Source organism: Zingiber officinale, chromosome 11A (assembly GCF_018446385.1).
Source record: "Zingiber officinale cultivar Zhangliang chromosome 11A, Zo_v1.1, whole genome shotgun sequence".
NCBI classification, from domain to species: domain Eukaryota; kingdom Viridiplantae; phylum Streptophyta; class Magnoliopsida; order Zingiberales; family Zingiberaceae; genus Zingiber; species Zingiber officinale.
This window is the reverse complement of record NC_056006.1, coordinates 76,865,729-76,937,817: the sequence shown is the minus strand read 5'-3', so window position 1 is coordinate 76,937,817 and position 72,089 is coordinate 76,865,729. Positions and strand designations below refer to the sequence as shown.

At 37.2% G+C, this 72,089-nt stretch overlaps 1 protein-coding gene across 1 annotated transcript in view; it reads left to right on the top strand.

Moving 5' to 3' along the window:
• Window positions 1-71,985: 71,985 nt before the first annotated feature.
• LOC122031867 (glyceraldehyde-3-phosphate dehydrogenase 2, cytosolic-like) overlaps window positions 71,986-72,089 on the top strand; it is a 2,467-nt gene continuing 2,363 nt past the window's right edge. Inside the window, exon 1 of the mRNA XM_042591061.1 lies at window positions 71,986-72,060. Within this exon, the coding sequence (XP_042446995.1) occupies window positions 72,057-72,060 (4 nt within the window). The 5' untranslated portion in view covers window positions 71,986-72,056. The remainder of the gene's footprint in view (window positions 72,061-72,089) is intronic.

Sequence of the window (72,089 nt, the reverse complement as noted above, 5' to 3'; positions counted from 1 at the left end):
AGATTGCGACTCTTCGTGATCAACGCTCTAGATTGTGTTACTTATGATTCATCATCCTCTTTTATCCAATGGTTGCCATTCGTTTTGCCTTGGCGCATGTACGCATGTACAAGCGACGAGCTCTTAGGTGCGAGCATATGCTCGCCCATGGGAAGAGAGCACCTATGCTTTTTGTATTAACTCCATTAACACAACAGTACTTGTAAGGAAGCAATCACTCTTGAAATTTTCAGATGTGCGACTATTCTCCATCTACTTTCTTAACGCTATTTTGGGCTTGACTTTAAACAATTAATTTCTCATTCACCCATAATCAGTTTTGAGCAAATTAATAGTCTAGATTCATCTATGCGAAATGTAGATTTCGATTTAGAAGTCAATTCTGACTTTCATCGATTGATGACACCTTAATTTTTTCTTGCAAAACTGTATTGATCATTTTAATACCCAATATCCAATAATGCCAATAAAACTTTGTTCCTCTTTGCACAATTTGATTCTGAAACCAATCTTGGCTTAGAAGCTGAGTACCATTTGATTCTGGACCCATCTTCTCATACTGAAACACTATACAACTCCAAATCTAATTCCAAACATTGTAAGACTCTGAACCTGATCCCCAAGCACTTCCCAATTTTGAGTATGCTTTCTCAAGTCCAAGTGCCAATCACCTTTATTTCATAGGCTTGAAGCCTAGTACAATGTCGGCCCTAATTCTCAGATTGAACAATATACAACTCCGAACTTGATTCGTTAGCACGTCTCAATTTTGACTCTGCTTTCCCGAGTTTGAGCATCGTTTGACTTTATTTCTCAGGCCCCGAAGCCCATTAACATCCATTAACCCTTTAGGCCCAACCCATCCAAACCCAAGTCCGCTCGGCCCAAACGCCACATTTGATCACAAATCACTAAAAGAATTCCCGTAATTAGAGATGGAATTTATTTTCGTCACTAATTAGTGATCAAATATTATTTTGGTCACAAATTAGTGGCCAAAATAATCTTTTGGTCGCTAAAATACTGATGAAAATTTATTTTGGTTGCTAAAAATCCCTAAAATGTGCTCCCCTTCCTTTTTTCCTTCGCATGAGCTCACAGCCCTAAATCCACCGATTTCTCTCAGACGCCCCTCCCCAACACCCCCCGGGTTGCCTGATCTCTAATCTTCTCTTAAGCACAACCGTAAGCTCCTCCCCTCTCTTTTCCCCTCTTCTCTCTGAATCGATTTGGGTGCGGCGAGGTCGGGCATGACCTTGGTCGCCGCCTCAGGCTATGAGGCTGGTTGACCTCAGCCTTGGCCACAAGCTTGGCCGACCATGACCAAGCTCACGACCTGATTAGCACTGGCCATGGCCAAGCTCGTGGCCTTAACACTGGTTGTGACGAGGGACACATCAAAGACAACTGTCCAAAACTAAAATAAAAGAAAATGACAAAAATAAAGGGTCAAGAAAGTCCAAACATAGGAACCTCAAAGCAATGTAGGATGAATTATCATCAGAAGAGTCCGAGCTTGAGGAGTATGTTGGATTATCACTAATGATGATTCACTAGGAAGAGAACATTGATGAAGAGGGAGCTACTTCAAAAGAAAGCAACAATGATGGGAGAGAGTCAAATTATGAGTCCGACACAGTAAATGAGGTAGACCTTCTACCTCCTAACCCAATGTATGATGTAATAAAGATGTTGTCTAGATCTTTGCATGATGTAATAAAAATGTTGTCTAGATCTTTGTATGATGTAATAAAGATGTTGTCTAGATCTTTATACAAATTACAAGCCAACTATGTGAATTTAACAAAAAAATAACATTGAGTTAAAAATTAACGTAGCTAATACATGTCTATTAGAACATTTTGATAACATTCAAACTAAAAATATAAAATTAAAAGATAAATAGAATTATTAGAAAATAATTCTGCACATTTAAATTTATTTTTTTTACGACTTTCAAATTTTAAAAATTATGGAAGACTTAGTTGGTATTTATTGAAATATAGGAGCCAAGTTATAAAAATACCTAGAAATTATATTCATAAAAAATATTTAGTTAATCTAGTAGGCAATAATTTATTTTGATTCCAAAATCTGTTCTAATCTAGTGAATTAATTTTTATATACAAGCTTGACTTTTCTATAGTTGATTTTTTTTTCCTTTTTGGCTAAATTAATTGTTTTGTATACTTTCTATTGGGATTTAATTAGGTTTTAATTTTTGGTGATAGACAAAAATATTATCTACTAACGGAAAAATTTTCAATTTATTTTGATGTTATATTATTTTTTATGAATTTATTAACAAAAATTTGATTTTTTAAATTAAAAATTCTTGAAGATTTATTTTCGAAGAGATTAATTTTTTTAGATAAATATTTTATTTTATACACTCAAAAAAATTAGTAAGATTTTTTAAATTAAAATATATTTATAATCATTGAATTTTAAAGATACATATTTTTGTCTCAAAAAAATTATTTTGATAATAAAGAAAGTAGTATTTTTGTAACAACCCACCTTCCTTACTACTCTCTAAGTTACCGTTACTTAACTATTAACTCTACTCACTAATGTTACTTATGCTAATATTAGCAACACTTAAATTTGTCACGCCCTAGAGAAGTTCCTACCGAAAAATTTCGACAGAGTCTCCCCTATACCGGTGATAATAATCATCAATATATGCAAAATAAACCATCAGGCACATGCGGCTGGTATATATACTTCACAACCACGCAGTAATAAGACACAACAACTTAAAAAAAAAACTATTCTAGCAATAGCAAATGAATAAATCTCCAACAGTGGGAAACAACCAAACTAACAATGCGGAATAGACTCAATTAGCAACATAAGAAAAAGGAAATAACTCTTTAACAATCTCAACTTCTCTAATAACATTAAAGAAGGACTCTAAACAACTTCTTAGCCAAGTCCCGAGACTTCCATAGTTCAACATCACACACCATCCCCACCATCTTGTCGTCTTCTTCCTTATACTTTAGCTTTTCCTTTATCTGCAGTAGGAGGAATGCAAACTATAAGCCAATCCTTAGTAAGCGCTATCTAACTCACAAAACTCGAAAGAGCATATAATATGAAGAATGCTAAAACTGAAATGCTAAAGAGAAAAGCTACTCATGCTCAACTAATAGCAAAACTCTGAAAATAATCTGCATACTCATGATACACAAGAATAAAACTGCATGCTGAAAGGTAAAGTTAATCATGCTCAATAAACTAATCAGGCTGAAATGCTAAACATGTAAAGCTACTCATGCTTCTCTAATAGCAAAGGAATCAAACATACTGAAATGCTAAACATGTAAAGCTACTCATGCTCTTCTAATAGCAAATAACAGTAAGCTAATCTAAATAATATGCTAGCACAAAAGAAAGCTAAACTTACTGATTTCAAAACAAAGTGAAACTTATTTCATTTGTTCTAAATTTATTCTTTTATCTCACTTGTTTAAAACTTATTCTTTTATACTTTTATACTTATGTGAAACTTATTTTACTTGTTCAAAAGCTTATACTTATAATACTTCAAAATAGTAATCAACTTCTCTTGGGCCCAGGTGTAGTACCATCTTATGCGCGTTCCCTAATAGGTTGGGGTAGCGAGCCACCAATCCTAAAAGAGCAAACCTTGGTCTACCAGGGCCAAGACCATGGGATTGGACACCTGGATTTGTTTAACGACAACCTTGGAAGTCGGGTACTAGCCTCTTCAAAGTAAAATATCTTATTATCTTAATTACTTCTTATTTAAATGCCTTGGCATTTTAATAAGCAACCTTGTGTGCCAAAATCCCTAAAGTCTTGACTTTGGGATCTACTTAAGGCCTTGACCTATTTCTTTCTTTTCTTTATCTTTCTTATACTTGTTAATACTTCTAAAAGAATACTTCTTAAAAAAGAATTGAAATGTTTAAGAAAATTCTAACTTTTAAATGCTTAAACCAAAAATCTGCCTACTATGCTAATAAAATTTTGCATATTAAGCTTAATAAAAATCTGTTCTAAGATTGGAGTTCTACATACAATACTTATCAAAATCTGCAATCAATACTTATGAAAGTCTGCATACCATACAAGCTTAAACTAAATCTAAAACTTGTTGGAATTAAAACCTTAAATCTTGCTACAACAGAGATAAAAGAAAGAGAGCAAAGAATGCATGTTACTCAATAATCTCTAGCTATTCCAATGCTAAACCAACATGATTGAATCTGTTTAAGGTCACAAGCAACCTAAAAGCATAGAACTATCTCATACTAAAAAGAACTAAAAACAATAATCCATTAACTGAACATACATACATTGCTCACATAAAACTAATTAAACCTCATCCTAGAACCAACTAAGGTGAGAGTTCTATACAGTAAGTTTAACAACCCATAAGTCTCTAAAGGTCTACTAGGCACAAAACCATTTTACCACATCCTCATTTAGAGTGTTTTTCCTACACATGGCAACATGGAGAAAATCAAATACTAAGATGTTACATGCTCTCATTTCCAAATCTAAGCAAACTAAATTTGGTTTCATGGCAGCAAGCTTCAAAATAAATCGAACTTAAGGTTGTTCATGTTATTCTATTAGCAAAGAAAACATTATAATTCAATACTGCTCATGCTCAAATCCATAGCAAAGAAATGGAAATAAGATTCAATACTGCTCATGCTCAAACCTATAGCAACGAAATAGAAAATGAAATTTGATCATGCATATTCAGGTGGCAAGAAACTTAATTCTGAATGCTTGAAATAAATAACATATATATAGCTGCTCATGTTATTCTAACTGAAATACTACACTATAAACTCAAACTGAGAGCTACAATTATCCCTCTACTCAGTGTTACGGTAGGGAAACAAAAGGCACTAGTAAGGTTAATTGCTGCAATAAACCTAAAACATGATTATACCTCTTGCTATGTGCCACAACAACAAAAAGGAAACATATGATTTCTACTGTTTCGGTACACGGCAGGATTCGAAAATAAGAAGAATAACAAGAAACAAAGTCTAAAGCTTACAACCGTAAACTAACAAACAAACCCTATTCATTTCTATGAGGTACACGACACAACATCAACTCCTTGCTCCCTTCTTCATGCTTCAGGAAAAACAAGAAGAAACCACACCAAACTACGAACAAAATCTGTACTAACTACAAAGGATGATGGTTATCAACATATCACATAGCTCAAACTTTTCCAATGCATGTAAACTCAACGAAATTGAACCACAAGCTCCAAATCTAAACCGTTTAATTACTTCCTTCCTTTGTGATTCATGGTAGCAAATTCAAAACAGCACCTTTCAAGCATACTTCGAAAATCAAAAAGAACAAGACTCCGGGAGCTACTCCTACTGCAGGTGAGAAGCAACTTACCCTTCGTGTTCTTGGACTTACAGCCGGGAGAAGGTGAACTCTAGGGTTTCGGGTGAGCCCGAGCTTTCCGGCCTCCCCTTGTGCTACCGTCCCTTCTTGATGAGGGAAGCTCGATGGTATGGAGACCTCACGGAGAAGGGTGCTCACCGACCGCCGGAGTTACCTGAGCTGTTTGCTGCGTTTCCGCCCGAGAAGAAAAATCGCGTCGTCGGGAGAGAAAAGGAGAGGAAAGGTTTAGGTTTAGGTCACAGGAAATCAAGCCCTAAGTTCTCTTCTTATAACTCCCATATTTCTTTTAACTACTATTGCTTATATATATTTCGCTTCCCTTCTTATTAATAACATCCGTGTGAACACTTGGTCAGACGGATTCGTTTAAGGGTTGGCTTGGCCGGAGGTCACGGGGTTGAATCTCGGCTTGGACATTTTTTTATCGAAACTTCTTTCGTTTAGTAAAAATATCAAACGACCTCCAAAAATTGCATAAAAATACTCTAAAAATTTCTAAAAATCTCTAAAATATTCCTATAGCATTTCTAAGTATTTTTAAATTACCTTTAGGACTCGAAATGAGGAAATTTGTGTTGTTACAATTCTCCATACCTTATAAAAAGTTCGTCCTCGAACTTAGAATAATTCTGGATATTTCTATCTCATAGTGTCCTCACACTCCCCAGTAACTTCCCCGTGCTTCTGATTCTACCAGATGACCTTCACTAGTGGCACTTCTTTGTATCTTAGTCTCTTGACTGCTCTGTCCACTATCTGTGTAGGTCTGCTCTCATAGCTAAGATCCTCCTGGATCTGTACTGACTGAGGCTGAATCACTTGTCTAGGGTCGTGGAGACACTTCTTTAGCATGGAGACATGAAATACGTTATGTATTGCCGACATGTCCTGTGGTAAATCTAGCTTGTAAGCTACTTTCCCAATCCTTTCTGTGATCAGGTAAGGTCCTACGTAGCGGGGTCTTAATTTGCCCTTCTTGCCAAATCTCATCACTGCCTTCATAGGAGCAACCTTGAGAAAGACTAAATCCCCTACTTGGAATTCCAGTGACCTATGGCGTGTGTCAGCATAACTTTTCTGTCTACTCTGGGAAGTCTCAATTCTCTGTCTGATCTTCTGGATAGCCTGAGTAGTCTCATCTATCAGCTCAGTCTGAATTACCAGTTCCACTTCCATTTCTTTTCTTTCACCTGCTTCTTGCCAGCAAATGGGTGATCTGCACTTCCTGCCATACAACGCCTCATAAGGTGCCATCTTGATGGTGGCCTGATAGCTATTGTTGTAGGCAAACTCAGCTAAGCATAGATACTTGCACTAACTTCCCTTGAAATCTAGCGCACAAGCTCTGAGCATATCTTCTAGAATTTGATTTACTCGCTCTGTCTGTCCATCAGACTGAGGATGGAAGGTTGTGCTGAACTTGAGTTTGGTGCCTAGTGCATTCTGAACACACTCCCAAAAGTGAGAGGTGAAACACTCATTTCTATCAGAAACAATAGATTTAGGAACTCCATGAAGTCTGATCACCTCCTTAACATATAGCTGTGCCTGCTGCTCTATAGAGTGAGACATCTTGATGGCTAGAAAATGAGCAGACTTGGTCAATCGGTCCACTATTACCCATATCGCATCATATCCATTTGTGGTTCTTGGAAGACCTGTTATAAAATCCATGGATATGTCTTCCCACTTCCACTCTGGTATTGGAAGATGCTGTAGAACTCCTCCTGATCTCTGGTACTCTACTTTGACCCTCTGACATGTCAGGCAGGTATTGACATATTTAGCAACATCTCTTTTGAGTCCAGACCACCAGAACCTTTGTTTCACGTCTTGGTATATCTTGGTAGAACCAGGATGCATGGAGTATGGTGTGCTATGAGCTTCTTATAAAATTTTCTTTCTCAGTTCTTCATCATTGGGGACACAAAGGTGGCTCCCCTGATAAAGAATTCCACTGTCTGATACTCGAAACTCCGAATTTTCTTCTTTTTGTATCCCTTGCTTGATCTTCTGGATGTCTGGATCTTCACTTTGCTTTCTCTGTATATCCTCAAGCAAGGTAGACTCTAAGGTCAATGCAGAGAGTTGCCCATAAATAATTTCCATTCCAAAATCTGACAACTCCTTCTGTAGTGGCAGGGCTAATGATGACAAAGACATCAGGGATGCACTAGATTTTCTGCTTAGTGCATCTGCCACTTTGTTAGCTTTGCCTGGGTGGTAGAGGATTTCACAGTCATAGTCTTTGACCAACTCCAGCCACCTGCACTGTCTCATGTTTTAGTCTTTCTGGGTGAAGAAATACCTTAAACTCTGATGGTTTGTGAAGGTTCTGCACTGGACTCCATATAAGTAATGTCGCCAGAGTTTCAGTGCAAAGACCACAACTGCCAGCTCAAGATCATGAGTGGAGTAGTTCTTCTCGTAGTCTTTGAGTTGTCTGGAAGCATAAGCTATAACTTTTCCTTCTTGCATGAGTACAGCTCCTAGGCCCATCTTGGAAGCATCATTGTAGATGTCAAAACTCTTGTCACTTTCTGGAACTATCAAGATAGGAGCACTGGTCAATCTCTTCTTTAGTGTTTGGAAACTTTGCTCACATTGTCTGCCCATTCAAACTTCTTGTTCTTCCTAGTTAAGACCTTTAGTGGAGAAGCTATCCTGGAAAAGTCCTCCACGAATTTCCTGTAATACCCAACTAAACCAAGGAAGCTTTCTCCCTGGCGTTCTTAGGTCTACTCCAGTTGCTGACCGCTTCTATTTTGGTTGGATCCACTTGGATGCCTTCTTTAGAAATAATGTGACCTAGAAACGACACCTGCTCTAACCAGAACTCGCACTTTGAGAATTTGACATAAAGTTGTTTCTGCTGTAGGGTCTGTAGGACTATTCTCAAGTGCGTGTCATGCTCCTCTGGGGTTCTGGAATAGATCAGAATGTCGTCGATGAACATGATGACAAATTTGTCAAGGTATTCTCTGAACACTCTGTTCATTAAGTTCATGAAGACTGCAGGTGCATTAGTCACACCAAAAGGCATGACTACAAATTCGTAGTGTCCGTATCTGGTCCTGAAAGCTGTTCTGGGTATATCACTTTCTTTCACTTTCAACTAATGATATCCAGCGCGCAGGTCTATTTTAGAGAACACTATTGCCCTCTTTAGCTGATCAAATAGATCATCTATTCTGAAAAGAGGGTACTTGTCCTTAACTGTTACTTTGCTCAGTGCTCTAAAATATATGCACATTAGCATGGATCCGTCTTTCTTCTTAACGAATAACTCTGGAGCTCCCCGGGGTGAATGACTAGGGCGGATGAAACCCTTGTCAAGTAGCTCCTGAAATTGTTCTTGTAAATCTTTTAGCTCTGCTAGAGAAATTCAGTACGGAGCTTTTGAAATTAGGCTGGTGTCAGGAACCAATTCAATTTCAAACTCTACTTCTCTGTTGGGAGATAGTCCAGGTAGCTCTTCTAGAAATACCTTTGGATATTCACAGACTACCCGAACGTCTTCCTACTTGGGTCTTTCTTGTTATCATTGTCCTTCTAGTTCTAATTACTTAACTGGGATTTCTGACTCCCCACTGTCTTGTCCTCTATCTTGACATCTAGTTATGCCAAGAAAAAGACTTGATATCTTTTCTATCCTTTCTAAACATACATATGTATATGAATATAAGAGAAACAAAACTTCTATCTTACTAAAGCGCATATAAGCAATTACACCATACTGTAAATAATAAATAAAGCATAAAAGGAAAACTTAAATACTTTCTTACTTGAAGACGACAAATATGGTGCTGATGTGTGATGCTGGAGAATGGGAACTGCTCTGATACCAACTGTAACGACCACCCTTCTTACTATACTATACTACTCTCTAAGGTGGCCATTACTTAACTATTAACTCTACTCACTAATATTACTTATGCTAATATTAGCAACATTTAAATTTGTCACGTCCCAGAGAAGTTCCTACAGAAAAATTTCGGCAGAGTCTCCCTTATACCGGTGACAATAATCATCAATACATGTAAAATAAACCATTAGCCACATGCGGCTGGTATATATACTTCACAACCACGTAGTAATAACACACAACAACTTAAAAAAAAACTATTCTAGCAATAACAAATGAATAAATCTCCAACAGTGGGAAACAACCAAACTAACAATGCGGAATAGACTCGATTAGCAACATAAGAAAAAGGAAACAACTTTTTAACAATCTCAACTTCTCTAATAACATTAAAGAAGGACTCTAAACAACTTCTTAGCCAAGTCCCGAGGCTTCCATAGTTCAACATCACACACCATCCCCACCATCTTGTCGTCTTCTTCCTTATACTTTAGCTTTTCCTTTATCTGCAGTAGGAGGAACGCAAACTATAAGCCAATGCTTAGTAAGCGCTATCTAACTCACAAAACTCGAAAGAGCATATAATATGAAGAATGCTAAAACTGAAATGCTAAAGAGAAAAGCTACTCATGCTCAACTAATAGCAAAACTCTGAAAATAATCTGCATACTCATGATACACAAGAATAAAGCTGCATGATGAAAGGTAAAGCTAATCATGCTCAATAAACTAATCAGGCTGAAATGCTAAACATGTAAAGCTACTCATGCTTCTCTAATAGCAAAGGAATCAAACATACTGAAATGCTAAACATTTAAAGCTACTCATGCTCTTCTAATAGCAAATAACAGTAAGCTAATCTAAATAATATGCTAGCACAAAAGAAAGCTAAACTTACTGATTTCAAAACAAAGTGAAACTTATTTCATTTGTTCTAAACTTATTCTTTTATCTCACTTGTTTAAAACTTATTCTTTTATACTTTTATACTTATGTGAAACTTATTTTACTTGTTCAAAAGCTTATATTTATAATACTTTAAAATAGTAATCAACTTCTCTATGGCCCAAGCGTAGTACCATCTTATGCGCGTTCCCTAATAGGTTGGGGTAGCGAGCCACCAATCTTAAAAGAGCAGACCTTGGTCTACCAGGGTCAAGACCTTGGGATTGGACACCTGGATTTGTTTAACGACAACCTTGGAAGTTGGGTACTAGCCTCTTCAAAGTAAAATATCTTATTATCTTAATTACTTCTTCTTTAAATGCCTTGGCATTTTAATAAGCACCTTGTGTGCCAAAATTCCTAAAGTCTTGACTTTGGAATCAACTTAAGGCCTTGGCCTTTTTCTTTCTTTTCTTTATCTTTCTTATACTTGTTAATACTTCTAAAAGAATACTTCTTTAAAAAGAACTGAAATGTTTAAGCAAATTCTAACTTTTAAATGCTTAAACAAAAAATCTGCCTACTATGCTAATAAAATTCTGCATATTAAGTTTAATAAAAATCTGTTCTAAGATTGGAGTTCTACATACAATACTTATCAAAATCTGCAAGCAATACTTATGAAAGTCTGCATACCATACAAGTTTAAACTAAATCTAAAACTTGTTGGAATTAAAACCTTAAATCTTGCTACAACAGAGATAAAAGAAAGAGAGCAAAGAATGCATGCTACTCAATAATCTCTAGCTATTCCAATGCTAAACCAACATGATTGAATCTGTTTAAGGTCACAAGCAACCTAAAAGCATAGAACTATCTCATACTAAAAAGAACTAAAAACAATAATCCATTAACTGAACATACATACGTTGCTCACATAAAACTAATTAAACCTCATCCTAGAACCAACTAAGGTGAGAGTTCTATACAGTAAGTTTAACAACCCATAAGTCTCTAAAGGTCTACTAGGCACAAAACCATTTTACCACATCCTCATTTAGAGTGTTTTTCCTACACATGGCAACATGGAGAAAATCAAATACTAAGATGTTACATGCTCTCATTTCCAAATCTAAGCAAACTAAATTTGGTTTCATGGCAGCAAGCTTCAAAATAAATCGAACTTAAGGTTGTTCATGTTATTCTATTAGCAAAGAAAACATTATAATTCAATACTGCTCATGCTCAAATCCATAGCAAAGAAATGGAAATAAGATTCAATACTGCTCATGCTCAAACCTATAGCAACGAAATAGAAAATGAAATCTGATCATGCATATTCAGGTGGCAAGAAACTTAATTCTGAATGCTTGAAATAAATAACATATATATAGCTGCTCATGTTATTCTAACTGAAATACTACACTATAAACTCAAACTGAGTGCTACAATTATCCCTCTACTCAGTGTTACAGTAGGGAAACAAAAGGCACTAGTTAGGTTAATTGCTGCAATAAACCTAAAACATGATTAAACCTCTTTCTATGTGCCATGACAACAAAAAGGAAACATATGATTTCTACTGTTTCGATACACGGCAGGATTTGAAAATAAGAAGAATAACAAGAAACAAAGTCTAAAGCATACAACTGTAAACTAACAAACAAACCCTATTCCTTTCTATGAGGTACACGGCACAACATCAACTCCTTGCTCCCTTCTTCATGCTTTTGGAAAAACAAGAAGAAACCACACCAAACTACGAACATAATCTGTACTAACTACAAAGGATGATGGGTATCAACATATCACATAGCTCAAACTTTTCCAATGCATGTAAACTCAACGAAATTGAACCACAAGCTCCAAATCTAAACCATTTACTTCCTTCCTTTGTGATTCATTGTAGCAAATTCAAAACAGCACCTTTCAAGCATACTTCAAAAATCAAAAAGAACAAGACTCCGGGAGCTACTCCTACTGCAGGTGAGAAGCAACTTACCCTTCGTGTTCTTGGACTTACAGCCGGGAGAAGGTGAACTCTAGGGTTTCAGGTGAGCCCGAGCTTTCCGGCCTCCTCTTGTGCTCACCGTCCCTTCTTGATGAGGGAAGCTCGATGGTATGGAGACCTCACGAAGAAGGGTGCTCGCCGGCCGCCGGAGTCACCCGAGCTGCTTGCTGCGTTTCCGCCCGAGAAGAAAAATCACGCCGTCGGGAGAGAAAAGGAGAGGAAAGGTTTAGGTTTAGGTTACGGGAAATCAAGCCTTAAGTTCTCTTCTTATAACTCCCATATTTTTATTAACTACTATTGCTTATATATATTTTGCTTCCCTTCTTATTAATAACATCCGCGTGAACACTTGGTCAGCCGGATTCATTTAAGGGTTGGCTTGGCCGGAGGTCACGGGTTCGAATCTCGGCTTGGACAGGTTTTTGTCGAAACTTCTTTCGTTTAGTAAAAATACCAAACAACCTCCAAATATTGCATAAAAATAATCTAAAAATTTCTAAAAATCTCTAGAATATTCCTATAGTATTTCTAAGTATTTTAAAATTATTTTTAGGACTCGAAATGAGGAAATTTGGGTTGTTACAACCTTTTTATTGTAACGACCCGGCCCTTTTGGCCCATTTGGCGGCCCATTTAGCGACCTCTAATGTCATCGACCAATGACCCTTGGCCGTGCCATTACTCACTAGGACTTTCCATCCCTGGTCAGTAGATTTTTGCCTCCCGTAGGATTCGAACTCTAAACCTCCAGGCTTAAGTATTAGAGTTTATGAATCCTGGTAACCAAGTGAGATCATCTCACTTAGTCCTAGTGAGTAATGACACGGCCAAGGGTCGTCGGTCGACGACATTAGAGGTCGCCAAATGGGCCAAGAGGGCCGGGTCATTACCATTTTTGTATAAAATTTTTATTTTGATATTAATGTTTCTGTGTAACATTGAAAAAATTCAGGATTTTTTAAAATTTTAAATAATTTTTAAATTATTTTTAGCAAAACTAAGGATTAATTTTTAAAAATTATTTTGCTGGAAAAATATTTTTTAAAAATACATATTCTTGAATATTTTGTTTACAACCCCAATTTTTAAAATATATTTTCTTGTTTTTTTTCTTATATTTTTTGATGTGTTGAAAGAGAAAAAATTAGAGGGGTTAAGTTGAGGGGGAGTTTATAACCATTTTTTTTTTTTTTTTTTTGCAAACATGTACTTTATTCCAAAATTTAATGTTATAATTTTTGCAATTTAACTATCTTTTTTGTTTGTTAATCCAAACTTAACATGAGTTTAAATAAAAAGGGGAAGATTGTAAGGATCCCAAATTAGTTTTGATGTGATCAACTAAGTTAAGTTAGACTCTACGAATTTGATATCTCGTGTCTAATTATACAGTGACTTAGGAATACAAAAAGTCAAGTGGAAGATATAGTGAGTGAGAACGAGGATATGGGAAGAGAGTCGACGGGTGCGGTGCATATGAGGGACAAGGAGATACAGAAGAGTACACCTGTGGATGAGAAGGATGTGTGTGGTGCATCCGAGAGACTAGAAGCTGGGAGGAACTCAGCTCGAGGAGAAAGCCGAAATTATGTTTGGGTGAGCTCAACCCTAGATGGTCGGAGTATCACCTAAGCGACCGGACGAGAAAATGGCCAACTTCTAAGTTGACTATTTCTAAGCACTTGGATCGAGTCCAGGCGCCCGAACTCCAGGTGCCTAGATCCTTTTCAGGAGCAAGGGAAGGGCGGCCATATTAGCATAGCTATCCTCGATCAGCATGGAGTCTATGTCAGCAGACTCTAGGCACCTAGACCGAATCTAGACACTCGGGAAGTCTAGAACAATTGGAGAAAGCCATTGCAGAGGGGATTTGTAAGTACCCTGAGGTAGTTTTGATGTAATCAATCGTGTTAAATTATGTCTTGTGTATTTTTGATGCCTTGTATCTAAGTGTGTAGGAACTTAGGAGCACAAAAAATCGAGAGAAAGATACAGCTAACGAGAAGAATGACATGAGAGAGAGTCTACAGACTCAGTGCGTTCGAGGGATGAGGTGTTGCGAAAGAGTACGTTGGAGAACGAGAAAGAAGTGAGTGACATTTCCGATGGACGAGAAGTCGGAGTGGAAGATTGTTCAAAGAGAAGGCTAGAAAATAAGTTTGGGTGAACCCTATTCGGATGGTCGAAATCATTCAAGTGAATAGAGCCAGAATGGAGGAGAAATGAGCAGTTAACAGAGGTTGATTGCTCCAGGCTCTTGGAGCACCTCTAGTTGCCTGGATTCTCCGGGTGCCCGGACCCCCTGGAGCATCCCAGGGGTGCCTCCCATGACGAAGCTTCGAATGACCTGCACTAGCACGATCCGGGCGCTTAGACCAAATAAGGTTGATCTATTGTGAGCCATTGAGAATCATTACGACGTGGATAAAGTTTTATCTATGCCCAAGCACCCGAAGTTGCCACGTCAGTAAATGGTCAGATTTGACCAACATGCCATAAATAGAGCCCTGGTCTCAATAGTAGAAATCAACACATGTACTCGAATTATTTTTCTATTATACTACTTTGATTGTGAGCTGTCAACGTTGTAAGAGGCTACTCTGCCCAAAGAAGAATTCTAGTGAGCTTTTAATAGTCTTGAATTAGTAATCGTTTGATTGCAAACCAAGTAAATTCTGTGTCTCTTTCTTTCATTAATTAGTTTATTTAATTAATTCTTTTACAAGCAAGTGTTTTTCTAATTTAGTTTGAAAAGGATGAGAAAGGTTTGATTTATTTTCAGAGCAATTCACTCTCGCTTGTAGGATGCACGGGTCTTCAGAGCCAAGATACTTCAAAAATACTGACCACCATTCGACGCACAAGAAATTGTCATATCCAGCATCTACCCATCGAAATTCAAGGGCGATTTCACTACGTGAAAAAAGTGTATGGAGGTATTCTTCAAAACTGACATTGAGATTTTGTTAATTATAAAGTATGATTTTGTAGCAATTAAGGATTAACTTGGAGCCGATAAAGAAGGGTACACGTGGATGAAGAAGGAACAAGCCGACTTCGTGGCTAATAGAAAAGTAGAATTCCATCTACTTAGTGATCTTCCACCCTAGGAGGTCAGCTAGATCGGAAGCTATGACTCCGCTAAAGATCTCTGGAAAAAATTCCTGAAACTTCACAAGGGTACTTTGGAAGCCAAATTAGCGAGATGGGACATCCTCCGAAGCCAACCAACTGACGAACCTCCGGATGAACAAGGGAGAAAAGGTAGCCCAACTCCATGCTAGGATCAAAGAACTGATCACCCAACTCAACAATCTCGGAGAATCAGTAACGAACAGAGATTCTATCCGGTATACACTCAATGCTTTTCCAAGAACTCCAGAGTGGTCAACCTTAGTAGATGCATACTACATCTCTAAGGACCTCGAGGTAAGTACACTTGCAAATCTATTTTTTACTTTTGAACTTCATGAGTCTCGATGTGCAGATACTAAAGAAATAGAAAAGTTGAACAACATTACCTTAAAAGCCAAGAAGGACGAATCATATGCTAACACTTCCCTCAACAATAATAAAACAACATTTATGGAAAGGAAATTTAAGAAAATTTTTAGATCTAATAAATCTAATCAAGTGCAGGTCAAGAAAAGAAGAGCAAGGAAGATAAGATGCTATAACTGAAATGAAGGGGGGCATATCAAGGATGATTACCCAAAGCTGAAAAAGAAGGACAACAAGAAAGGGCCAAGCAGAATGAAGCACAAGACATTAAAGGCAACTTGGGACAAGACGCCATCAGAATCTGAATTAGAGGAATATGTTGGACTAGCACTAATGACAAGTTACCAAGAGGAGAGCATAAATGAAGGGGGAGCCACAACAGAAGAGAGCAGTAGTGAGGAGGCCGCAACCAACTTCAAATCGGATATGGTAAGTGAGGTCTAACTACTACCTCCTGACGCATTATATTCTGGTATTAAATCTGTGACTAGATCATTATATAAACTTAAGTCTAAAAATACTAATTTGAAAAAGGGAGTTTTAGAATTGAAAATAATCTAAGTGATTATATGTCATTTAGAAAATATATAATATACTAAAAGATGAAAATAAAAAATTAAGGACCAAATTGAAAATTTAAAAAATTCTGCATATGTTAATCCTAATACTTCAAAAAATTATAGAAGCTTAAATTGTTACCTTAAGTATCATAAGGGCTAAATTAGAAAAATATCACAGAAATATATACTCAAAAAATTTCTTGTTAACACAGTAGGTAAACATTTATTTTAGGTACTCAAATCTTGCTTAGTATAAATAAATGATTATGCATGCTTTAAATTTAGGAATATTAATTTTATTTGCAAAATTAAGTTTGAATGCATAGGGTTCACATTTATTGTTGATTTTTTTTTTCTTATTGCTAGATTGAATAAACTCTTAGTATAATTTTTTTAAAGAAATTTTCATCGATTAAATAATTTGTTATGAATTTTTGATTGAAAATTTATAATTTATAATTTTTAGGAGATATATTTTGAAAATCCTGATTTTTCAGAGAATTACAGTAATATTTTGAACACTTAAAAAAATCAACCTAATTTTTAGGTTAGTAAAACTATTTTTAAAATATTTATTTTGAAAATAATTCTATCTATTTAAAATGTTTCTTTTTTATTATAAATTATTATCCAAATTTTTAATAGTGATAGCACCATTGAATTTTTGTTTGAAAATATTTTTTTTATTTTCTGATAAATAATGAATTTTCTATGGATTATTTACCAAAAAACTTACTCTTAAAACTAAAAAGTTTCAAAAACTTATCTTTGAAAATTTTAAATTTTCAATAGTATTTTATTCTCAATACTTAGAAAAATTTTGGAGATTTGTTTTGAAAAAAATCTATTTTTGAAATTTTATCTTGCAAAAACTATGTTAAAAAATTTTTAAAATTTTTTGAAGTGCTAAACTTATTTTTAAATTAAATTTGATAAGTGTGATTATTAAATCATGAAAACTTAGATTTTTAGAAAAATATTTTATAAAAAAAATTCACTTTAAATTCTGTTTCCTTAACCCTTAGAAAAAGTTTTAAATTTTTATCTAAATGTGACATTTTTTCCTGACTTTATTTTGATGTGATCAAAAGGGGAGAATGATAAATGAGAGCTTAAGTCTAGGGAGAGGTTATATTTATAATTTTATGGAAGATTGCTCGAAGAGAAGGATAGAAAATTAGTTTGGGTGAGCCCTATTCCAGATGACCAAAATTATTTAAGCGAACTGAGCTGGAATACAGGAGAAACGAGCAGTCAAGAGAGGTTGACTGTTCCAGGTGCCTGGATACTCCGGGCATTGACACTGCTTCAGACGCTCGGACCCACTACGGTAGCCTAAGGGCGCCTCCCTTGATCATGAGGCTTTGAATAGGTCACGTCAGCATAGTCTGGGCGCTCAGACTAGATAAGGTTGATCCATTGCAAGCCATTGAGAACTGTTGCAACGTGGATAAAGTTTTATTCATGCCTAGGCACCCGGAGCCCTTCTAGGTGCTCGAAACTACCATGTCAGTAAGCAGTCAAATCTAACCAGCAAGCTATAAATAGAGCCTTGGTCTTAATAGTAGAAATCAACACTTGTACTCAAATTGTTTTTTTGTTCTACTATTTTGATTGTGAGCTGTCAATGTTGTAAGAGACTACTCCATCTAAAAGAGAATTCTAGTGAGTTTTTCATAGTCTTGGATTAGCAATCTTCTGATTACAAACTAAGTAAATTTTGTACCTCTTTCTTTCATTAATTAGTTTATTTTAATTAATTCTTTTACAAGAAAGTGCTTCTCTAATTTAGTTTGAAAAGGAAGAAAAATGTTTGTTGTTATTTTCAGGACAATTCACCCCTTCTTGTCAGCCACACGGGTCCTACAAGATCAACTCGACCAAGTTCAGGCACCTGCAAAGTCACATATCAGCAAACGACTAGATTCAACTAGTAGGATATAAATAAAGCCTTGGTACTCAAAGTTTAGATAACACACTTGTAGTTTCAATTCACAATTTAGTTTTAAGTCTGAGCTTTCAAAGTCTTTAAGAGGCTACTCCACTTTCAACGAACGAGACCTTTTTAGTAATCTTTCACTGCCATGGATTAACAACCTCTTCGGCTATAAACAAAGGCAATTCACCCCCCTCTAGCCTGCCTATCTAGACCTACAAAGTGTGGGAAAATATTTCTTCTGGCCATTCTCAACTATCAGCTATTGCACTGCTATTAAATATCAAGGCAGAATATCATTTCTCAGAATGATGTTACGATGCAATTTGTCAATTGATATTAGAGTTACTATCAGGAAAGAAGAAGAAAAATTTATCTTAGAAAGTTATGTATCACTTCCCACTAATTGTTAGACTACAACACTTGTATGCATCTGTCGTGTAACATCCACAAAATTATAAGATAAGTATATGGGTGTTATTTGCTTTAGAGCATAAAAGAAGAATCAAAAGAAAAAGAAATAAGAGAAATAAAAAGAAGAGGTGAAGGTTTGAACCTTGAACCTCTCACAAAGGATAGAAATAAAGTTATGTATGATAACCACTAGGATAATGAATAACATATGAATGGAAAATGATGGGAATTGTAGTTAAAAGTGAGGATATGATTAAGTGAGGGAACAAGAGAAAATCAAGTAGGTTTATTCCTCTTGTTTACCCCTTGGTTAAGAAAAGGAGTAAGCAAAAGACAAGTTGTCTTTCTTCCTTTTCCTTCTCTATTTTCGTGGAGTTTAAGAGAATAATGAAGAGAAGAATTAAGGGAAAGGAATGAGGACATATTCTCATTAGAAAAATGCATGCATGAATTAAGGAAAAAGGGAAGCAAAGTTCATCTTTGTATCTTCCACCCACTTAGCATAAAAAGGAAAGAAAGGAAAGGATTTCATTTTTCTTCCTTCTCCCTCACCATTGCCGAAACTAGAAGCCCTCCTCCCTCATCTCCACAAGCCAAGTTTAGGTTTCTCCCTAAGAGGAAACTAAATTACAAGAAGGAGCCTTCAAGGTGCACCCTTCCAAGCAAGAGAAATCAAAAGGAGTGCTAGCCTCCTTCCTCTTCACCAAGGGTACCATTTCTTTAAGGATTAACAAGGGAACACTAGGTAAGCTTCCCCTCACCTGTGGTACAATAGTTTGTATGGTTTTTCCATGAAGATAGATCGCTTAAAAACCTAAGGTTTGCTTTATGAGAATTTCGGCCAAGACAATAGGAAGTGTTTAAGAAAATTGTAACTAGATATGCTTATTATTTATTTTTGTGACATGTATCTTATATAAGAGGTTAATCTAAGGTTTCCATGCTAGAATGAACAATGAAAACTTAGATCCATGAACCCTAAACTCTCGACCAAGCATGAACAAGAGGACTAGGTAAGCTTAAGACTCAAACTAAGCATGTTTCCTTATTCTTGTGTTATGTAACATATGATAATGATGTTGTTAACTTTTTCTCTTACTTGTATGTTGTTTGAAACTCCATTTCCATGCTCATGAATGTTCGTCCATGGAAGAACTAACGGCCTAGGAGAGTTTTAAACCTAAAAACTAAGCATGCTAAGATTTTTCCTAAGACAAGATATGAAGCTATAATGTTATGCCATGGTTGTATGTTGATTATGAATCCTATTACATGCTTATGAAAATTCAGTTATGATGAGATTTGAAGTATAGGAAAGTTTAAACCAAGTCTAGGAGGCTCATGACCTTCTTGATAAAATGATATGAAACTAGTTGATATTCTTATGGTTGCTTGTTACATAGAAGATTGGTTACATTTAACTTTCGGCCACACTAAGTTTTAAAGCTAGGATGCTTAGATTTTAAACTAAGTTTACCCATGTTGTTCCTTGTAATGTTGCCATGAAAATTGTGTAGGGTTTCCATGCTTTTAGGCCATATGAAAAAAAAACAAAACCAAGCTCACATGTTTCGACCACCCTTGGGTTAAAGGCCTAGGAAAACTTAGAACCCAACTTAGATATGCTCATGATGTTCTTGTGATAAATGCTATGAAATGTAGTTGTGGTTCCCATGCTCTTGTGTCCCTAGAAACTTAGTTTCATGCTTGATATGTTTCGGCCACTACTAGTTTAAAGGCCTAGAGAAAATTTAGAACCCAACTTATATATGTTCATAATGTTTCTTGTGATAAGTGCTATGAAATGTAGTTGTGGTTTCCATGCTCTTGTGCCCCTAGAAACTTAGTTCCATGCTTGATATGTTTCGTCCACTACTAGCTTAAAGGCCTAGAGAAATTTAGAACCCAACTTGTATATGCTTATGATGTTCTTGTGATGTATGCTATGAAATGTAGTTGTGGTTTTCATGCTCTTATGCCACTAAAAACCTAGTTCCATGATTGATATGTTTTGGCCACCTTGAGTTAATGGGTTTAGGAAGTTTGGAATTTAAAACAAATGTGCTTATGATGTTCCTCATGAAAATGTATAAGATATTGGCTTAAGGTTCAACACTTTCATGCTACTTGTAACCTAGAATGAGACATGCTAAGGTTCGGCCATGATAAGGTTAGAAGCTTAAGGAACTTAGAACCCAAACTAAACATGCTTAAGTTGTTCCTTATGAAATATGATATGATATGTGTTTAGGGTTTACATGTTTGCATGTTGCTTAGAACTTGATTGCTCTTCATGAAGGTTTCGGCCATGAAAGAATTAGAAATCTAGGAGGGCTTAAAAAGTTAGGTTAACATGCTTATGACCTTTCTTATGCTAGTATGTGAAGATATCATGAGATTTTTTGTGTGTTGTCTAGAGATCATGCCCTACTCATGACTTTCGGCCATATGGGTTTAGTGACCTAGATGTACCTCACATGCTATGTAATGAATCAAGAAATGTTATTTAATGATTCCATAAATGGTTATGTCTTCTTATGATAAGTGATATGCTCTTTTATGTATGCTTATGATCCATGTATGTGCTATGTGCCCAATTATGCATGCTTTATGATATGATAAAATGACATGTTCATTATGCAAGCTTATGATCCATGCATGTGCTGTGTGCCCAAATACACATGCTTTATGATATGATAAGTGATATGTTCATGATGTACGCTATGATTCATGCATGTGCTATGTGCCCAAATATGCATGTTTTATGATATGTTAAGAAGCATGATATGCATGAAAGGATAAGAACTATGATATGTATGACATGCTATTTTACTTTATGTATGGCTTGTACCAAGGGTGGACTCCATAAGCGCCCCGGGGTCGATGGACTAAGAAACGGGCCTAGTATGTATGCCTTGTAGGGTTCAAGACTTGCTACCTTGGACCTACATAGGACGCACGCATTTATGTATGTGGTACAAGTCGGGGCCCTAATCATGTTGAGATTATGTTTAAGTATGTATATTATAAGTTTTCAAAAGACATGTTGCATATGTTGCATGATGTATGTTTAGGAATTTACCTTGCTATACTCTATGATTATGCCATGATATTTATGATGATGTTATGCTATGTCAGGATACATTTGATGATCACGTTATATTATGCTATGTTACTTTATGTTATGTTACGATATGCCATGATATGCTGCTTGATATGATAAATTTGTCTTTGTGCCTTTTGACTTGTGATTTTAATATGCTTTACGGTTTTTGTGAGTAGGAAAGGAACTTACTAAGCCATGAGTGCTCACAGCTTACTTTCTTGTACCACAGATAAAGGCAAGGAATGGATGTACTAGGAGAGCAGCAGGAGGGGCTAGAAGGATGTGTGTGGTAGTGGATTGGCTAAAGGAAAAGACCTGCTTTTGTTTTATAAGAAATATGCCATGTTGATATTTTTACTTTATGACTCCATGACATTAAGTATGTGTTTGGGTATTGAGACTTAAAAATTATGATGGGTATGCTATGTGGATCTTTTATGTCTATGGTAATGTTAAAGTAAGAAAAGTTTTTAAATTCTCTAAGTAAGACTTCCGCTGTATTAAGCATGTATGTGTCCAAGTAACCCCCGTCGCCTTAGCAGGAGGGGCGGGGTGTTACATGTCGTAACAGCAAGCCACATGAGGTGACATCAAGAGTATATACACAAAGGAAATATAATGTGTCATCCTTCTAACTCCTCTTGTAACGCCCCGGCCCGGGCGGGCCCCACCCGGACCGAACCAGGAACGACACCAGAATTACCTATCGGTTTGATGACTAGCTCCATAGACCACCGGAGCTCCTTTCAGCGTGCTTTGTCCTCACTCGCACGCACCCTGGAAAACTTCCCAGGAGGTCACCCATCCTCAGATTTCTCCAAGCCAAGCACACTTAACTTTGGAGTTCTTAAGTTTGGGTTTCCGAAAAGGAAGGTGCACCTTGGTGATATGGATAGTACCATCTAACCTTTTAAGCCATACTTAACCAGAATCTCAAAACCGGGGTATTACAATCACCCTCACTTAAAGACACAACGTCCTCGTTGTGTAACCACAAATCACATCACAAACAAATCCCATAATCTCCCTCGCTAGGTGGTGCCCTGGGTGCTCCTGCCACAGGCGCAATCACGGTCGCAAGGTCGCTCTGATACCATCTGTAACGCCTCGGCCTGGGCGGGCCCCACCTGGACCGAACCAGGAACGACACTAGAATTACCTATCGGTTTGATGACTAGCTCCACAGACCACCGGAGGTCCTTTCAGCGTGCTTTGTCCTCACTCGCACGCACCATGGAAAACTTCCCAGGAGGTCTCCCATCCTCAGATTTCTCCAAGCCAAGCACGCTTAACTTTGGAGTTCTTAAGTTTGGGCTTCCGAAAAGGAAGGTACACCTTGGTGATATGGATAGTACCATCTAACCTTTTAAGCCATACTTAACAAGAATCTCAGAACCGGGGTATTACACCTCTGCATGGAAACATCTTGATACAACATTTTCCTTTTTTGCAATTGAGCCACGTAATATAAGATTAAGACTTTCAACAGATGGATTTCAATCATTTGATCAATCTGGATAACAATGTTCTTCTTGGCCAGTCATATTAATTTTATATAACTTGCTACCATGGATATGCATGAAATATGAATACATGTTCTTGATTGAGTTTATTATAGAGTCAAAGAATCTGAAAGAGAAGATAGATATTTTTTTTTATCAACCTCTGATTGTTGAACTAAATGAATTATGAAATGTAAAGTTAGAAACTTATGATATTGCAAGTAAAACTAATTTTACCTTACATGCTACTTCATTATGGACGATTAATGATTTTTCAGCATACTCAATATTGTTAGGATAGAGCACGACTAGTCAATTAGTGTATCCACATTGCATAATAGAGTAATACATTTTCATTATTTTGTAGTGGAAATATATCTTGATTTGATAATTATTGTAAATTTTTTACCAAAAAACACCCTTTCAAGCAAAATAAGAAAGTGTTCATAAAAAATATAGTGGTAAAAAAACTTCCACCCATAATCAAGACAGGAGAGGAAATACTTGATGAAATAGACAACTATGAATTTGTACCAACAACTCAAACAAGTTCTGATGATTTAAATAAATACATTGTGAGGGTGTGTAAGTGTAGTTGGAAGAAAAGAAGTATATTTTGGGAGCTTCTATATTGGAAGTATCTATTCATTTGACATAATTTATATGTGATGCATGTTGAGAAAACAATTTCAATAATATCTTCATAATTGTGATGAATGTTCCTAGAAAAACTAAAAACTCGGTAAAATCACATGAAGAATTGAAAGAATTAGTTAGCAGATCTGAGTTACATCATAATAAAACAACTAATAAATTTCCAAAGACTTATTATACATTGGACAAAAAAAGAAAAGCAAACTTTATATATATAGTTGGTTGAAAGAAATCAAATTTTCAAATGAGTATGTCTTGAATATGGCTCGATGTGTGGATATGAATAAATCAAAAATATATAGAATGAAGAGTTATGATAGTCATGTGTTCATGCAAAGACTTATTTTAAGCACTTACAAAATTGAGTTTACTTTTTAGAGATTTGACATCAAGGGTTATTATGACAGCAAAAATGCTTCGGCTAGAAACAGAAATACCTCTGATACTATGTAAACTTGAGCTCATATTCTCACCTAGCATTTTTTATTCAATGGAATATCTACCAATTCATTTACCTTATGTGACGTAACTAGTTGGTCCTATACAATATAGATGAATGTATTTATTTGAATGATATTTGAGGAGATTAAAGAATAATATTCGTAACAAAGCAAGAGTCGAGGGGTCAATTTATAATATTTATTTGGTTGAAGAGACATCTTTTTTCTTCTCATATTATTTTACTAATAATGAAAAAATCAGACATGGCAAGTACCCTTGAAATTCTGATGATACTCAACTAATAGACGTAGAGATGCTTGTTGGTGCAACGGGGCCTGTAAGAGGCGGTAAATTGCCTGTCTAATATAAAAAGAAACCTTTCCCGATCTCTCAACTTAGATTAGTAGCAATCACACAATTATAATAGGTTAATTGAACAACTAAAAAATAAAAGAGACAGAAGAATTTACTTGGTTACAACCTATGTGGTTGTTAATTCAAGGCAAATGAAAAAGTACTAAAAATCTCCTTCGTTGAAGGCGGAGAAACCTCTTACACTCATTGAATACTCAAAAAAGAACTAGAAAATGAATACTAGAGTTATTGTTTATGTCCTAGGTCCAAGGGTCTTTTTATAACCCCTGGAAAACTCTATCTGCAGCTTGAAGGTGCCTCCAAGATGGTCTAAGGCACCTTCTATCGGATATGTTTTATCCATAGTGGATAAAAATCTATCCATGATAAACGGCTATCGGAAGGTGCCTTCAAAGGTTGGAAGGTGCTTTCGTATTGTTCATCGAAGGCGCTGATCTCTTTGCGTAGGTGATTCTCCGGCTAACCAGAGTTAAGCTCACCCGAACTCAACTTCGACCTTCTCCTCGAGCAGCCTTCCTCCCTGGCCTCTCGCCCCTAGGACCGCAATGTCGTCCTTCTCGTCCGCTAATGTACTCTTCCACAGTATCTCATCCTTCGGATGCACTGAACCCGTTGGCTCCCTTCCCATGTCATCTTTCTCGCTAGCTGCGTCTTCTGCTCGACTTCTTGTGTTTTCAAGCTCTTGAACACTTAGACACAAGGATCAAATACAACATGACCTAACTTAACTTGGTTGACTACATCAAAACTACCATGGGGTACTTACAATCTCTCCCTTTTTGATGTGCATCAACCCAAGTTAAAGTTAGGGTTAAACAACAATAACATGATAAATGAAGTTAAATATGATGAATATGTACAATAAAATAAGTACAAGGATAATTAAAAAAATTATCCTAACTCCCCTTTAATCCCTCCTAACTTTTATCTATTCCTCCCCCTTTGATTACATTAAAAAATTAGGAAAAATAAAGTAAACTGTTAGAAAAATTTTCACAAAGAAATACTTTGTTCTTGAAAAGAAATAAATTATTTCAGTACAGAAAGTAATTTTTTAAAATAAATCTTTTAAAAATATTTTTCAACTCTAAAAATTCTATTATTTTTCCTGAATATATGAGACACATTGTTGAACAGCAAAAAAGATAAAATTTTCAAAATTTCTATTTTCTTGTATTTTTAATATTAACAATTATCTTTTCAGAAAGTAATTTGTAATAAATCAGACATTATTCAAAAAAATTAAAAATATTTGTAAGGATAGAGAATATTATGTTTTATCACAAAAAAATAATATTTTTAAAATTTAAAAGTATGATTTTTGTACCTTCATGTAGCTCCATGAACTTGGCTTCGGATGTACCTTCATGTAGCTCTAAGAACTTCTCCCTAAATTCCTTTGTTGATTCATAGGCGCCGATTCTGCTGACTTCTTGCGGAGGTAGCACGCTCAGTAGATGAAATTCGGCTTGTCCATTTGCTACAAAGTCTGCTTGCTCCTTCTTGGTCTATTGGTATTCTTCTTTTTCATTTCCTTGGGGTCTTTGGGAGTTACAAAACCATATTTAATAATTAAAAGTAATTTAAACCTGTTTTAAAGAATACTTCCATGTGTTTCTTCCATGTCGCAAATTCTCCCTCAAATTTCGGTAGATAGATGCTTTGTCCGACCATCGTCTCGGTGCTTTAGTCGGCGGTTAGTCTTTCTGAGGCATTCTGGCTTTGATACCAATTGTTGGTGCAAGAGGGCCAGCAAGAGGGGGTGAATTACCTGTCTAATATAAAAAGAAACCTTTCCAGATCTCTCAACTCAGATTAGTAGTAATCGCACAATTATAATAGGTTAATTGAACAACTACAAAATAAAAGAGACAGAAGAATTTACTTGATTACAACCTAGGTGATTGTTAATCCAAGGCAAATGAAAAAGCACTAAAAATCTCCTTCGTTGAAGGCAGAGAAGCATCTTACACTCGTTGAATGCTCAGAAAATAACTAGGAAATGAATACTAGAGTTGTTTATTTCCTAGGTCCAGGGGTCTTTTTATATCTTATGGAAAACTGTCACGCCCCCAGAGGAGTCCCTGCTAAAAAAAATCCAGCAACATCTCCCCTGTACACGTGACAATATGAAACATACATACATACAAAATACATCAGCCATATACGGCTGGAATATATACACAACCATGCAGTTATATATTCAGCCCACACGGCTGGAACAAAGTAAAACACAACCACACAGTTATATATATCAACTAAAGAGCCTACTCGGCTCTACTAAAAATCAACACAGCAGAAATCACAAAATAACGAACATGAAACGAACAAAACAACTAACTGCGAGTCGGCTTGGCTTGACACAACATCACCAAACCAAATACAAGATACCACAAGACAAAACTCCAAGTCCGCATCAAACTATTACAATGCCAAGATCACAAATCCAAAATTAAATAGCATAAGAAACTGAAACAAGAAGATCATCCACGAATGTGATGTGGGACTGGCGAACAGGACCTCCAAGTGACTCCATAAATCCTTTACCTGCTACCTGGTGAAATAAAGCAGTTTATGGGGTGGTGAGTGCTAAGACTCAGCGGATAATAGACAGATAGTGCATGAACATAATAAAGAACTAGAGATACAAAGGTATACAATCTAGTAGGGAATATAGCATATACTACAGTGATATCATAATAAGTGTCCATACCTGAAACCATATCCTAGGCTAGTAATAGAAGGTCAGGTATAGCAAAGATCTGCTACAGTACTGCTTATAACTACATGGGTAACATGTGAGATATATACATATTACCAATAAGAAAACAAGTGTCTAAACCTATACCTCAGGTATATATCTCAACGTATGTGAGCATATCAGCATAAGTAAGCAACAACAGCATAAATAAGCAATAGCAGCATAAGTAAGCAACAACATCAGTAGGTATAATAATAACAACGTATGCATAGATGGTCACTCCCGCCCACCCCTCTGCACCATGACCCCTGTATGGTCGAGAGGTCGGGTCAGTGACAGACTGTATAATACTCCAGCTACCACTACTCTCGAGTGGCCGAGGGGACAGTTGCATAGTAGCTAACTAGCTACGTCTACGATGGGGGTCCTTGCTGCTCGCAACTCCAACTATCACTACCCATGAGTAAGCGAGTGTGGGAGCACGACAGGACAAGCGACATGCTCTAGCTACCACTACCCATGAGTGGCCAAGCGTGCGGCCCTAGCCAATGACCCTCTCAACCACAAGGGAGACATGGTTGCCGGCATGCATGCAATGACATGATGCGTAAAATGCAACAATCATCATATATATATATATATAAACAGAAAATATGTATGATACATGAAGCTAGCATGCTTAGTAAGGTGTGTAAATAACAACATTCAAGCAAGTAAGCATGGTATCTAGTATCCATATATCCAATATCTAATATCTAGTATCTGGTATCTGCTAAATATCATAGATAGCAACGAGAGACTGTATAGATATAGAAATGAGTTTCTCAAAGATTGAGTGGATAGGTATCAAGCATAGGAAAAATACGAGTAGAGTCAAGATAAATACAGGAACTATCCGAAAATATAGCTTATGCACTAAGATCAATGTACTAAAGAGATAAAGGAAGAAGTACTCGCCTTAAAATGCAGATCGTGTCAAGTAATCCCACGTCGAGGCGTTTGTCCCGAACCAACGTCCTGCAGATCATGTGATGTACAATTTAGCTAATCTCATAAACAACAACTAGCTAAACCCAAATCCAACTTAATTAAGGGAAAAACCCTAATCTAACTATGAACCTCGATTCACCCAAATCCATTGGTTAAATTAGATTTAACCCAACCTTATCAACTCTTTAATTGATTTATATAGCAAACCATTTACTAATAAGTCAATTCAACATAAATCCAACATACTTAATTCATCCAATTAATTTAATCCATTAAATCAACTACTAAACATCATGAATCCAACCTGTATAATTCTTCCACATAATCAATCTCTAACCCCCACATCTAATAATCCAACCAACAATCAATCCAATGATCTTAAGAATGATCACATAACAATCTATTTCAATCAATCACCATCAACAACTAATTAATCAAAACAATACAGGAGATAATTTCCAATTCCATAGAAACACATTCCAAAACCTAACACATCTTTTCTTCAACATTTAAAACAACATACTACAGAAATAACATCGACACTATATTAATAAAAAATTAAACAAAACTCACCTCAATGTATGAACAACAAATCAAACGCATACACCCTAGCAAGAACACCTCATCAACCACTGATCCACAAATTCCAAACCCATACAATCTGATATCAAATCCATTAGAAATCTTGTAATCCAATTTTAAGCTTGTATTAAACAACCTTACCTCCAATCCAAATGCCCCAATTGATGATTCACTGCTGAAAGAAAATTATTGTCGGAGCTGATGGTCAAAACCCTGCAACAATGTTCCCAGCCATAGGGATCGCCACAGCAAGGAAGATCGATCTGTGAAGCAGAATACCAGGGATACTATTGACCCTCAATTAGCCAACGTCGGCCGAGATCTAGCACCGACAGAGGGGTAAAGATTCCTAAGGGAATAGATTGGTCGCAACTGAATCCAGGTGATCGCTGGATCTTGTGGTTGGTTCACCAGGGATGCTGGCATCGTCAAGATCGGGTGCACGCACCCAATGTCACCGTGAGGGAGAGGTCTAGCGACGCCACGAGATCGAGAGAAAGAGGGGAATCTCAGCACCGACGACAGTATCAACAAGATGGCCCTCTGGTGGTGCACGAGTTGTTGCTGTCAACACCGACGATAGTGGATCTAGTGGAGAAAACTCGCAGAGAAGACAAGGATTGGAGGTGTCGACGAAATCGAGGAGATCCAGGGCTCCTTTCTTGATTTTAGCAAGCTCCGAGTGTCTGCGGCTAGGAGAGGAAAGACGACGACCAGATCGGAGCTCAGGGGGTCAGCGTCGGCAATTAGGTGGCGCGATGGGGGTGAATCGGGAGAGGAACGATGAAGAGAAGAATCGACGATGAAGAGGGGAAGGCTCGCGATCGGGGCAAGGGGAGAAGAGGAAATTGAGAGGAGTGGGGTTCGGGCTTATTAGTTTATTGAACTTAGGGTTAATCAATCAAACCCTAAGTTTATATTCCAATTAACTCCCACTTAAATGGTGTTTCAAACATGGTTTTTTACAACCCACAATTGATCCCCTTAAAATACGCCAAACGGGTTCCGAAAATTTCAAAAAATTTCTGAAAAATCCAATAAGATTATCTGTCAAATAACCTTATTATTTAATTATTATTTATGTATCTTATTTTAAATTCTTCCCCACCAACAAAAATTTGGTCCCCAAATTTACTATTCAACTCAGGGATCCTCATCTAAGAGTAACCACCAAGCAACATATTCATATACCACTCCATCCAAGTTTCATGAACAATCTCCAACCTCAAGGAATAACATTGTGGGTTCTGAGCTTACCCTGTTTCCGCTATTCACATACTGCTATCTAACCAATTATAGGTAAATTAACTATCTTCGTACTGGTAATATATTATCAACAAAACCTCTAACATCTATATAATGCGCTTAAACTGTCCATCTGTCCGAGTGTGAAAACTTCTATTACCACAAAACTCCATACTCATGATGTGCTACAATCTCTGCTAAAAATGTGAGGTGAATCATGGACCTCAATCCGATACAATACTCAGAGGTATGCCATAAAGTCCGGTAATCTCTATACAGTATAACACTACTATTCGATCCAAAGAATTTATCCCTCGAATCGATGAAAAGGGAGCAAATTAGTCAACCAAATAATGATTACCCAAATCGCATCATATCCTCTTCGTGTCCTGGGTAATCCCACAACAAAGTCCGTCATAACATGCTCTCACTCCATTCTAGTATCCGAATATACTGAAATAATCCTGCTAGCCTCCGATGTTCAGCCTTCACTTGCTGACAAACTAGACATCAAGCTACAAAATCCGGGATGTCTTACTTCATGTTGTTCGACCTATCGGAACGCTTTGAGTCTCTATACATCAGGTGTCACCCGAATGTATCACAAATCTAGATCGAAGTGTTTCCTGCAGTAACTCCTCCTGGATAAGAAGTGACTCAAGAACATACATAACCTCCCATGGAAATCAAAGAATTTCATTCCCATCACACGATAATTCGGTATACTAGCATGATACTGCTCCGCTCATGCTACATCGGAACTGCACCAACCCTCAGATACGATACATCTGTGTAGAGTACAAATCCGTCTACATTAGAAGGTAAAACTAGGAGTAGTGCAGTTATTGGTCTTAGTTTCAATACCTGAAACTGGTCTCTAAAGCATATGTCCAGGAAAATTCCACACCCTTCCTAGACAGTCAAGTCAACGACATAACAATGTTAGAGAAATCCTCAACCAATCTCCGGTAATATCTAGCCAGAACAAGGAAGCTGCAAGTTTCCTGTACATACTTCAACTACTCCCAACTGGTAATAGCCTCTATCTCCTGTGGATCCACGTATACCCCTACTGGTCACCATGTGTGCCAGAAATCTCATAGAAGACAATCATAATACACATGCACTTCTGAACTTTACATATAGATGTTCCCTTCGAAACATCTCTAGAACTATGCGAAGATGGTGTACGTGTTCCATCTCGAATTAGGAATAGATCACAATATCGTCAATGAAGACAATGAAAACTGATCCAAACACCATAGGAATACCAAATACATCAAGTCCATGATGACATCTAGGCATTATAAGCCTAAATGGTAAAACCAAGGTCTCACAATATCCATACAACAGGCACACTCAACAGGAAGATCTCTGGCAACAAGTCTATAATCTGAACACCAACTATAAATCATCAAATCCATAAACATCATACAAGTGCTACTCCTCAGGTTGCTATCAACATCAAATACCAAACAATAGATCATCAAGTCAAACATCCATGAATAGATCATCAACAGATAACATATCACCACACCTGATCTAGTAATATTCACCAATCTCAAATCATCCTCAACATCAATCAAACCTGATAATTTTCCTAATGACCTTTTCTCATCATGATATACTATCATGATGTAGAAATATATCATCATCCTACCAATGGTGTATAACTACTGAAGTCCAAGGGCTATCCCTTAACTTCCTGATCGATAATCAACAACTCTCCAAGTAGTAGAGATACGATCAATCCAAAAGATATGAATATAAAAACTCTACTAATCCAATCAAAAATATCTAAAAAGTATGTCAAATTCCATCTTTCAGATAATCAAATATCCGAAGTAAAGGAAATAACAATGCAAAATCCAAAGGATCACTCAACCTCCCGACTAAAGGTCTACCCATCAGATAATACCACCACAAATCTCCTAATCATACCCGTAAATGTCTTTCGACAAATGTCGATAAAATATCGAACATCCTGATCTAACATATAAACTTCAAGACCTTTAGTAAATGATCATGTGGCCAAGGTCTTGAGCCACTTATAAAGGCAATGTTAGCTGAGACAACTAACCATTGTCTTGTAACACCTACTATGATTGCTCCAGAGGTTCAGTAACCTCTAGTGACGAGCAATGCACACAAGGGTAGAGAAGTACTATCAACAAATAGCTAATCGACATAACTGTCGATCATCGCTCTACTCCTTGAACATCGTCATATGATATTTCCACTCGATAATGGTGGAACTTCATAGGTGTTAATCAACTAACACTACATACTCCACACCATTACGATTCATATATCTATGTGTACCACCGAGGATATCTACCATATCCGACCGGTCCATGAGTCAGGATCTCCCATGGAACAACATTAGACGAGTCAGCTATCTATCGCCTTATAAATCATTATACCATGATTCCTCCTTTTCCGATTTAAGAACTCCTAACAAGCTATACAGAAGGAGGTAGAGAAATACTATCTCTCTAGAGTATATCAGAACCAAGAGATGCTCTACTTCCATAAGTCATCTTCTGCATTTTCCTTCACGCAGTACCTAGTCACGTAAAGGATAAGCAACGACCTTTATCTTTTCTGCATCAGTACAAATCATATATCTGAATGTATTCTCCAATTTATGCATCATTTAACGGTTGTATCTCGTAAGTGTTAAGCAACTAGCTCTACATTTTTCCACATCACTGGGGGTATCCTATCAGAATGTACCTTCTAAGTCATCCAACCAGGTACAGACGGTCCAAGGTCAAAGTCCCCATGGAATAAGATACATCGATTCTCTACATACTAGTCTAGCCAACAATGGTATGCAGCTAACTCAATCAATTCTACGTCTGTACAAATCATGAACTCAAATGTGCCTTCTAGGTTATCTAACCAAAAACGAATAACCCAAAGGTCAGAATCTTCATGAAATAGAGTAAGTCAGTCTCCTACTGACCGAACTAATAGAAGTAACTCAGTACTAAACTAACTACACTGACAAGAATGGATCAATCTTCCACTGATCAAGTCAACAAAGGTAAATCGGTCCTCTACTAACCGAAGCAACAAAAGTAAATTGGTCCTCTAGGAACCGAACCAACTAGGTTAAATCGATAATATACTAACCAAGCCAACACAATATTAAGCAGATATTATTCACTACCAAACTAGTGATAACAAAAACTAATAATAATGGTGGTATGGTAAAAGAAATCTCCCGAGACTGTAATCCCTAATCTCTAGCAGTGTTTGATGGATCTAATTAATATTGACACAACACAAGTCATACATGGTATAAACAACTAGTCAAGTAACAACATAAGTGTATGATAATAATATACAGCATACCTCCTATAGCTTGGAGATTTCTGCCGCTGCCTGGTCCCAAAATTTGAAAAGTCACATCGAGAACCAAATCATGAAAATTCAAAACACAGAAAATAGGCCTTGTAAACCTATGGTTCTAATACCAATAAATTGTCATGCCCCTAGAGGAGTTCCTTCTAGACAAAAATTCGGTAGCATCTCCCCTGTACCGGTGACAATCTGAAACATACATACATACAAAATACATCAGTCATATACGACTGGAATATATACACAACCACGTAGTTATATATTCAACCCACATGGCTGGAACAAAGTAAAATACAACCACGCAGTTATATATATATATATTAAACAACCCACTCGGCTGTACTAAAAACTAACACAGCGGAAATTACAAAATAATGAACATGAAATGAACAAAACAACTAATTGCGAGCTGGCTCGGCTTGACACAACATCACCAAACCAAATACAAGATACCACAAGACAAAACTCCAAGTCCGCATCAAATTATTGCAATGCCAAGATCACAAATCCAAAACTAAATATCGTAAGAAACCGAAACCAGAAGATCATCTACAAATGTGACGTAGGACTGGCAAACAGGACCTCCAAGCGACTCCATAAATCCTTTACCTACTACCTGACGAAATAAACCAGTTTATGGGGTGGTGAGTGCTAAGACTCAGCAGATAATAGACAGATAGTGCATGAACATAATAAAGAACTAGAGATACAAAGGTATACAGTCTTGTAGGGAATATAGCAGATACTACAATGATATCATAATAAGTGTCCATACCTAAAACCATATCCTAGACTAGTAATAGAAGGTCAGGTGTAGCAAAGAGCTGTTACAATACTGCTCATAACTACATGGGTAACATGTGAGATATATACATATTACCAATAAGAAAACTAGTGTCTAAACCCATACCTCAGGTATATATCTCAATCTATGTGAGCACATCAGCATAAGTAAGCAATAGCAGCATAAATAAGCAATAGCAGCATAAGTAAGCAACAACATCAGCAGGTATAATAATAACAGCGTATGCACGGATGGTCACTCCCGCCCACCCCTCTGCACCAAGACCCTTGTATGGTCGAGAGGTCGGGTAAGTGACAAACTATACACCATTCCAGCTACCACTACTCTCGAGTGGCCGAGGGGATAGTTGCATAGTAGCTAACTAGCTACGTCTGCGATGGGGGTCTCTACTGCTCGCAACTCCAGCTATCACTACTCATGAGTAAACGAGTGGGAGCACAACAAGACAAGCGACACGCTCCAGCTACCACTACCCATGAGTGACCGAGCGTGCGGCCCTGGCCAACGACCCTCTCAACCACAAGGGATACATGGTCACCGGCATGCATGCAATAGCATGATGCGTAAAATGCAACAGTCATCATATATATATAAACAGAAAACAGGTATGTTACATGAAGCCAGCATGCTCAGTAAGGTGTGTAAATAACAACATTCAAGCAAGTAAGCATGGTATCTAGTATCCAAATATCCAATATCTAATATCTAGTATTTGGTATATGGTATCTGCTAAATATCATATATAGCAACGAGAGACTGTATAGATATAGAAATGAGTTTCTCAAATATTGAATGAATAAGTATCAAGCACAGGAAAAATACGGGTGGAGTCAAGATAAATATAGGAACTATCCGAAAATATAGCTCATGCACTAAGATCAATGTACTAAAGAGATAAAGCAAGAAGTACTCGTCTTAAAATGCAGATCATGTCAAGTAATCCCACATCGAGACGCAGATCCCAATCCAACGTCCTGCAAATCACGTGATGTACAATTTAGCTAATCTCATAAACAACAACTAGCTAAATCCAAACCCAACTTAATTAGGGAAAAAATCATAATCCAATTATGAACCTTGATTCACCCAAATCCATTAGTTAAATTAGATTTAACCCAACCTTATCAAATCTATAATTGATTTATATAGAAAACCATTTACTAATAAGTCAATTCAACATAAATCCAACATACTTAATTTATCCAATTAATTTAATCCATTAAATTAACTACTAAACATCATGAATCCAACCTGCACAATTCTTCCACATAATCAATCTCTAACCCCCACATCTAATAATCCAACCAACAATCAATCCAATGATCCTAAGAATGATCACATAACAATCTATATCAACCAATCACCATCAACAACTAATTAATCAAAACAATATAGGAGATAATTTCCAATTCCATAGAAACACATTCCAATACCTAACACATCTTTTCTTCAACATTTAAAACAACCTACTACAGAAATAACATCCACACTGTATTAATCTAAAATTAAACAAAACTCACCTCAATGTATGAACAACAAATCAAACGCATACACCCTAGCAAGAACACCTCATCAACTACTGATCCACAAATTCCAAACCCATACAATCTGATATTAAATCCATCAAAAATCTTGTAATCCAATTTTAAGCTTGTATTCAACAACCTTACCTCCAATCCAGATGCCCCCAATGATTTATTTGCTGTTGAAGAAAAGTTATTGCCAAAGCTAATGGTCTAGAAACTGAGCTGTTCCTCTACATTTGTGCCAGAAGCCAAATACTCCCAGTGATCAAATGGAAAGAAGATCGATCTGTGAAGCAGAATTCCGGGGATACTACTGACCCTCAATTAGCCAACGCCGGCCGAGATCCAGCACCAGCAGAAGGGTAAAGATTCCCAAGGGAACAGATTGGTCGCGACTGAATCTAGGTGATCGCTGGATCTTGTGGTTGGTTCACCAGGGATGGCTGGCATCGTCAAGATCGGGTGCACACACCCAATGTCACTGTGAGGGAGAGGTCTGGCGACGTCGCGAGATCGAGAGAAAGAGGGGAATCCCAGCACCGACGGTAGTATCAACAAGATGACCCTCTGGTGGTACGCGAGTGGTGGCTGTCAACACCGACGATAGTGGATCTAGTGGAGAAAACTCGTAGAGAAGACAAGGATTGGAGGTGTCGACGAAATCGAAGAGATCCAGGGATCCTTGCTTGATTTCCGGCAAGCTCCGAGTGTCTGCGGCTAGGAGAGGAAAGACGACGGTCAGATCGGAGCTCAGGGGGTCGGCGTCGGCAATCAGGTGGCACGATGGGGGTGAATCGGGAGAGGAATGGTGAAGAGAAGAATCGACGATGAAGAGGGGAAGGCTCGTGATTGGGGCAAGGGGAGAAGAGGAAATCGAGAGGAGTGGGGTTCGGGTTTATTAGTTTATTGAACTTGGGGTTAATCAAACAAACCCTAAGTTTATATTCCAATTAACTCCCACTTAAATGGTGTTCCAAACAGACTTTCTTACAACCCATAATTGATCCCCTTAAAATACGCCAAATGAGCTCCGAAAAATTCTCATAAAATTCATAAAATTTTTTGAAAAATCTAATAAGATTATCTGTCAAATAATATTATTATTTAATTATTATTTAAGTGTTGTATTCGATAAAAACTCTATCTACAGTTTGAAGGTGCTTCCAAGATGGTCTAAGGCGCCTTCCATCGGATAAGTTTTATCTATAGTGGATAAAACTCTATCAGCAATAAACGACTATCGAAAGGCTCCTTCAAAGGTTGGAAGGCACCTTCATACTATTCATTGAGGGTGCCTTCCAGCCATGGAAGGCGCCTTCCACAGGGCAACTCAGCCAAACATTGATCTCTTCGCATAGGTGATTCTCCGGCTAATTGGAGTTGAGCTCACTCGAACCTAACTCTGACCTTCTCCTTGTGCAGTCTTCCTTCTCGGCTTCTCATCCCTTGGACCACCACGTGCATCCTTCTCGTCCACTGGTGTACTCTTCCACTACATCTTGTCCTCCGGATGCATCGAGCCCGTCGACTCCCTTATCCGTGCCATCCTTCTCGCTAGCTGCATTTTTTGCTTGATTTCTTGTGTTTTTAAGCTCTTGAACACTTAGACACAAGAATCAAATATAACAGGACATAACTTAACTTAGTTGACCACATCAAAACTACCACGGGGTACTTACAATGCTTTCTATTTTCATGTTTCCTAGTAAGTCAATAGGTGCAGCTATTATTGGTAAATGGTTAAATCCAAAAAACAAATACCATGCAATAAGAACATATATACTTCTGAACTGTGATGAGGTTAAACCTACATAAAGTGAGTTAATTTCTATATTTAAATATTTATCCCCTTGTGTTTGATTGTTAAATCATATGTCTTAAAATTACCTTCCTTGATAGCTTGTACGAACAATTACTACAATGACTAAATCCATCAATAAGTGCAAGTGATGTTGAGAAATAGTTAGAGACAAAATTTACATTCTGGTTTGAAATCTATATAAGTTAGAGACTATATTATTTTCTTTAAGTGTATTATATAATCGATAATTTATATCATAACTGCTTTCCTATGTGAAGGACGGTAGACTCTCAAATGTGCAAGATCAAAAGATAATGGATTTTACATTAGGACCTCTCTGTAACATAAGAGTATACTCTGGTTTCTATGTCAATAGCTTCAAATTTCTCGTAGCACAATGTGAATCACATACACTTACTTATAGTTCAAGTGTTTGCGTAAAAGGATCTATCAACAACAGTAACATAAATTTGATTAGTATGGTAGAATTGATGAAATCATTGAGGTTGAATATTTTACTTTACCCATAAAAATGTGTGTTATTTAAATGTTCATGGTATGATCTAACTCCAAGAACAAGTACCAGGATACATTCAAACTATAATTTACTTCAGGTTCATGTAAACAATAGATTCGATAAGTTTGAACCATTCACTTTTGTGATGCAATTTGGTCAAGTTTTCTTTCTTGAATACCCAAGGAATAGAAACAGATCTAGTAAATGGTTAGTAATTTATCGGAAAAAGCCTCGCTCAACCATAAAAATGTTAGTGCGGTAAGCATCAGACGATCGAACCTGTGTTTTGATTATGTCAAAGAGTCTAAAGTTAAGTTGTCTTGTTATTTAACAAGGTTTATTGAGCTTGCAGGAAAGTCCTAAGTGTACTTAGACAAAAGTCCCAGCTGCGGTTAGGTAGGTGGAAAACCCTAGGGGGTGGTAACCCTAGGTTCTAGGGGGTGATAACCCAAGGTGAGGAAAAGTCCTAGCTGAGGTTAGGTAGGTGACAAACCCTAGGGGGTGGTAACCCTAGGAGGAAAGCCTTGGCGGGTCGAAGGCTTGGGCAAAAATCTTAGAGTCGGGGACTCTAGGTTGAAATCCTGGTGTCACGAACCGGGTGGAAGACTAGACGGGTCATAGAGCGAACATTCATCAGAATGTCCTGGAGATTCAGACTCTGAGTAAAAGTCCAGTTGATCTGGAGGATCAAATTGGAAAATAGGTAAACTCTCTTGAGTGGAGTAGGTGAGGATGTGTTCCTCGGTGAGGGAACAGTAGGCGTCGGTTCGACCTAAGATTTCCGTAGGTGAAATCCGAAGTCAGAACCGGACAGTCTGGAGACTGTCAAAATAAGTTTCTATTTATCTTATTTTATTGTACTAACATTTTTTTGCAGGGTATTCTGTGTTTGTAGACTAACATGCCTTGTAGGACAGAAATTACACAAGAAAAACCTCGGATGAACAGTCCCGAGGTGCCTTCCATAGAGCTTGGAAGCGCCTCGGGTGACTTGATCGATAGCCCCGCAGCAAGGCGCGAGGGCACCCACCATGGAGAATGGAGGCGCCCTGGACGCTGCTTGAAGGGCGCCCTCCATGGAGCATAGAGGCGCCCTTAGGCGGATAAGCAGCAAAGATAGATGAGCTTATCAACACTATGATTATGGCGGGGTTGGAGGCGCCCTCAATAGGCTATTTAAGCCTGGTTCGAGTAGCAGCTTACACAATCAAGAAAACACAACCCTTCTTCCATGCGTTGCTCAAAGAATGATCCAACAAAGCTGTAACTCGACTCCGACGACCAGAAGCATCAAGTTTACTGATCTTAGTCATTGGTATATTTTACTGCACTTTAATTAACTGTACTTAAAATTGTAATATTTTGAATTGATAGTGATTGCCCAAAGTAAACACTCAACGAGTGTGGACCTTGGAGTAGGAGTCGCCACATGCTTCGAACCAAGTAAAACTCTTAGTGTTCGTGTATTGTTTTATTTTCCGCTGCATAATTTTACTCTTAACGAACGAAATAGCCACGAGTACTATTCACCTCCCTCTAACACTTTTTTGATCCTACAATTGGTATCAGAGCGAGGTCGCTCTGAATCGATACAACTACCATTCGAGCATTCTTATTCGTCGCTTTTTCGTTCGTTTTGTTAAAAATAAAACCTTACGCCTTTCATTTTTTTCCCCTCCAAAACTATTTTTGAAAAATTCATTTTCATCTTTTCACCATTGGTCGGTATTAGCGAAATATCATATTTTCAAAATTTTATAATAATATTTTTTAAAATATTTTTATTGATATTTTATTAATATTTTATTGATATATTATTAATATTTTATTTTTTAATTAGTGAATTGCTAGTTTCATTTTTCTCCCGCACTACTAATCGAAGACCAAATCTTGGAATGTTCGTATTTTTTTTCTTATGTGCGAGATTTTATTTCAATGGCTCATCAAGAAGGCTATAGCACAGTCTGCCCGCCTCTCTTCTCCAGCGAAGACTTCGTCTACTGGAAGGGCTGAATGGAGTACCATCTGAAGACTCAGGTGGAAATGTTGATAATAATCCAGACTGGATTCACATTTCCCACCGAACCCTGTGACAAATGGGATGCACCAACCCACAAGAAGATTGAAGTCAATGCAAAAGCAACCTGCACTATCCAATGTGGCCTAAGCAAAGAAGAGTTGAACCGGATTTGTCCTTTCAACAGTGTAAAGGAGTTGTGAGAAAAATTGATCGAGCTGCATGAGGGCACTTTTGACACAAAGGTAAGCAAATGAGACTTAATTTTAAATAAATTATATAATATAAAAATACAGGAAGGTGAGTTAGTGAACCAGCTTCATGGTCGCATACAAAATCTACTAATCAGACTCTATGCGATCAGACAGAAGGTGGAGAACCGTGACGTAATAAGGTATGCACTAAACACTTTCTCGAGGAATACATTATGGGCATCAATGGTGGATGCCTACAAAGTATCTAAGGATTTTTCTTTAATTAAATTAGATTAACTATTTTCTGAATTTGAGTTACATGAGTAGACTAATACTACAAGGGTCGAGAAAGGTATTGCCTTGATTGCAGGTACAAGTATAACTCGGGAAGCAAAAGCAAAGCGCAGAACTGAACCTGAGTCCAAAGAAGAACCTAACTCAGATGACGACGAAGATGAAATCACCATCGAACTAATCAAATTAGTTCGGAAAACACTAAAGAAGAAGAAGAAGCACGAAAGAAGGAAAGCCTTCAAGGCAACATGGTCCGAGTCATCGGAAGAGTCCGATGAAGAACATGAGCAAGCAAGCTTCCTTACTCTAGTGGTACAAGCATACGTTATCGAAACCGAGTCCGAGTCTGATATCGAGAGCGAATCGGAAACCAAGTCCAAGTGAAGCCATGGATCCGTATCCGTTTCCGAAGGGCCTAACCCCACTATAAGTTCTCTATCCGCTGGTACTCAAGTAGACGATCTAGAAAAGTTAGTTTTATATCTATTAAAGAAATTGGCCAAATCCAACATCCGTGTCAAGTCACTTCAAAAGGAGATAACAATCCTTAAGGAGGAGACTAACCTAAGTTCTTTGACTGAGCCATTTCAAATTAGAAGTTCAACTTAAGTCCAACAACTTGAGGAAGAAAATTCCAATTTAAAAACTCAAGTCAAGAAACTTAAGGACACGTTGAAATGGTTCAACTTGGGTTCCAAGAATCTTGATTTGATTCTTGGAAAATAGAAAGTCATCTACAACTGATCCAAACTTGGATTTAAGGCTAAACGAAAATATAAGTCTAACTTATCACTTGTAAATAGGACTAATAGAAAAATAGTCCAATCATGAGTCCCAAGCCAAACTTGATTAATCAAGTTGGATTTCGTCAATATTGGATTCCCAAGGATCAAATTCATTATCTTGATAAACCTTATCGAGGCTATGATCCAGGGGGAGCCAATAAAAAGACCGTTTTTATCATAAAATAGAATTGTTTGATGGTTGATTTATACTTTTTATTATTCATGCTTAGACTAGGATAGATAAGGGGTTAGGCTTGATTTACACTTAACCAGTTAGACTTAGGAGTTACTGCAAGGAAATTAAATATTAAATTTCTTTGAAAGGCTTTGTCTAGAAGTAGTGGATGATTTCATACCCAAGAAGACCTAGTGCCTCGCCACAGCTTGGAAGCCGATCATCGAAATAAATATTTAATTAACTTATTTTAAAACCTGAGTCTAACTCAATTGTAAATCAATCCTTAAATTAGAATTTGAATTGAAGATTAAATTAACCATCTCACAAAACTAAAGGTTCCCTGATTGAAAATCTAGAAAAAGGTGAGATAGACCTAGGTTTAAAGTAGTTAACCAAATCTAAATCTAATTAATTATAAAAGTTTAATAAATTTTAAAATATTATTTACAAAATCATAATTTCAAAATCTAATTAATTATAAAAGTTTAATAAATTTTAAAATATTATTTACAAAATCATAATTTCAAAATCTAATCAATTATAAAAGTTTAATTAATTTTTAAATATTATTTACAAGTTCATAATTTCAAAATCATATATTTTAAATCTCAATTTCAATATTTTTAAATATTGATAAAATTGGATTAAACTTAACTCCATCTCACACAAACTCATAAGTTGAACATGCTTGATAATATAAAATGAGTGAGATGGAAAATCAGGAAAATAAATAATAATCTTTACGTTTTTTTATGCTTGGACTCTAGGGTTCCCAAACCAAAATTATTCAATTATATATATTTTTTTTGACATTAATAAAGGGGGAGTGAAAGAGGAAATTTAATTTTAAAATTATTTTTGAAAAGACAAAAACTAAGTATTTGATAAAGTATTTTTCAAAGAAAACTTTTACTTAGCTAAGTATTTTTTAAAATATTTTTAAATGCTAAGTGTTTATCAAAATCTAAGTACGTAACTAAACTTTTATCAATTTTTTTTAATACTTAACTAAGTTTTTATCAATTTTTTTTTTTTTAAACTAAGTACTTAACTTAGTTTTTATCAAAAATTTTAAATTAAACTTGAATCAAAATCCTTTTTAAGATGATTACTTTTAACTAAATCTTTTTCAAAACCTTTATAAAATTAAGTATTAAAGCTAGGTTCTTATCAACTTCTTTTGAAAGCTAAGTATTTGACAAAATAATTTTTTTTAAAAAAACTAAAAATTAGCTAAGTTATTCTCTTGGAAAAAGCTAAGTATTTTCAAAGCATTTCTAAATTAGCTAAATCATTTTCAAAGCTCTTATTTTCAAAAGCTAAGTTTAGCTAAACTTTTTTTAAAAGCCGACTCACTTTCAAATGCTTAAAAATTAGCTAAGTTTTTAAGTGCTACTCTTCAGGGGGAGCTTAAAGTTAAATAGAATAAATATTTTTTTGTAAAACAACATTATCTTTGTTTATTATTTTTGATTTGTCACACCCCAGGTAGTTCCTGCCGATAAAATTTCGACAGCATCTCCCTTGTATAGGTGACAATATGAATCCTGAGATACATATATCCATACCTCGGCCTACACGGCCGGAACAATACTATACAGAAATAAAACAATCCATGCAATTTATAGTCAATCCACTCAATATATAATGCAGCCTCCGACTGACAACAAATATAACTAAAAGAACAGATGATATAAAAATCATTATAGATATATGTAAATCCTACTCCACTACAACGAAGGAAATGAAATCCATGAAGTAATGAAATATCCGCAGCGAAAAACAAGAGAAGCAAACCCGAATGTTCAACACAAAGTCCAAAGTACAAGAACCCACATCACAGGTATATATCGACATAGAAACAAATACCAAAGTCTACAACCGAAAATCATCACGATAAAGGGGGCTAGCGACTGGAATCTCCCGACGGCCTCAACCTGAAAAGCAGTAATGTAACAGTGTGAGTCCACAGAACTCAGCAGGTAACCAATAGATATGTATAGTAACATATAACTACCAGCAATAACCTATAGTATAGTCTCCTAATAGTATAACAGGTATGCATAGCTGAATAAACTATAGTAACTAACAATAAGCATGGTCTACAGCAAGAATAATAAAAAATGCATAACTGAAATAAACTATACTCACCTGCGAGACTTGAGCATATGACTGTGAACATACACAGATAAAAATAGTCAGAGCAAATAAGCATGTATCTTATATGCATGTCAATCATATGCAGTCACCAAAATGCATCATCCAATATGCAATAATCACAATAAATGCAATATGTGCATATGATGAAAATGACATGTCCTGGTCACCCCTGACGCCAGTCAGCCATCTCACACACAATGGTGAGACCGAGTGGGTAGGGCTGTGACAACCGTGCACTTTGCCATCACTACTCCTGAAGAGTGACCGAGTGGACGGGATGTTGTCGGAGTACACCTATCCTCCTACCTCAAACATAGTGAGGGAGCGCAATGCTCTCATCTCCCGGTACGCGATGACGGGGAGGGATCCTTGTCCTGCTACCACGCTGCGTCCCACTACTCATGAGCAGACCAACGGAGCCCTACAGAGCTAACTGCCATACACACCCTGGGTGTTGTGCCACTACCCATGCAGTGGTCATGTTGTGTGCAAGCCCATGTAGCCGGCCAATGAGCTCAACAATAATAGAGTCATCAATCGCCCAGCATGCAATTATGCGGGATGGTGCATGATGTTACAGTATGTCATACCTGAACATATCCTCCTCCATATATATACGTGCCAGAAAAATAAACGCATATATAACCATGATATAAGCTACATGAATCCAAGATCACATATCCAGTATGCCTAGTAATTAATCCAGTATACAGAAGCACAACATATCATCACCTCTAAGAGCATCGGTACACATAACAATAACTAAGAGCATATAAGTCTAATGTATAACAGCTAACAGTAGAAGCATGTAATAGGTATCAAATAAACTATAACCAGGGAAGTGATAAATCTACCAATCACTAGTAATTATATATATACTACACATATCATAAGACACTATCAAGAGATAAGTCAAAGGGTACCCGCCTCAAATAGAAGGTGTTGTCAAGCAATCCAAAGTCGAGATGCCCGTCTCGAATTAGAATCCTGTGTCAAACAATATATATTTTTTATTTAGCTAAATCCAAATAAATAGCTAAATAAAATCCCGAAAACTAAATTAGGGTAAAAATCCTAATCAACACAACCTCAATCAATACACCCTAATTAAATCCAATGGTCAATCAGGGTTAGTTACCTTAACCCCAACCAATCCATTAGATAGAAATCCAAAACCTAAATCCCATTACACATGATCTACCACATGTTCCATTCTAAATTCGATTCAAACATAAACCTAATTCAAATCTACACATGTTCATGTAATCAAATCCCTACACCATACCTCAATCCCCAACTATTGTTGATGCTGAAACAAGGAACACTGATGGATGGGTTGCTGCCAAACCAAAAACAAGAAAACCTCACAACCTACAAAACCTCTCTGCTGAATTCACTTCACGATCATAGATCCTCATCTCACTGGAGTCAATCGGATCACAAGAGATGAGATCAACAATTCAACACACCAATCCCGTGACCTAAATCAGCCACAAAGAAGAGGATCAAGATCCGACCAGGGAGAAACAGCAAGAACCTGATCCAACCCTTTTCCCTAAACCAGAACAAGAAAGATCAACACAGAATAGAGCCCAATCAATCGGAATCCGACGACACCTTACCTTAAGGATCGCTGCTAGGGCATGGCTTGTCATTGTGACTACTGATCGAAGCCGACAGAAGGGATTTAGGGCACAGTTGCACAAGAAAAAAAGGAAAGAAGAAGAATCAAAGCTAGCTCCTCACCTCTGTGCTCCGAGCCTCGATCTGCGCCAGCGATCGGTGATGGCAGTGAGACGCGAGAAGACGCAATTTGATGATGATTCGGAGAGGAAAAACTTCAGCTGGACCTGATCTTAAGATGTCGATGTTGGTGGAGGAAGATCGTCGGAACTGGGGACTCGTTTCTGTCGGCGTCACTCGTCCATGAGAGAGAACAGAGAAGGAAGAAGGAGGTCGGGGTCGCGAGAGGTTGGGGATGAAATGGATCGGGATCGGCGATGGAGGAAAAGAAATAAGGAATAAAAATGAATTTATATAAATAAACTTTTCCTCACTTAAACGGGTATCCCAAAAAGGCTTAATCCGCGCCCGTCGATCGATCCCCTCAAAACCCGTTGTACGAGCTCCGAAAATTTCCCAGAAAATTTCTAAAAATTTCGAAAAAATTTTATAAGACTATTTCTCAAATAATCCTATTTATCTAAATTTTTCGATATCTCACATTCTCCTCTATTAATAAAAATTTGGTCCCCAAATTTTGTTATAACCAACAGCAAATACTAGAATATAATCAAATAGTATAAATGCTAAAAGAAACTCTAACCCACATACCTCAAGTAAAAAAGACTGTTGGATTTTTCGGGCCGCAAAAACCACTTTTTGCGTTGTGAAAACCCCAAAATTCCCATGCCACGGATCCGTGCGAAGTTTATAAAACAAAATTTCGTGTACGAGTTTCTCTAACCTAGAGCTACACTAGATCTACAAAGGAAAGGAGGTTACCCTTGATGCGAAGCCCTTCGCGTAATCCCGCTCGTCCAAAGGTTCACCGGATCTCGAGAGTATCAAAGTAGATACTCCTCTATGTATATCCACACAAGCAAGGAGATGGAGAAAAACCAAACAAAAGGTGTGCTAGCACCTTTGATGGTCACGACAAGGAGGAAGAGAGGGAGAAGAAGATGAGAGGAGGAAGAAGATGGGAGTTACACCAAAAATGAAACTCACACACTATGACATAAGTGCTCGGCCACTTTTCAAGAAGGCTTTTAAAACTCCATGGGATATCAAGAGTCACAACTCTTGATCTCCCTCATGAGGTGGCACACACATGTGCTAGCCTTGATGATGTGGCACATCATAATTGGCCCACATAATGCCAACTCATAAATGAGGTGACAAATGATCAAGTCAAACTTGACCCTTCATCTTCCTCTCAAGTCAAGTCAAACTTGACCATTTCTCTCCCATGGTTGATCTAATCTAACCATTGGTTCAAGTCAATTTTAATTTAATGAATCTCTATTCATTGAATTAAATTGATTCAATGAGTCTAAGTCTAAATTAGACTCATCTTACACATGAACCAAATTGAGTCCAACTTAATTAGCCTAATTTGGATTACTCTTAATCCAATTTGGTTCATCACATGGACCTAATCCTTTAGATTCATCAAATGAACCTAATCTCCATCTAATTGTCCTTTGTGTGTGGCCCTATAAGTTCTTATAACGTTGGCAATGCTCCTAAACCCATTTAGAAGCATAAGTAATGAGCGGTATCTAGCAACACATCATTACTACCCAAGTTATAAGAATGTTGAGATTCAACATCACCTTGTGACTACTAATTGTGACTCTTCACAATATATGACAAGTGTCCTTCTATCCTTGACATCTAGATTGATCAATATGAGGCATAGACCGTGTCATCCTCTAATCAATCTAAATCTTGAATCCCAAGTAGACTCACTCAATCAAATGAGCTCAATATCTCATATTGACTCATTTAGGCATGGCCATGCACTTAGTGGTCTCACTCTATCAAGAATATCGATGTCACTCCCATCATATAGGAGGTATATATCCCATCTACATCACTCACATCCCTCCGCATAATTTGTTACATACCCAGTAATCGTCTTTATAGTCCACCCAGTTACGGGTGACGTTTGATGAAGCCAAAGTACACAACCCCTTATGTAGGGAACCATGGTGACTTCAGGTCCAAGGACTAGTAGTCATACTAATAGCCACATGAGAAAGTATATGACACTCATATAACGATCCATGATACTTTCTCATGGCGGGTCATTCAGTATACATTCTCCAATGCATACCCATGTGTCAACTTGATATCTCCATATCCATGACTTGTGAGATCAAGTCATCGAGTTGACCTACATGCTAGTCTCGTCGCATTAACATTGTCCCTGAATGTTAATACTTGACTAGGAATGATTAAGAGTAGTGTTCCCTATATCATCTCACTATCGATTCAACCAATCGATTGATATAGGTAAGAACCTTCTACTCAAGGACGCTATTATACTTAGTTATTTAGCACCAATACAAGTAAGTATAATAACAAAAAATAAATGCCTTTATTTATATACAAGAATATGATACAACGAGTCCATACAACAAGCATTAAATGATTGGTTCTAAGGCTCTAACTAACAATCTCCCACTAGCATTAGTGCCAATCAGTGTAGGCTCTAAGGCCTAATGACCTAGTGTGACCATCATGCTTTCTCTGTGCCAAAGCCTTGGTCAAGGGATCTGCGATGTTAGCCTCTGAGGGTACTCTGCAAATCTTCACATCTCCTCTCTCGATAATCTCTCGAATGAGATGGAAGCGCCGTAGTATGTGTTTGGTCTGCTGGTGTGAGCGAGGTTCCTTAGCCTGTGTTATTGCTCCATTGTTGTCACAATAGAGCTCTATGGGATCAGCTATGCTAGGAACCACTCCAAGCTTAGTAATGAACTTGTGGATCCAAACTGCCTCCTTTGCTACTTCTAATGCAGCAATATACTCGGCCTCTGTCGTAGAATCAGCTACTGTGTCCTGCTTTGAACTCTTCCAGCTCACAACACCACCATTTATGCAAAACATGAACCCTGACTGCGATCGATAATCATCCTGGTCGGTCTGGAAGCTAGCATCACTGTAACCCTTTACAGCTAGCTTTTCATCGCCTCCATATATCAAGAAATATTCTTTAGTCCTTCTCAAGTACTTAAGAATATTCTTGACCGCTATCCAGTGACTTTCACCTGGATCTGACTGGTATCTGCTCGTCATGCTCAAAGCATATGAGACATCAAGACGAGTACATAGCATGGCGTACATGATAGATCCTATGGCTGAAGCATAAGACATCTGATCCATGCGGTCTCTCTCCTCTCTAGAAGAGGGGCCTTAAGTCTTCGAAAGACTCACACCATGTAACATCGGCAGAAATCCCTTCTTGGAGTTCTGCATGGCAAACCAAAGGAATACCTTGTTAATGTATGTACTCTGACTTAGGCCAAGCAATCTCTTAGATCTATCTCTATAGATTTGTATCCCTAGAATGCGGGATGCTTCACCTAAGTCCTTCATTGAGAAACATGTCCCTAGCCAAGTCTTGACAGACTGCAGCAAAGGGATGTCTTTCCCAATGAGTAGTATGTCATCCACATACAATATAAGGAAGACAACTGTGCTCCCAACAACCTTCTTGTAGACACAAGGTTCATCTTCAATCTTGATGAAACCAAACTGTTTGATTGCATCATCGAATCGAAGATTCTAGCTCCGAGAAGCTTGCTTTAGTCCATAAATGGACCTATGCAGCTTGCATACTCTACCAGTATGGTGTGGATCTACAAAACCCTCAGGTTGTGTCATGTACACATCCTCGAGCAGGTTTCTATTCAGAAACGCAGTTTTGACATCCATCTGCCAGATCTCATAATCGTGGTACGCTGCAATAGCAAGCATGATCCGAATGGATTTAAACATCGCTACTAGAGAAAAGGTTTCATCATAGTCAATACCATGAATTTGCTTGAAACCTTTAGCTACCAAGCGACCCTTATAAATAAGTCCATCCATGTCAGTCTTTCTCTTAAAGACCTTCAGGTAGATCAACCAAAGTCCATACTTGGTTAGTGTACATGGATTCCATCTTGGATCTCATAGCCTCTAGCTATTTCTCGGAATCTGGTCTCATCACAGCTTCCTGATAGGAGGTAGTCATCATGGTCAGACAAGAGAAATGAGTATCTCTCAGGCTGACGACGTACCCTATCAGATCTGCGAAGAGGTAGGTTTACTTGAACTGGTTGTGGTTCCTCAACTTCTTGTAGAACAACATCATCCACAACACTTTGTGGTTCCAGTTCAACTTCCATCGAGGCTTCAGTGTTATGGTCCACATCTTGAACTTCTTCAAGATCGAACGTACTCCCACTAGTCTTTATAGAAACAAAGTCCCTTTCTAGAAATACCCCAGTCTTAGCCACAACTACCTTGTGTTGACTGGGAATGTAGAAGTAATATCCCTTCGTTTCCTTGGGATATCCAATGAAATAGCTCTTGTTGGATTTGGGTCCCAATTTGTCCGAGACTTGACGTCTAACGTAAGCCTCACAACCCCAAATTCTCATAAAAGACACCTGGGCATCTCTCCCAGTCCATATCCTATATGATGTCTTTATTACAGCATTCGATGGTGTTGGTGTGGGTAGCACTAACGGTCTAACCCAGGTTTTGATGAATGACAAATAGGTTAAGTTAGTTGTGTTGTTGTCTAACACTTTGATCAAGTGTGCAGGAAAAGTCCAGCTAGGTCGACGGGCTGACCGGATAGCTAAAGAGAAGTCCAAGCGGGTCGACGGGCTGACCGGACGCTTGGCGAGAAGTCCAGCTAGGTCGACGGACTGACCGGATAGCTAGCGAGAAGTCCAACGGGTCGACGGGCTGACCAGACGCTAGGCGAGAAGTCCAGACGGGTCGACGGAGTGACTGTGAGGACGCGTTCCCGGGAAGGGGACATTAGGCGTCGATCCGGCTTAGATCCATTTCGAATGTCTAAGTCGAGATCGTGACTAGATTCCGGTCTCGGAAAGACGGAATCTAAGTCATACTCTCTTTATCTATCTGTTGAACTTTAACTGTGCTAACCATTTGTTTTACAGGATATAAATTTGCCTCGGACTAACCTTGTTTTGCAGGAAAAAGGAGTCTTTCTGGAACAACGTGGTCCGGGCGCCCGGAGGTCCGGGCGCCCGGAAGGGATCCGGGCGCCCGGGATTTGAGCAGTTACGTCACACTCCAGGCGCCCGGAAGGGATCCAGGCGCCCGGAACAGCATATAAAAGAAGCCCCAGACAGGAGCTTCAGAATCAACTTTGACTGAGAACTCTTCTGCTGATCTTGCTGCTCGACGTTCAAGTGCGACGTCAACAACGCTCTGACAAAAGTGCTCTTCCGGTTTTTGTTTAATTTTCTTTCTGTCGGTATTGCTTTATTATTACTAGCATCTCCTGTACTTTTTCTGTAATCATATTTCGATCTGCTAGTAATTGCCCAACGAAAGTGGTCAAGGACCACGGGCCTTCGAGTAGGAGTCGTCACAGGCTCCGAACGAAGTAAAAATATTTGTGTCTACTTTATCTTTTTCCGCTGCGCTTATACTCTAACTTTGCGAATCGATATTCACCCCCCTCTATCGAATCTAACGGTCCTACAAGTGGTATCGGAGCCAAGTTACGCAACCACCAATCAGGCAAAGGGGGGACTTTTTGAAAGAAAAATTAGATATCGTTTGTCTTTAAAATAAAACCTTACGCCTTTCGTTTTTTTCCCTCCAAAACTATTTTTGAAAAATACATCGTCACCTCTTCACCATTGCTTAGTATTGACAAGATATTACATTTTCAAAATTTTGAAATAATATTTTTTTATTAATATTTTAATAATATTTTATTATTTTTTTCAAAAATAGTGAAATATTATTTTTTTCGGCACTGCTAATCCAAGACCAAGTCTTGGGATCTTTTGTTTGTTTCTCTGCGTGCAAGAAATTATGACTCTTCTAGAAGGACGGAACCCCTGCGAACCGCCACCATACGATCATGAAGACTTCAACTACTGGAAGCGATTAATGGAATGCTTCTTAGGAAGCGTAGACATCGATTATATGCTAATTTTGAGGAAACCTTCTCAAAACTCGGAACTGAACAAAAAGGTAAGTAACATTATTTGTAATGTTTTACCTAACAATATTTTATGCAGATTAGAAAAGTACAAGAATGCATATGAGTTGTGGACCCAGTTGATCAAGCTTCACGAGATGCCGATGGAGCTAGAAGATCAAGTTAAAGTCGAATCCGGACTCGAGTCAGATCCAACGGAGAAGCCTGCTGAATTAGGGGTTGCGCTCAAGGTTAGTAATATTTACCAAAACACCCTTGCTAGTAGTAGTTTAAAATATGCGACTGTTAATTTGGATATGTCTGAAAGTATATGTGAAAATAGTGTACATGACAATACTTGCAAAAATACCTCTAGGATATTTTCTGATAAAACAAATATAATTAATTTAGAAAATACAGAAAATCTGAAAATAATTAATAAATCTAAAAATTTGAATTTAAACCTAAACAAATTTGAAAATTCAAACAAAAAGGATGACAAGGTCAATATTGATGTAGATAAAATTAATAAATTATTTAATCTAGACAATATTAATCTAGAAAATTCTATCCAAAACCAAGATAATTTAATTAATAAGAAATTAAACTTTAAAGATAAAACTAATCTAATAAATTCAATTAACCATATCAATTTAAAAGGCAAAGAAAATATAAGGATAAAATCAAACACTTTGATAAAATCAAAACGGAATTTAACAAACTTAAAATTAAATGTTAAAGATAACATATTAAACAAAAATAATCTAGAAATTTCAAAATTAACAATTAATAAAAAGCTAAAAGATAAACCATTAAGAAAATATAATTCAAATAGTTTAGTTAATTCAAATTTAAAAATAAATAAAAACTTAAACTTTAAAAATAAGCTATTAAAGAAAGATAATTCAATTAACCCAATAAAATTGAAATTGAAAGAACATTCAAATATTAAATACACTCTCTTAAAGAAAGATAATTTGACCAATTTAATTAATTCAAAATTAAAAACTTAAATGTAAATTACAAATTAAACATTACAACTTAACTAAAACCAACTCTAATTATACAAAAATCTTAAATTAAAGACCAATGATTTAGGGGGAGGCTCCAGAATAGCTGGCACCTCCAAAACTAACTTACCCGACAGGGTAACCCAAACAAACTAACCCGGCAGGGTAATTAGGATTAGTTAAAAAGAGACCAAGTTTAACTTGAATCATGGTACTGGTGAAGTTTTTGGATGATAGTACGTTAGGGAAGCTTGGGCATCACATGTCTAGAAAGATATGGCTTTGATCTGGTGCATTTGGCCAAGTGGAACTAACCGAAGCTACCCTTAAATGAATCCTAACTAGTTAGACCAAGGTTTAATACTAAGCTCCGTGGATAGGACTATTCGGAAAACCTCGAAAGGTTGGCTACTTCTAATGACGTCCAAGTGACTCACCAAGCTTAGAAGTTTATCCGAAATATGCCTATTTGTTGAGACCAAAGCTAAACCTGAATCTAACAAAAGTTAAACCAAACTCTGTAATTAAATCTAATTCATCTCACAAAATTATAGGATTCCCTGATTGATAATCTAGATCGGGTGAGATGAATAAGGATCAAATTAATTTTTAAATTAAATTAAAATTAATTAAAATTAAATTTCAAATTTTAAATTGAATTTCAAATTAAAATTAAATTTCAAATTTCAAATTGAATTTCAAATTAAAATTAAATTTCGAATTACAAATTAAATTAAAATTAATTAAAATTTAAATTTAAATTTCAAATTAAAATTAAATTTTGAATTAATTAAAAATTAAATTTCGAATTAAAACTAAATTAATTAAAAAATATATATATATTAAATTAACTTTAAAAATTATTTTAAAAATTAAATTAACTTTAAAAAATTCTTTTAAAACATTTTAAAAATTATTTTAAAAACTATTTTAAATCATTTTAAAAACTTTAAAATTCTTTTAAAACATTTTAAAAATTATTTTTAAAATCATTTTTAAAAACTTTAAAAAATTCTTTTAAAAATTCTTTTAAAACATTTTAAAAATCATTTTCAAAAATTTTAAAAATTCTTTTAAAACCTTTTAAAAATTATTGTTATTTTAAAAATTATTTTAACATAAAAATTATTTTAACTTAAAAATTATTTTTACTTAAAATTATTTTAATATAAAAATTATATTTTTAAATTATTTTAACTTAAAAATTATTTCAAAAATTATTTTAAAAACTTTTAAAAATCATTGAAAAACTATTTTAAAAATTATGTATCATTTTGAAAAATTCTTCTTATTTTTTCACTATAATAAAATTCTTTTAACTTAAAAAAAAAATAGTAATAATAATAAATTATTTCTATAGACTATTTTCACTTTAAAAATTATTATTTTGACTTTAAACTCATTTTTAATCTTAAACATCATTTTAACCTTAAAATTATTTTTTAATTTAACTTAACTGAAAATTAGATCTTAAATTAAAACTTAATTTAAACATTACTTTTCAACTTAATTTAACCTAACTGAAAATTAAAACTTAAAAAAATTTAACTTAAACTTAAAACTTAAAGCTAAATTAATCACTGATATTAATTTTAATCTAAAATCAAAACTGAATTGAACGTATATTAATTGTCATTAAATTCCTGTTAGAAATCCCTTAAAAATAATAATTATTATAATTCTTTTAAATTCATTTAAAACTTAGACACCTAACTTAAAAACTTAAATTCCATTAACTTCAACTTTAAACTTAATTATGTAATTAATAAGTAGAACTTAACTATTTAAGTTTAACTTTATTTGAGAACTAAGCCTGATTTGATCAGAACCTAGGTAAAAATATTAAAATTACTCTAAGTCATTTTTCTTAATCAACCTTTAAAATATTAATTACTTTTATTAAAACATAATTAAAGTTTGACTTAAATTGAACCTTACTTAACCTTGTTTAATAACGAGCTTAACTTCAAATTACCACCAACTTTAAACTAAGTCAATCCAACTTAAAAGGAAGTAAATGAAAAGTTAAATTATAACTAACACCTTCATCAATTAATACAAAATTTAGATTATAGCAAAATTTAATCAATAAATTATTAATATTGATCAATTATTGAATTAATAACAACTTATCCTACTTAACATTACACTAAAGGTTAATTTATTTCAATTAATTACGGTTAGTCAAATTTAAATGAACAATTTTATAAAGATAATTATACAATCGTCTAAAACACTTAGGTACAAAAATATGTTACGGTTGTAAAATTTTATATTAAGGGGAAGTAATAAATAAGGAGGATTAATAAATTAAAGGAGTATCAAATTAAGGGGGAGGTTTATTTTTTAATTATCTCCTGAAGTGTTATTTTTTAATCTTCTCTTTAAAATCTCTCTAGAAAATTCTACCTCAATTTAAAAAATAAATATATATCTACTTTGAATATTTTTAGCAAATATTTTCAAATTTTATGTCTGGTTCAGGGGGAGGAATTAATTAAAAATTTCCCTTTATATAAAATATTTTAAATTTTGTTTGAAAAATGTTTTCTTAAAAATTTCTTAAACCTACTTTTGAAAGCTAACTCTTATAAAACTAAGTTGTTTTTAAGAATTGGGTTTTACTTTTTATTGAAAATTGATTTTGAAAATTAGATTTAACTTAGTTTTGAAAATTGTGGAAATTAGATTTTTCAAAACTTAAGTTTACAAACTAAGCTTCTCAAAATCATTTTCCTTAATTTTGAAAATCAAAGTTTAAAAATCAACTTTCAAATCAACTTGCTTAAAATTGTGAAAATTTTTTAAATCAACTCAAAATTGTTTCTTTTAAATCACAAACTTTTTATCCTTTTTACTTAGTTTTTGAAAACTAAACTTTTCAAGTATTTTAAACCATGGTTTTGACACTAGCACTTTTGAACTTTAAAATTTTGATTTTTTGAAAATTAGATTTAATTATTTTACTTTATCGAAATTAGTTCTACCAAACTCCTTTGAAAACTAAAAGTAAAAAATCAATATTTGCAAACTAAAATTTGATTTGCAAAAACTCAGTGTTGAAAATTATGAAAGTTAGAATTTTCAAACTTAAATCATTGTCAAAACTTAAGTTTTAAATTAAATCGTTTACAAACTTAGTGTTGAAAAATAAATCAGTTTTTGGAAAAATAAATTTTTCAAACTTAGTTTTGGAATTTTGGTTTTTGAAAACTTATGTTTGAAAATGAAACTATCTAAACTTAGCTAGCTTTCTAAACGCTAAAAGCTAAAAGCTAATGCTTTAAACAAATTTTCAAAAGCTTAAACTCCCCCAGATTAACTTGACATTTTTTTTGTCTGAAGTCTATAATTACTTAATCCCACCCAATTTTCAAACCTGATTTGAAAAATTAACTATTTCCAAATTTAGCCTCTATCAAATTAGCCTTAAAAATTAATTTTGGCAAAAAATTTATTTCTTGAAAAATTATTTAATTTTTGCTTTGTTTTGAAAATTCGAAGTTGAAAAATTTACCTTTTTGAAAAGTAGATGTTACTTAAACATAAAAAGTAAATTTGAAAAACCTATTTTGAAAATTTCCACACGCTTGAGAGTTAAACTTGATTAACCTTAAATTTACACTTTTCAAAACTCAACCTGTCTCCCCCAAGTCAACTTGACTATTTTTTGACTTGGTGTTAAAAATTGCACTTTTATCGTTCAAATTTTGAACCAAACTTAGATATCTTTCAAAATTTGATTACCTGTTACAGTAACTCTTCACTATGATTATTTACCTTTGTTCATTTTTTTTGATGAATGCCAAAGGGGGAGAAGGGTTAGGTGGTTAAGTTAGCTAAATCAATTTGAAAATGCAAACTAACTTAAAAACCACATAAATACATGTTGCTTCTTGCATATGTTTTCACTAACTTAACCAGGTTGTCATTCCATCAAAAAGGGGGAGATTGTTGGTGCGGGTAGCACTAACGGTCTAACCCAGGTTTTGATGAATGACAAATAGGTTAAGTTAGTTGTGTTGTTGTCTGACACTTTGATCAAGTGTGCAGGCAAAGTCCAGCTAGGTCGACGGCCTGACCGGATAGCTAAAGAGAAGTCCAAGCGGGTCGACGGGCTGACCGGACGCTTGGCGAGAAGTCCAGACGGGTCAACGGGCTGACCGGACGTCTGGCAGGTAAGTGAGGTAGGTCACTGGAGGGGAGTGACTGTGAGGACGCGTTCCCGGGAAGAGGACATCAGGCGTCGATCCGGCTTAGATCCATTTCGGATGTCTAAGTCGAGATCGTGACTAGATTCCGGTCTCGGAAAGACGGAATCTAAGTCATACTCTCTTTATCTATCTGTTGAACTTTAACTGTGCTAACCATTTGTTTTACAGGATATATATTTGCGTCGGACTAACCTTGTTTTACAGGAAAAAGGAGTCTTTCTGGAACAAGGTGGTCCGGGCGCCCGGAAGGCGAATTTTATCCAGACACCTCGTCGCTACGTGGAGCATCTTGATTTGAGCAGTTACGTCACACTCCAGGCGCCCGGAAGGGATCCAGGCGCCCGGAACAGTCAACTTTGACTGAGAACTCTTCTGCTGATCTTGCTGCTCAACGTTCAAGTGCGACGCCAATAACGCTCCGACAAAAGTGCTCTTCCGATTTTTGTTTAATTTTCTTTTTGTCGGTATTGCTTTATTATTACTAGCATCTCCTGTACTTTTTCTGTAATCATATTTCGACTTGCTAGTGATTGCCCAACAAAAGTGGTCAAGGACCACGGGCCTTCGAGTAGGAGTCGTCACAGGCTCCGAACGAAGTAAAAACAACTGTGTCTATTTTACTTTTCCGCTGCGCTTATACTCTAACTTTGCGAATCGATATTCACCCCCCCCCTCTATCGAATCTAACGGTCCTACAGATGGAACTCGGTTGAGAATGAAGGTTGCTGTGTCTAGAGCATAGCCCCAAAGATACATGGGAAGATCTGTGTAACTCATCATAGATCGTACCATATCTAATAAGGTATGATTCCTCCTTTCGGATACACCATTCCACTGTGGTGTTCCAGAAGGAGTGAGTTGAGATAGAATCCCACACTCAGCTAGATAGTCACGAAACTCATGGCTAAGGTATTCACCACCTCGATCTGATCGAAGTATCTTAATACTTTTGCCAAGTTGGTTTTGTACTTCATTCTTGAATTCTTTGAACTTTTCAAAGGATTCTGACTTATGTGTCATCTGGTACATATAACCATATCTACTGAAGTCATCAGTAAATGTAATGAAGTACCTATAACCACCTCTAGCAGTGACATTGAAAGTGCCACATATATCACTATGTATAAGACCTAACAAGTCAGTCGCTCTCTCACTGTATCCATTAAAGGGAGTCTTGGTCATCTTTCCTAGAAGGCATGACTCGCATGTCTCATATGATTCAAAATCAAATGAGTCCAGCAAACCATCTTTATGGAGCTGGGATAAGCGTTTGTCATTTATATGACCTAAGCGACAGTGCTAGAGATAGGTTTGGTTCATGTCATTTGACTTGAACCTCTTGGTACTAATGTTATAGATAGGGTTCTCAAGGTCTAGAATATAGAGTCCGTTCATCAGAGGTGCACTACAATAGAACATATCATTTAAATAAACTGAACAATATTTGTTCTTTATTATAAATGAAAAGCCTTTCTTGTATAAACAAGAAATTGATATAATATTCTTAGTCAAAGCAGGCACATAACAACAATCATCCAATTCTAGTACAAGCCCAGAGGGCAGAGATAGAGAATAATTTCCTACAGCAACAGCAACAGCAGCAACTCGTGCTCCATTGCCAATGCCCTGCTATTTCTCAGCGCCTGCACATTAGTACAAATGTGAGAAGCACATCCGGTATCTAATACCCATGATGAAGAAATAGATAGATTGACTTCTATAACATATATACCTGAAGTGGAAGTCTCACTTCTCTTCTTCTTAAGATCTTCCAGGTAGATTTTGCAATTCCTCTTCCAGTGTCCGGTCTGACCGTAGTGGAAGCAGGTAGCATCCTTAGTGACCCCTCCTTTGGGTTTCAGTGCCTTGCCTTTACCCTTGTCTTGAGACTTTCCCTTACCTTTAGGCTTGCCCTTGCCTTTGCCCTTTTGCACCATCAAAATGGAGTTGGGCTTAACCTTCTTAAGGTTGAGCTCAGCAGTTCTTAACATGCTAAGCAGCTTGGGTAGCATGTTATAATTTAGAATGAATTGACTATAGCTATCTGGCAAGGATTGTAAAATCAAATCAGTGGCCAGCTCTTGGCCAAGTGGGAATCCCAACCTCTGTAGGTTTTCTATGTACATAATCATTTTGAGTACATATGGGCCTACGGGAGTCCCATCTTACATCTTGCACTGAAACAGTGCCTTAGAGATCTCGAATCTCTCGTGCCTCGCTTATCCTTGATATAGTTGATGAAGATGTTCAACCATATCATAAGCGCCCATCAACTCGTGTTGATTCTGAAGCTCAGAGTTCATGGTCGCGAGCATAAGACATGACACATCTAATGCGTCATCTTGATGCTTCTTGTAAGCATCATGATCAGCTCGCGTGGCAGTGGCAGGAGGTGCCTCCGGAATGGGCTGCTCCAGAACGTACAGTTTACGTTCTTGTGTGAGAACGATTCTCAGATTCCAGTACCAGAGCAGGAAATTTGCTCCGTTGAGCTTGTCCTTCTCAAGGACGGAACGCAGGGAGAAAGAGTTCGTATTTGACGTCATGGTTATCTACAACAGAAAAATGCAAAAAAATAAATAAATATCATATTCTATTAATCATTTAATTAGACCTTTTAATTAAATGATGCTTCCACTGAATTCTATAATTCATGTGGGTCAAGATCCACATCATACTACACCTTGAGTTAGCTTTGGCTAAATCGCCCAAGACTTAGTATGATCGGTAGGTAACTAATTACCAATTACATCTCTATGCAACTCTTGTTTATAGGATCAAGATCCGCATTTATATTAAAACTCGAGTTAGCTTTGGCTAATACGTCCAAGAGTTAATATAAACGTGATTTTGACCTATCTACTAACCATTGGAAAATGCCTATAGTTAAACTCGATCCAATTGAGTTAACTAGTTACTCAATCTAATTGAGTTGTACTCACCCATGCGTTGATAGGCGGAACCAAAATTGTCCCTCCGTACCCTACCAAGATAATATGTGTTGCTCTGCTTTGGCAGATTCAACAACAACATGTGATCGAGGTAATGATAGGTATCACGACATGGTAGGCATTACGAGTTGACGCGATTGAGATATAATCTAATCGATGAGGTGTATCATATACGCGATTTAGATCTAATCTAATCGTTAGGGCGCATCATGTACGCGATTTAGATCTAATCTAATCGTTAAGGCACTAATTAATTACTATTCTAACATGCATCACATATACACACACAAGCAATTAATTAAATATTTTGTGATTATTCATGGTCCTACTACGATCTTCTCAAGCCAATGAGAAGATCGGATGGTCAACCTAAGGTCAACAGCCTCTCAAGCTTCTTCCTTTGACCACCTTGTGTTGCTCACGCCCTCCTCGTAACTCTGTCTCGAGTGGATCTTCCACCGCTCCAATTTGTACATTACAAAGGTGAAACTCGAGTTACATTCGAGTCTAAACTATTTACAACAGGAATATAAAATAGGAAAGGCACGACACGCAGGTCGCGTATCATATACAACACGCACATCACAGAAAATGGCTCGCAGGCCATAATGTGAATTACAGCACAAATTTCCAATCTAATTGGGTCTTTTGGGCCATGACCATCACAAAATAATACATAATTCTAAATTATGTAATTTCTATAAATTTTTGTAATTTTTCTTACAATTTTATGAGTAAAAAATTACCGGCGGTCCCGTTTAGCGATTTTCCGGCGCAATCGCGGAACGAAGCCCCTTTCGGGGTCAGGGGTAACACCCCTACCTGCGATATAACCATCGCGAGTGTTCCTTAGCGATCCTACAGTGCCTTAGTCCGCTGTCCCAAAACGATTTGAGGTGAAACCTTGCCGTTTCGGAAATATTTTCTTGGTAGTCGAAGCCTACAAGTGTTTAAACACTTATGCTTCGCTTCTACGAGAAAATTACCCATAAAATCTATAAAAATCACAAACTTACAGAAATTCACAGATCTGTAATTTTTATAATAATACAAATTAAAACTCGTACACACTTCGCACGTGGCTATGATACCACTGTTGGATTTTTAGGCCCGCAAAAACCACTTTTTGCGTTGCGGAAACCCCGAAATTCCCATGTCACGGATCCGTGCGAAGTTTATAAAACAAAATTTCATGTACGAGTTTCTCTAACCTAGATCTACACTAGATCTACAAAGGAAAGGAGGTTACCCTTGATGCGAAGCCCTTCGCGTAATCCCGCTCGTCCAAAGGTTCGCCGGATCTCGAGAGTATCAAAGTAGATACTCCTCTATGTGTATCCACACAAGCAAGGAGATGGAGAAAAACCAAACAAAAGGTGTGCTAGCATCTTTGATGGTCGCGGCAAGGAGGAAGAGAGGGAGAAGAAGATGAGAGGAGGAAGAAGATGGGAGTTACACCAAAAATGAAACTTTCACACTATGACATAAGTGGCCGGCCACTTTTCAAGAAGGCTTTTAAACCTCCATGGGATATCAAGAGTCACAACTCTTAATTCCCTCATGAGGTGGCACACACATGTGTTAGCCTTGATGATGTGACACATCATAATTGGCCCACATAATGCCAACTCACAAATGAGGTGGCAAATGGTCAAGTCAAACTTGACCCTTCATCTTCCTCTCGAGTCAAGTCAAACTTGACTACTTCTCTCCCATGGTTGATCTAATCTAATCATTGGTTCAAGTCAATTTTAATTTAATGAATCTCTATTCATTGAATTAAATTGATTCAATGAGTCTAAGTCCAAATTAGACTCATCTTACATATGAACCAAATTGAGTCCAACTCAATTAGCCTAATTTGGATTACTCTTAATCCAATTTGGTTCATCACATGGACCTAATCCTTTAGGTTAATCAAATGAACCTAATCTCTATCTAATTGTCCTTTGTGTGTGACCCTATAAGTTCTTATAACGTTGGTAATGCTCCTAAACCCATTTAGAAGCATAAGTAATGAGCGGTATCTAGCAACACATCATTACTATCCAAGTTATAAGAATGTTGAGATCCAACATCACCTTGTGACTACTAATTGTGACTCTTCATAATATATGACAAGTGCCCTTCTATCCTTGACATCTAGATTGATCAATATGAGGCATAGACCATGTCATCCTCTAATCAATCTAAATCTTGAATCCCAAGTAGACTCACTCAATCAAATGAGCTCAATATCTCATATTGACTCATTTAGGCATGGCCATGCACTTAGTGGTCTCACTCTATCAAGAATATCGATGTCACTCCCGTCATATAGGAGGGATAGATCCCATCTACATCACTCACATCCCTCCATATAATTTGTTACATACCCAGTAATCGCTTTTATAGTCCACCCAATTACGGGTGACGTTGACGAAGCCAAAGTACATAACTCCTTATGTAGGGATCCATGTTGACTTTAGGTCCAAGGACTAGTAGTCATACTAATAGCCACATGAGAAAGTATATGACACTCATATAATGATTCATGATGTTTTCTCATGGCGGGTCATTCAGTATACAATCTCCAACGCATACCCATGTGTCAACTTGATATCTCCATATCCATGACTTGTGAGATCAAGGCATCGAGTTGACCTACATGCTAGTCTCGTCGCATTAACATTGTCCCTGAATGTTAATACTTGACTAGGAATGATTAAGAATAGTGTTCCCTATATCATCTCACTATCGATTCAACCAATCGATTGATATAGGTAAGAACCTTTTACTCAAGGACGCTATTATGCTTAGTTATTTGAGACTAATACAAGTAAGTATAATAATAAAAAACAAATGTGTTTATTTATATACAAGAATATGATACAACGAGTCCATACAACAATCATCAAATGATTGACTCTAGGGCTCTAACTAACAAAAAGATGGGAGTATCGAGCTCGGATCGTATCCTCAAGCTCCTAGGTAGTCCCCTCGTCAGAATGATACTGCCATCCAACTTTGATTAGTCAGACAGTCTTGTTCCGCATCTGACGCTCTCTATGGTCCAAAATATGTACTAGAATCTCCTCGTAAGTAACATCAGGCTGAATAGGAACTGATATATCTGACAGAACATGTGCTAGGTCGGATACGTATCTCCTCAGCATAAATACATGGAATACATCATGAATGCCAACTAGAGATGGTGGTAGTGCCAGACGGTAAGCTACTGCTCCAATCCTCTCTAAGATCTAGAACGACCCAATATATCGTGGAGCTAACTTACCTCGAAGACCAAATCGCTTCACCCCTTTCGTGGGTGAAACTCTCAGAAATACATGATCACCAATAGAGAACTCCAGAGGTCTCCGTCTCCGGTCAGCATAACTCTTCTGACGGTCCTGCGCCTCTGACATCCTCCGTCTGATAGTACGAACTAACTCTGCCTCCTGCTGAGCTCTCTGAGGTCCTAGCAACTGGGCCTCCCCAACCTCCTCCCAGAGGATGGGTGTCCGACAAGGTCTACTATACAAAGCCTCAAATGGTGCCATCTGGATAGCCAAATGATGGTTGTTGTTGTAGGAGAACTCCACCAATGGCAGGTGATCCTCCCAACTGCCTCAGAAATCCATAACGCAAGACCTCAGCAAGTCCTCCAAAGTCTGAATGGTCCACTCTGACTGTCCATCTGTCTATGGATGGAATGTCGTACTGAAATGGAGCCGCGTGCCTAAAGCCTGCTGCAGATTCTGCCAGAATCGGGACGTGAACCGTGGATCTCTATCAGATATAATGCTCAACGGAACTCCATGCAATCTGATAATCTCTCGGCAGTATAACTCTGCTAATCGATCTAGAGGATCAGTCTTCCGGATCGCTAAAAAGTGTGCGAATTTGGTTAATCGGTCAACGATTACCCAAACCGCATCATGACCTCATCGAGTCCTAGGCAATCCTACAACAAAATCCATACTAATGTGCTCCCATTTCCACTCTGGAATAGGGATCCTCTGAAGTAATCCAGCAGGTCTCTGGTGCTCATCCTTCACCTGCTGACAAATAAGACATCTAACTACACACTCCGCGATGTCTTTCTTCATACCGTTCCACCAATAAGAACATCTCAAATCACGATACATACGAGTTCCACCTGGGTGGATAGAAAATCTAGAGTGATGAGCCTCCTGAAGTAACTCCTCCATGACTGGGTGAGACTGAGGCACACATAATCTGCCTCAAAAATAAGCAATACCCTCGTCATCTCGTGTAAACTCGATCTGCTGCCCGGAAGCTATCTAGCTGCCAATGAACTATAAATGCTGATCTCCGGCCTGGGCCTCTCGAATCCTTATCCTAATCGACGACTGAGCAACTATGGTGAAAAGAATACCCTGCTCTGTCCATCCCTGCTCCTCAAGGAACAACTCAGAGAAACCCTGAATCAAGTCCGTGACTATAACTCGGTGGCAAGCTAAAGTCCCTCTGGACTTCCTGCTAAGTGCATCGACAACCACATTAGCTTTCCCCGGGTGGTAGCTAATTGTACAATCATAATCCTTCAAGAACTCCATCCATCTCCTCTGTCGGAGATTGAGCTCCTTCTGTGGAAAAAGATATTTGAGACTCTTATAATCAGTAAGAATCTCAAAAGTAATACCATAAAGATGATGTCGCCAAATCTTTAAAGCAAAGATAATAGCGGCTAACTCTAAATCATGTACTAGGTAGTTCTTCTCATGCTCTTTCAACTGACGAGAAGCATAGGAGACTACCCTGTCGTGCTGCATCAGAACAGCGCCCAATACCTGTAGAGATACGTCTGTGTAAAGTACAAATCTGTCCTCTCCGGAAGGTAAAATTAAAACTGGTGCCGAAACTAATCTCCGTTTTAGCTCCTGAAAGCTGGTCTCACAGGCCTCTAACCAAGTGAACTTCACGCCTTTTTTGGTTAGACGTGTCAACGGCATAGCAATACTGGAGAAACCCTCAACGAATCATCTGTAATATCCAGCCAGTCCTAAGAAACTACAGATCTCCTGGACTAACTTCGGCTGCTCCCAGCTAGTGATAGCCTCGATCTTCTGAGGATCTACTAAAATACCTCGGCTTGACACCACGTGTCCCAGAAAACCAACTGAGGATAGCCAAAAAAACACACTTGCTGAACTTCGCATACAGATGATGTCGTCGTAGAGTCTCCAAAACTATGCGAAGATGTTGCACATGTTCCTCCTCAGAATGCGAATAGATCAATATGTCATCAATAAACACGATAACAAATTGATCTAGATACTCCAGAAAGATACGGTTCATCAGATCCATAAATATTACGGGAGCATTGGTAAGCCCAAATGGCATTACCAAAAACTCGTAATGTCCATATCTAGTACGAAATACTGTCTTCTGAATATCAGAATCTTTGACTCTCAGCTGATGATATCCGGATCGCAGATAAATCTTAGAATACACTGATGTATCTCTGAGCTGATCAAATAAATCCTTAATCAATGGCAATGGGTACTTAATTCTGACAGTCACTACATTCAGCTGCCTATAATCGACGCACAACCTCAGAGTACCATCCTTTTTCTTGATGAATAATACCGGAGAACCCCATGGAGATACACTAGAGCGAATGAATCCCCTATCTAATAACTCCTGGAGTTGAACCTTTAGTTCGTCCAACTCTTTCGGTGTCATACGATAAGCATCTTTCGATGTTGGCGCAGTTCCTGAAATCAACTCTAGGACTCCATAAGGACACCGGAATGCTCTTGTCCGTGCATACCATATGCAACCGCTACAGGAGGAGCTATCCTCTGCTGACGATGAAAAGATTGGGCTTTTGGCCCTTCTCGCTGAGTCCCAGACTGACCAAACTGTCCTCCCGAAACAGAATCCCTGGAGGCTACATACTGAGCCTTCAGCGAACAGTTTCGGCTCATGTGCCCAGGCAGTTTGCAATAATAGCAAACTGACTATCCCATGGTGCATGCCAAGGTGATGTGATCTCAGGATCCACATCTGGTGTAGTGAGGGTTATCGGTGGACTGTTTCGGGTTCTGCTGAGTAGATCGGGAATGTCCTAATGAAGATCGTCCTGACTTCTAGGGTTAGCCAGATGACCCAGAAGTACCCTGACCCGACTGAGTACGACTGCTCTGCTGCTATCTGGTAGTCTGTGGTTGCTGGATCTATCCGAAAGTCCGATCAGTCTGCTTTCTCTTCTTGTCTACATTCACTCTCTGCTGAGCTGACTCAATCATAGGAGCTTTATCCAGTGCCTCTGTGTATGATGAAGTACCAAAATCGACAATCTTCACCTGAAGATGCTCGTCCAATCCCTGGATAAACTGGAGCATACGAGATTTGTCTTCAGCAACCAACTCTGGACAGAATCTAGCCAACCGATTAAATTCAGCATTATACTCCATCACTGAGCGGTTATTTTGTTGAAGACTCAGAAAATCCTGGTGACGTGTCATCTGATACGCCCGGAGAAAATACTGACTCTCAAATGCTTCCCTAAATCTCGCCCATGTAATATGCTGCTCTATTATAATCGAGTGATGCGTGTCCCTCCAGATCTCTGCTCCATCTCGTAAGTGAAAAGCAGCCAGCTCAGCCTTCTCCCACTCAGAGCAAGCCATATAAAAGAATGTCCGCTCCATAGTCTCTATCCAGGACTGAACTATGCTCGGATCAGTCTCCCCGCAGAACAATGTGAATCGACTTTTCGCCAACTCTACCAAGGCTGGGATCCGTGCTCGTGCCACAACTATATCAATAGGGATCGCTGCGGAACTGGGTAGAGCCATTGGGACTGATCCTAGGGTACTGCTGGATAGGTCGGAAGAGGTACCACTGGTGCTGTCGTATAAACTGGGGTAGGTACCGCTGGTGGCATAGTAGAGTATACATAAGTAGGAGCGACTGTTGGTACGTTGTACGGTACCGGGTAAGAAACAACGGGTACTACTGGTACGGGTGTCGAGTATGTTGTAATCGGCACAGGTATCTGTCGTACCGAGTACGCAGTAGCAGACACGGCTAGAGCGGGTGCAGAGTATGCTGCAGATACTACTGATGGGGAAGGCGCCGGATATGTCAACGATGGTACCACTGGTGGTACTATCGAGGTAGGTACCTTTGAAGTCAAAACCATCGGGGTCTGATTATTCGACGTACTCACAATACCCTGAGGAGTCTGTCCCTGACTGACAGGCTCTACCCCAGCAAATCTCGCTGGAGACTCTGTCGTCGGAGAATCTATCGCCCTCTTATGTGGGCGGCCACGTCTCGGTACTGGAATACGTGTATGTGTCATATCTGTAACCAAAATATTACCTAGATATCACTACAGGTATAAGAACTATAAAATACTTAATTTACCTATTTGTCGTCTGGAGATGTCCTGTCGCTGCTTAGTCCCCCAAATAGAACCTCATCAAATATACCTCAGAATTCCGAATCAAAAAATCAACGAAAATTCGTACAATCCGAAAATATCCAGATAAACTCGCAAAACTCGTAAAAATAAGTATCAGAAAATCGCTCTGATACCAAATAAATTGTCACGCCCCAGGTAGTCCTTACCGATAAAATTTCGGCAGCATCTCCCCTGTACGGGTGACAATATGAATCCTGAGATACATATATCCATACCTCGTCCTACACGGCCGGAACAATACTATACAGAAATAAAACAATCCGTGCAATTTATAGTCAATCCATGCAGTTTATAATGCAACCTCCGGCTGACAACAAATATAACTAAAAGAACAGACGATATAAAAATCATTATAGATATATGTAAATCCTACTCCACTACAACGAAGGAAATGAAATCCACGAAGTAATGAAATATCTGCAACGGAAAACAAGAGTAGCAAACCCGAATGTTCAACACAAAGTCCAAAGTACAAGAACCCACATCGCAGGTATATATCGACATAGAAACGGATACCAAAGTCTACAACCGAAAATCGTCGCGATAAAGGGGGCTAGCGACTGGAATCTCCTAACGGCCTCAACCTAAAAAGTAGTAATGTAACGGTGTGAGTCCAAAGAACTCATCAAGTAACCAATAGATATGTACAGTAACATATAACTACCAGCAATAACCTATAATACAGTCTCCTAACAGTATAGCAGGTATGCATAGCTGAATAAACTGTAGTAACTAACAATAAGCATGTAATACAGTCTACAACAAGAATAATAAGAAATGCATAACTGAAATAAACTATACTCACCTACGAGGCTTGAGCATATGACTGTGAGCATACACAGATAAAAATAGTCAGAGCAAATAAGCATGTATCATGTATGCATGTCAATCATATGCAGTAACCAAAATGCATCATCCAATATGCAACAATCACAATAAATGCAATCTGTGCATATGATGCAAATGACATGTCCTGGTCACCCCTGACGCCAGTCAGCCATCTCACACACGATGGTGAGACCGAGTGGGTAGGGATGTGACAACCGTGCACTTTGCCATCACTACTCCTGAAGAGTGATTGAGTGGACGGGATGCTGTCGGAGTACATCTATCCTCCTACCTCAAACATAGTGAGGGAGCGCAATGCTTTCATCTCGTAAGTGAAAAAGTTAAATAGAATAAATATTTTTTTTATAAAATAACATTATCTCTGTTTATTATTTTTGATTTATGTCAAAGGGGAGAGAAAAGTCAAAGTTAAGAAAAAAAAATTAAGAATTTAAACATAATTTTTATGAAAGGGAGAGCATAAGGAGATTTTTTTCTAAATTATTTTATTTATGCTCATGCTTAAACTCCTTCATTATCTTGTTATGTTTTACTTAACTTTGAACCGTGTTGCTATAATCAAAAAAGGGAGAGATTGTTTGTGCGGTAAGCATCTGACGATCGAACCTGTGTTTTGATTATGTCAAAGGGTCCAAAATTAAGTTGTCTTGTATCTAACAAGATTTATTGAGCTTGCAGGAAAGTCCTAAGTGTACTTAGGCAAAAGTCCTAGCTACGATTAGGCAGGTGGAAAATCCTAGGGAGTGGTAACCCTAGGACATAGGGGGTGATAACCCTAGGTGAGGAAAAGTCCTAGCTGATGTTAGGCAGGTGAAAAACCCTAGGGGGCGGTAACTCTAGGTCCTAGGGGGTGGCAACCCTAGGTGGAAAGTCTTGGCAGGTTGAAGGCTTGGGTAAAAATTCTAGAGTCAGGGACTCTAGGATGAAATCCTAGTGTCGCGAACCGGGTGGAAGACTAGACGGGTCGTAGAGTGAACGTTCAATAGAAAGTCCTGGAGATTCGAACGCTGAGCAAAAGTCCAGTTGATATGGAGGATCAAACTGGCAAACAAGTAAACTCTCCTGAGTGGAGTAGGTGAGGACGCATTCTCCGGTGAGGAAACAGTAGGCGTCGGTTCGACCTAGGATTTTCAGAGGTGAAATCCGAAGTCAGAACCGGACAGTCCGGAGACTGTCAAAATAATTTCTATTTATCTTATTTTATTGTACTAACCTTGTTTTGCAGGGTATACTGTGTTTGTAGACTAACATGCCTTGTAGGACAGAAATTGCACAAGAAAAGCCTCGGATGAACAGTCCTGAGGTGCCCTCCATGGAGCTTGGAGGCGCCTCGGGTGACTTGATCGACAACCCCGCAGCAAGGCACGAGGGCGCCCTCCATGGAGCTTGGAGGCGCCCTGGATGCTGGATGGAGGGCGCCCTCCATGGAGCTTGGAGGCACCCTGGATGTTGCTTGAAGGGTGCCCTTCATGGAGCTTGGAGGCGCCCTCTGGCGGATAAGCAGCGAAGATGGAGGAGCTTATTGACGCTACGATTTTGGTGGGGTTGGAGGCCCCCTCTATGCAGTTGGAGATGCCCTCAACAAGCTATTTAAGCCTGATTTGAGCAGTAGCTTACACAATCAAGAAAACACAACCCTTCTTCCGTGTGCTGCTCAAAGAACGATCCGACAAAACTATAACTCGACTCCAACGACCAGAAGCCTCGAGTTTACTAATCTTAGTCATTGGTATAGTTTAATGCACTTTAATTAACTGTAGTTAAAGTTGTAATATTTCGAATTGATAATGATTGCCCAAAGTAAACACTCAACGAGTGTGAGTCTTGGAGTAGGAGTCGCCACAGGTTCCGAACCAAGTAAAACTCTTGGTGTTCGTGTATTGTTTTGTTTTTTCGGTGCATAATTTTACTCTTAATGAACGAAATGGTCACAAGCGCTATTCACCCCTCCTCTAGCACTTTTTCGAGTTTACAAAAAATGTCAAATTTCATCACAATACAAAACCATAATGCATTTCAAAATGAGGAAGTGAAGATATATTCAGTTGATACACAAATTCAATTTACATTCCAATTACTTGTAGATGTCAATGCCACTTATAAGGAAATATATGATTGAGAGATGTCCAACAGTGAAGAGCATGATGTACTAGAGTCTAGCTTATTTACAAACTGTTAATGTTAATAATTCAAATTCTTAAATCCCACTAGTTCTACCCAATAAGCCATTAATGTTAAGGTAATTTTTTTAGATTTAAATCTCATTAGTTCTACCCTATAAGTCATTATTGTTCTGATTTTATTTCAATATGTATGTGTTATAATATTATTTTTACAGATATAGTCATGTTGGATACTACAGTAGTGCACAATGACTAAATTTTTTTTTGAGGATTGTCGAATTAGTAAGTATTGATATTTTTAGTAATTTCAATTAATCTAATCTTTTATTTATTATTTCAAAAAATGATAATTTTTTTTATTGTGGTTTTACTCCCAATAGTGGTAGTCTAGAATTATTTCAAAATAGCAAATATAGTGTAGTTTAAAAAATATCTTTATTTTTTAAAATAACATATCGTATTATACTTATTGCATCTTATGATGATGTATTAGTTTTTAAGATTTGAGTTGGGATGTAATGAATTTGAATTATATTATTTTTGAACAATGTGTCATTTTAAAAAATGATTAATCGAGTAACATCAAACCAATAACGTATCATTCTAGTAGATGACTAGGTTCTCCTCTAATGTCCTTGTCAATTCGTCTCAGGACTAACACAATAATGTATCATTCTAGATGTTATATATTGTGGATATAAATGTCTTATGAATTTTATTGTGTGGTTTGTGATTTGATGGCATGTATAGTGTGTAGGGAATATATTGTGAATGTGTGGTTTGTGGTTTGAATGTGGGAATGATTTGATAGTATGAATGTATTTGGATTTGAGTATGCTTACACACGACAATCAAATGTATCGTGAATGTGAATATATATGAATTTAAATGTGAATATTGTTGTTGTGAATGTTAAATGTAAAAATGTGTTGGTTTAATTTGTTTATGATGTATTGTGTAGATAGGATGAAATCTCGTAAAGAGAGGAGGAGGAGGTGCTGTCAAAACTTTTTAGAAAATTAGTGATGAAAATATTATTTCTAACACTAATTTAGTAGAAAAGTAATATTTTTATCGTTAAATTAGCGAAGGAAAAATAATGGAAATAGTTTTTCGCCAGTGATATATCATAGAAATATTTTTCCATTCATCAAATTAACGACAAAAATATTTTTTCCTGTCACTAAATTAACAACGAAAATAATTTTTCTGTCACTAAATTTAACAACGACAACTAACTTCCGTCGTTAAATTGAGTAATTAAATTTTAATGTCATCATTAATATTAATAATGAAAATTATACTCCATCCCTATTTTGGTGATGGCAAAAATTTTCAGTCACTAAAATGATGCCGGCGATAGAAATTAGTTCGATCAAAATATTTTATTATTAATCGGTGTTCTTTTTTGGTGAATTAGAATTTTTTTATAAAAAAATAATTTAACGAAGGAAATAATTTTTCTATCGCTAAATTGATATCCATGATAGAAATTAGTGCAATTGAAATATTTAATTACTGATCGGCGTTCCGTGATGAATTAGATTTTTTTTATAAAAAAAATGTAAATTCATTTATGAATTAACTTGTAAATTTTAAAATATATAGACTTGCACAATAAATTAAAATCAACAAATGGTCAGCCAATTTGTTATGTTCCTTATTCTATGCGCCTTATTTCTCGCCTAGTCGCATGTATCAGTAACCAATAGCCAACAGCCAGCTATCTGTTCAAAGCCCCTCACGAGGTGCTGTATTGCTGCTCGAAACGGTCAAAGAACCAAACACGTGCCGCCTTATGCCCCACTAAGTCGATGTCCATATTCGTAAAACACCTAAAACGCACCCTTCTTCCCCGTCCTATATAAATGCGGTATCACCCCTTCCTCCATCACTCGTACACTTTCTCCTGCTGCTGCTTCTCACTCGTTTCAGTTATTTTTTTTATCCAAATCGCTATGGGTAATTGATGCGTTCCTTTCCGATTCGTT